General features: G+C 41.8%; 2 protein-coding genes across 9 annotated transcripts; one reads left to right on the forward strand and one right to left on the reverse strand.

Moving 5' to 3' along the window:
* Positions 1-12,519: 12,519 nt before the first annotated feature.
* On the reverse strand, positions 12,520-32,776 carry ABHD13 (abhydrolase domain containing 13). Of its 2 annotated transcripts, none has more exons than XM_070380750.1 (2): positions 32,632-32,776; positions 12,520-17,464 (listed from the first exon to the last, which is right to left on the reverse strand). In XM_070380750.1, the coding sequence occupies exon 2, from the start codon at positions 17,442-17,444 to the stop codon at positions 16,431-16,433; it is 1,014 nt and encodes a 337-aa protein (XP_070236851.1). In that variant the 5' UTR covers positions 17,445-17,464; positions 32,632-32,776; the 3' UTR covers positions 12,520-16,430. The 2 variants fall into 2 exon arrangements, with proteins under 2 accessions (XP_070236851.1, XP_070236850.1); XM_070380749.1 differs by lacking the exon at positions 32,632-32,776 and adding an exon at positions 30,177-30,393.
* Positions 32,777-32,885: 109 nt separating this feature from the next.
* On the forward strand, positions 32,886-40,666 carry LIG4 (DNA ligase 4). 7 transcript variants are annotated; one of them, XM_070380757.1, is made up of 4 exons: positions 32,886-32,995; positions 35,437-35,609; positions 36,349-38,781; positions 39,285-40,666. In XM_070380757.1, the coding sequence occupies exons 3-4, from the start codon at positions 36,377-36,379 to the stop codon at positions 39,334-39,336; spliced, it is 2,457 nt and encodes an 818-aa protein (XP_070236858.1). In that variant the 5' UTR covers positions 32,886-32,995; positions 35,437-35,609; positions 36,349-36,376; the 3' UTR covers positions 39,337-40,666. The 7 variants fall into 7 exon arrangements, with proteins under 7 accessions (XP_070236858.1, XP_070236852.1, XP_070236857.1 ...); XM_070380751.1 differs by having other exon boundaries at positions 36,349-40,665; XM_070380756.1 differs by having other exon boundaries at positions 36,429-40,665.
* The last annotated feature ends 31,423 nt before the right edge of the window (positions 40,667-72,089 follow it).

Below are 72,089 nucleotides of genomic sequence, written 5' to 3' on the forward strand. Positions count from 1 at the left end.
TGGAGAGGGCAATGGCACCCCACTCTAGTGTTCTTGCCTTGAGAATCCCAGGGATGGGGGAGCCTGGTGGGCTGCCATCTATGGGGTCGCACAGAGTTGGACACGACTGAAATGACTTAGCAGCAGCAGGCTCCTCTGTCCATGGAGTTTTCCAGGCAAGAATACTGCAGGCAGATTCTTTACCACTGAGCCATCAGGGAAGCCCATATTAAGTTATACTTTTTCCTTATTCTTTAAGCCAATTTGGGACAAGAGTAGATGTTAATGCATCCCAAAGCATCCTAACTAATTCTGCTGGCTTGAGGCTATTCATATACCTAGGACCAAAGAACTTTTTACATAACAGTTTCAAATGTTCTTTTGAAAAGTTTCCAAAAGTCTACATTGAAAAAACTACAATGTCAAGAGGAAAGGTCAATATATATCAATAGAAAAACTAGGTCATTCATTAAGAAGAGTCTTATTTCCATTTCTAGTACAAAGTTACTTTTTCACAACTTCAGTTATTTAGCAGAGTCAGCTGGTAAAAAATCTGCCGGCAATGCAGTGGGCCCTGGTTCAATTCCTGGGCCAGGAGGATCCGCTGGAGAAGAGATAGGCTACCCACGCCAGTATTCTTTGCCTTGCCTTGTGGCTCAGCTGGTAAAGAATTCACCCGCAATGTGGGAGACCTGGGTTGGGAAGATTCCTAGAGAAGGGACAGGCCACCCACTCCAGTATTCTGGCCTGGAGAATTCCTTGAACTATTATAGGCCATGGGGTCGCAAAGAGTCGGACATGACTGAGCAACTTTCAGTCTCAGGGAACTTCACATCTTTAAAGGTGCTGCTATGTGCAGACATACCGAATGTACCTGTGTTCTCTATGTGGTCTGGGAATAAATTCAGCCGCCTCTTTCAGAAATGAATATAGAAAATCAGAATTGTGGGTCACCATGTAAGGAGGGGGACTTCCCTGGTGACTCAGATGGTAAAGAATATGCCTGCAGTGTGGGAGACCAGGGTTTGATTCCTAAGTTGGGAAGATCCCCTGGAGGAGGGCATGGCAACCCACCCCAGTATTCTTGCCTAGAAAAATCCCCATGGACAGAGGAGCCTGGTGGGTTACAGTCCATGGGGTCGCAAGAGTCTGACACGACTGAGCGACTAAGCACAGCACAGCATGTAAGGAGGGAATCACTTCAAATGAAAGAAAAAAAATCAAGGGAAGCCCAGGGCATTGAGAAGAATGCAGCCTGAATTCATCTTTCTTATCATTCCTACAGGCTCTGACTTATCCCTCTTTCTTGAGACAAACTAGAGGAGGCTAGAGGCTGCTGGATGTTAGTGAGACCCTGGGCTCTAACAGGTCTCAGATAGAGAAAAAAGATGTGACCTTCTTCTCCCAAAGCCAGCTTTGGCAGTACTGAATCTGGGACTGAGGTCTCAGTAGGTCTTGGAATAAATGGCAGAGCGGAAACCTTTGGGCCCAGGCATTGGGGGCACAAACCCCCCATGAGTATGCCAGGCATCCCCAACCTGGAGAGGGCCCAGAAGAACCAGGTAGAGTGGAGCTAGTCCTCCCGTTCCTGGGGCTGGGAGGAGGTAAGTAGGGAGAGGAAGCGAGTGTCTCCCTGAATGCCAATCCCTCATGGGTAGACTGCAAGCTTCCCTGTGGGCACCAGGCCAGTTTATCCAGATGGAGAGGACTTGGTTTCCCACCAGCTGAACCAGTAGAGGAAAGGGCCGAGATGCTTAGGAGAGGTGAGAAGGTGTGACAGAAAGATCCTCCTGCACACACAGAAAACAGAGGCGACGGGGACAACCGGAGTTTTAAAAGTTAATGGAAAATACAACTGTAGGAGATTATCTTATTAACTATAAAAGATTCCCATAATTTCCCAGTGAAACAGCTGGGTAGATGAATTACAAAGGAAAGGATGGTCACTTATGAGCTCTGAATTACTGGCCAGCTGGCTTATGCTATGCTATGCTATGCTAAGTCACTTCAGTCGTGTCTGACTCTGTGCGACCCCATAGATGGAAGCCCACCAGGCTCCTCTGTCCCTGGGATTCTCCAGGCAAGAACACTGGAGTGGGTTGCCATTTCCTTCTCCAATGCATGAAAGTAAAAAGTGAAAGTGAAGTCGCTCAGTTGTGTCCAACTCTTAGCGACCCCATGGACTGCAGCCTACCAGGCTCCTCCATCCATGGGATTTTCCAGGCAAGAGTACTGGAGTGGGGTGCCATTGCCTTCTCCGGCCAGCTGGCTTAAGTGTAAGTAAAACCTCAAAACACAAAGGAGATGGTACAGGTTGGGGGGGGGAGGTGGATAGATTAAAAGACAACAATTTCAAAGCTTGTAGAAAGAAAACACCTTTCTTTATCTATGAAGGACCTCAAAGCACATTTTGAAAGTGCTCGCCAAGTAGAAACTCAGAAAAATAGACCCAAGCGAGACCTGATGAAATTCTTGAATGTAGCAAAATGTGTAGGCTATCAAAATTTGTGAGCTGCTTCTAAATCTATTTTTATGAGGAAAATGACAGCTTCAATTGCAAATCTTAGAAAAGAAGAATGGTAAACCGTTCACACAGTCTGAAAAAATTAAAGAAGTAAAAGCAAATAAGCTTAAAGATAAAGAAATGCAAAAAGTAGAAAAGAAATTAATAAAATAGCAAGCAACCACACAATAGAGAGGATAAAGAAAAGTGGTTATTTGAAAAAGCAAATAGAACTAATAATTTGAGGGGAGACAAATTGAAGGGAAAAAGAAAGTAGAAAGCTGCATTAACAAATGAAAAAGGGAATGTTTCTGGAGCTATTACAGATGCTAAAAAGATAACAAAAGAACAAATTTTGCAGTAATAATCAGGGGAAATAGGAGTTGACGTACATTTATATTGTGTGCAAGGAAAACGAATTAAGAAAGAAGGGAAGGAGATCTCCAAATGAGGGGCAGTCCCCATTTAGTTCTTCATTCGTGTTCTCAGTGCTGGAAGGAAACAAAAATTGAAAACGCCTGCTTCACAGAGCTCACATGATACTGTATAAGATCAACCATTTTGAACAATTTCAAATTTGACTGGATAGGTTTATGCAAAATAGTTTCTAACCTGGTTCTCAATTTCAGTTTTAATATGTGGCTGTCTCTTTTTTCTAGCTGTCCAAAAAATTGTCTACTTTGGGAGGATAGCCAAAACTTACTTGTTTTGTTATTGTTGTCGAAGTAATCAGCAGATGGTTTTACTTATTATCTTTATGATTTGCCTCATTCTACTCAAGTTTATTTTGCTGTTCTTTGCTCTGACTTCAGTTGAATGCTGAAGCATTCATTTCCTTTCTTACTTGATCTCAATATATAGGCTATTAAATTTCTTATAGGTATTGCTTAGTGAATTCAATCCTATTTTGATAAGCAATGCTTTGTCATTAATATTTTAAAGAAAATCTGACAATTTGATTTGAACTTCTACTTTGACTCAAAAATCATTTTATGACATATTTATTCTTTTTGGGTTTTCAAGCATTTTTTCCATTGTATTACTAATTTTTACTCAAAGCACTATAATTTTCTTTTACTATTTCCATTTATAAAATTTAGTTAGTGTCTTTGTGGATTAATAATACTGTCATTTGTCTGAATATAACACAGTTCAGTTCAGTTGCTCAGTTGTGTCTGACTCTTTGCGACCCCATGAATCGCAGCACGCCAGGCCTCCCTGTCCATCACCAACTCCCAGAGTCCACCCAAACCCATGTCCATTGAGTTGGTGATGCCATCCAACCATCTCATCCTCCGTTGTCCCCTTCTCCTCCTGGCCTCAATCTTTCCCAGAATCAGGGTCTTTTCCAATGAGTCAGCTCTTTGCATGAGGTGGCCAAAGTACTGGAGTTTCATCTTCAACATCCGTCCTTCCAATGAACACCCAGGACTGATCTCCTTTAGGATGAACTGGTTGGATCTCCTTGCAGTCACAGGTACTTGAAAATAAGGTACAACCTTATTCATTTTATTATTTAAGTCTTCAATATCCTTATTTTTTAATATGGTCTGTCACAGACTAATGGAGATCAACTCAAGTCTCTGACAACTAGTGCTTTTTTCTGTGTATTTCCCTTTGTTTCTCCTTTGGATTTAGTTTTACACTTACTGAAGTTATGTTATTTATTATATGATTTAGTACAAGGATATTCAAAAAAGAGGAAGACAGTTACTCATGTCTAAGAAAAGAGATTCTTTTCCCCAGATGTACCAGGGACACTGACAAAGTTTAATCAACATGAACAACTCAAAAAAGGCGTGTTTTACGGGCTGCTGTGATAGTTTGCAAAGGTTGTGAGATCAGAGCCTCTAGAGGAAGCCCATTTGCAACAAGACTCTGTGTCCTATGAAAAGGCCCTCTGGTTTCTTGCCCCTGAATCTGAGCTGACCTTGTGAGATGCTTTGACCAGTAGGATATGGCAGACATGACCGAGTTCCAGTTTCCAGGCTCTTGGACTACTTTCCTGAGACCACCGTGTAGGAATGTCAGTCTGACATCACTGCCGGACAGGATGACACATGGAGCGTCACAGCCAAGAGCCAGCACCTGCCGCCAAACGTGTGAGTGAGGCCATCCCGAGCCTTCCAGCCCCGCCTGGCTGCAGGGACCTGTGTCCACAGGAGAGAAGAGGATGTGGCTGAAAGAAGAATCCCCATGGGAAGCCCACAGAATCACACAAGTAACACATCGTCACTTCTGTAAGCCACTAAGTCAGCGTGGGTCATCACTTAGCAACAGATAACTGGAACATCACACTCATTGGTCATAGTTAATATAAACAGAAAGCATTACAAACAGCCAATGTGTTGTTTCCTTGAAAATGTAAAGACACATCCACAGATAAACTCTGACGCAAGGAGGTATGCAAAACTGAAGTTAGAAACCACCCCGAAAGCAGAAGGAAAACTATTTAAATACTAAACAGTCAAGGCAACGCTCATTAGTAAAACTATAGCACTGAAAACAAAGCTATGGCCAAAACATACAATATTCAAAGGAATCAAGTGCTCATCTAAAGAAACTGGAGAAGGAATAAAACCAGGCAAAATAATCCAGGAAAGGAAAACTAGTAAGGATAATAACCACTGATGGTTAATTGTTAACTATGACCAAAATTATGAAGGACAGGGAAGCCTGAGGCGCTACAGTCCATGGGGTCGCCAAGAGTCAGACACAACTTAGCGACTGAACATCAACACATGTACTGGTAGTTAGAATGTGAGGAAAGGGTACTCTTTCAAAAACGTAAATTAGTAAAATTTTTTTGGAAACTGATCTGGCAATATCTTGTAACGGCGAAAACACAGACACTTCCACTCAACAGTCTTACTGCTGAGAATCTGTCCATAAGAGGGGAAAGCATTAGAAAACTGCATATGTGTGAAGTCTCAAGAAAAATTAAATTCCATTATGTTTAGTCCTCTATTGGAAATCTGCAACTGCTCTTCTTGTGCTTTCCTGCTACTCAAAATATAAACACTCTCCGAATCTCAAATTGTTTTATTACCAAGTCTGATTGCTCAACAGAAATACAATTTTATAAGAAATTTTTAAAAAGCTGCATTAAATAATCGTGGAGAGTCATAAAATGTGTTTAGTATGTCAGAACTCATAAATTGCATTTATTGTTAATTATATCTGAATGTATTACACTTGAATTTGATTTTTTGTCTATTCCTTTTAAATGTAAGCTTCTTTGTTCTACCACTAGTATGAAAAAAAGAGGGTGATTTCCAGAATTTTAACCAAAAGCATAATCAATTATCTCACAGCTACAGCTGTTTACATACTTTAAACTGAATAATAATTTTCTAATAGTTCCAAAATGAAACACAATCCAGACGACGTCAGTATTTCCACACTCAAGAGAAGCGATCCTGATCACTTATCAACCAGCAGGACTAGTAATAATTAGCCAAGGCTGTGCTGTGCTTAGTTGCCCAGTCGAGTCTGACTCTGCGATCCCATGAACTGCGGCCCACCAGGCTCCTCCGTCCATGGGCGTTCTCCAGGCAAGAACACTGGAGTGGGTAGCCTATCCCTCCTGCGGGGGATCTTCCCAACCCAGGATCAAACCCAGGTCTCTAGCACTGCAGGCGGTTTCTTTACCATCTGAGCGACAAGGGAAGCCCAATCAACTAAGGACAAGTCAGATAAAATAAACCGTACTCTGCTGGTGACTATTAAAATCCTTCAGCATTTTAGAACACTAGTCTTAAACCATTAACTGTAGACATTTTTTGAGGCTTTTTAAAATTGAGGTAAAAAAATTGGCATATGCCATTAGATTAGTTTCAGGTATACAACATAACTCCACCTCCGTGTACACTACAAAGTGATCACCCCCATTGTTCCTGTGCAATGGATCCTTCCCCCTTTCATTCACCCCTACAAATCCTTTCCTTCCCCTCTGGTAACCACCAGTCTGTTCTCTGTATCTACGAGTATTGTTTTGTCTGTTTTATATCTGCCACCACGTGCAGATGAACTCATACAGCATTTCTCTCTCAGTATGATTTATTTCACTTGGCATAATACTGTCAAGGTCCATCCACGTCACAAATGGTAAGATCCCCTACTTTTTCATGGGCAAGTATTATTCTACTACATGTGTATATATACACATATATATACATTTTTTACTTAAAAGTTGCATTAAAATACATGTAACATAAAAGTTACCACCTTACCCTTTAAAAAAAATTGAACTATAGTCAATTTACAATGTTGTGCTAGTTTCCTATGTACAGCAAGGTGGGGCAGGTGTACATGTAAACATATTCTTTTTCACACTCTGCTATGGTCTTTATCACTGGGTATTGAATATAGTTCCCCACAGTGGGTCCTGTTTATTTTATATATAGTAGTTTGTGTTGACCTTACCCTTTTGAAGTCACTTTTCAGTTTCTCTTTAGTATGGTTGACTTTTGAATTTGTAATTCTCACCCCATCCCAGATAAGGACAGGTGTTCCGTTTTAGGAAACTCCTGTGTGTCACGGATTCGCAGCAAGGAGAGGAATACTTGGGGGCATTGTACACAACCTCTCAGGCTCCAGCAGGCGGCAGTGAGGGGACAAAGCCCTGGGCGGGGCTCAGAAAATCAGGGTTCTGATGACAGCTGTGTGCCCAGGGTTGGTCCCTGCTCCTTGGGTTTCCTTTCACTCCCCTTTCATGTCTCTTCTACTCCAATCAGTACAGAGAAAAGCATTTTGATTCCCAGGACTGGCCTTTGCTCACAATGCCTCCTATGGCCCTAGTTAGTCGCTGAGTCGTGTCTGGCTCTTTGCAACTCCATAGACGTCAGGCTCCTCTGTCTCTGAAATTCTCCAGCAAGAGTACTAGAGTGAGTTGCCATTTCCTCCTCCAGGGGGATCTTCCTGACCCAGGGACCAAACCAGCATCTCCTGCATTACAGGTGGATTCCTTACCATCTGAGTCACCAGGGAAGCCCAAGTAATATGGGTAGCCTTTAACCAATCGACTGAAAGCCTGAATAAAACAAAAAGGCAGACTTTGCCTTGACTAAGAATGAACTCCTCCAGCCAATTAAGTGGGGACATAGGCCTTTTCCTGCCTCCAGACTTGTGAAATACGGGCTCTTCCTGTGTCTTGAGCCTGTTAATGTTCATAAGAAAACTTAGACCATCAGATCCCCTGGTTCTCAGGAATTCAGACTTGTACTGGAATGTGTGTGTGTGTATTTACACATCTGTTCAGGAGAATATTTATTAATGCAATGCCACATTTTCTTTATCCCTTCATCCATCCGATAATGGATAGTGAGAACCTTGGGTTGCTTCCACATTCTAGCTACTGTGAATAACACAGCTATGAATGTGAGCATGCAAATCTCTCTTTGAGATCCTGCTTTCAACATTTTTGGATACATACACAGAAGTGGAGTTGCTGAATCATATAATTCTATTTTAAATTTTTTGAGGAAACTCCATACTGTTTTCTGTAGCAGCTGCACCATTTTACACGTCCATCAAAGCACTTACGGGCTCCAGTTTCTCCATATTCCTGCCAATGCTTGTTATTTTCTGTTTTTTGACAGTAGCCATCCAACAGAAGTGAAGTGATATGCCATTGTGGCTTTGATTTAGATTTCCCTGATTAGTGATGAACAACAGACATTTTTCAGTTCAGTTCAGTTCAGTCGCTCAGTCATGTCCGACTCTTTGCGACCCCATGAATTGCAGCACACCAGGCCTCCCTGTCCACCACCAACTCCCGGAGTTTACTCAAACTGACGTCCATCGAGTCAGTGATGCCATCCAGCCATCTCATCCTCTTTCGTCCCGTTCTCCTCCTGCCCCCAATCCCTCCCAGCATCAGAGTCTTTTCCAATGAGTCAACTCTTTGCATGAGGTGGCCAAAGTACTGGAGTTTCAGCTTTAGCATCATTCCTTTTTAAAGCTCTGTAAAAATTTACTGTAAAAAAGCAGTACAAACACTAACTTATTTACCATGTGAAATGAAGCAGAGTTCCTGTTCATTGATCGGCAAGTCTTCTCAAATAGGCTTATAAAGAAAACCTCAGTATTCTTCCTGTGTATCTTTTTTTCATTTAGTTTTCTGTTTGCCCTTTCTGGGTATCTGTTTAGTCTCACACCACGGTCATACTCTCAACTCTTCTGACAACAGATGTGCGGAAATTTTCCCCCAGCAGTAATTTTCTGCGAAGCCAGCTGGCTGCCCATTTCAATTCTGATATTGAAATGGATATCAGAATTTGATACTGAAATGGGTATCAGCTGCATACTTCAATTCTGATACGTCTGTCTGGGGTTATGTCAGATTCCACAGGTTGAGGGCTCAGCCCCACAAGACGGCCTCCACCCCACTTCCGACACTGATTCCAGGTCCAGGCTGTCTGTGTTCCTCCTCCCCTCCTCCTTCTCCTTCTCCTTCTCACGTAACATGTCTGGGTGCCAGGTGGAGGGGGCAGGGCTCATAGACTTCTACCTCTAACATGTAGAGAATCCAGATATTCACAAGTATAAGCGTATTTGCTACAGCTGACGATCTAACAAATAAACCTCATCTGTTAAAGGGACCTGAAATCTGAAGTTCACTACACGCTCTTGTGTTTTCCAATTAAGTTTAGATCCTTCAAATTCCAACATTATGAAAATACTTCTATTTTTAAAATACCTATAAACATATTAGGTGGAAAATGTATGATGGAGAAAATTGTGTATCTAATGCTATACATCCCTAAGAAGTAGTTGACATAAATGGTAGATTGAGATGACTGATCGATAGGTCGATAGATTGATACAGACGGATGGCGGATATATGGATTATTTTATACATAAATATATATGTGCATATATAATGATTGTTGTCAATTTATAACTGAAATGTTTTAAATAACATTTATTTCTTTGAGGTAATTTACAAGCTGATCCACAACACCCTGACTTTTAAAACTAGCCATTTTGTTTTTAAAATTATTATTATTTGGCTGTGCCCTGGGGCTTGTGGGACCTTATGAACAGTTCCCAGACCAGGGACTAAACCCCCACCTTCAACAGGGAAACTGCAGTGTCCTAACCACTGGGCAACCAGGGAATCCCCACAGTACTCTGACTTTTAATACCAGACGTACCACTAAAAAAGACTACTTCTGTGAACTAGGGGAAGGGAAAGTTATTAAAGCAATCATACACCAAAAAATTCTCCATTGTCTTTTCAATATTAAGTACAAGAAAACCCACATTTTTGTCCAAGTTTTCTTTTTATTAAGAATTATTTTGCTTATACTTGGTCAACATATTGCATGTTAATTAAAAATCGAACAATGTTGAGTTCTGTACCTACTAATGATCTCTTCCTTCCTTCTTCCCCGACAGCAGTCTTTCCCTGATCTGTAATTAGTATCAACAGGTTAATGTATATAGTGTATATTATATAAAGTCAGATGGCGTTGGTATAAACAGATTTTATACCAACACCTTTCTCTTTATTCATATACATATATATACCCACCTACATATTATTCTATTTATATATATGCTTTCTAATGGACTAATACTGCTAGCATTGCACTGCAATAGCTTTTCTTCAGTAAAATATATCATGGGTATTTTCCCGGGTCAAACTTATAAATTTTAATTCCTTTGATAATTTATTATTTCCCACTGATGGGAGTGTCAAGCTCTTTTGTTGTTTCATTGTTTTGAGCACTACTACTACAAAAAAAGTCATATTACAGTATAAGTCTACACAGGCTCTCATCTAATTGTATTTTCAGGACAGACTTCTCAATGTGAAAACTGGGTTAAAAAGTGATAAAACTTACTGTTTAATAGTTATATGCAATCTGGTCTCTGAAATGTAACCGTTCACAATCCTGCCAGCACCTTGCTTCTGACGACGTCAGTCAATGGCACTGGTCTGTGTCTCCCCTTCACCATCCAGTTCCTGCGGACTCTGCTCTTTGATAAAAGAAGCCATTCTAAGCTATGACCTCAATTTGCTAATCTTGTTCACCATGATACTTTATACCAAATTTTATCACCCATACGTAATTACACCTGCGCTTAACACTCAGCAAGCTCAGAAGCACCCCAGTTGAGGAGTAAACTCATTTGTTCATTCAGACCGTGAACAAGGCTACAAACTTGTTCTGAGCAACCAAGTGCCAGCTACTCCCAGGTGGCGCTAGCGGTAAGGAGCCCACCTGCCAACGCAGGAGACTTGGGTCTGATCCCTGAGTCAGGAAGATCCCCTGGAGGAGGAAATGGGGACCCACCAGTATTCTTGCCTGGAGAATCTCACGGAGCCTGGTGGGAGACACCACAGGGTTGCAGAGTCAGACACAACTGAAGTGACTTGGCATGCGCACAGGGCCATCGACTGCCCAGAGCAGAATAGAACAGCTCATTCTGTCTCCTCTGAGACTTCTCTCCTTCTCCTACTCCTCAGCCTAGGTCCTACATTCTCCTTTCCTTTTAGACTCTTGCCCTAAACATTCTCATCCACTCTTTCCTGTTTTTAAAACTGTGGACAAATACGCATAACACAAGACTGACCATTTTATCCATTTTTGGATGAGCAGTTCGGTGCATGAAGTACAGTCACACCGCTGTCCACCACCCGTTCTTGTCGTGCCTCTGATGGTGACCAAGACACCCATCTTTAGCCCAGAGCTCCTTCCCCAAACCAAGAGGCCTTTTCAGCATCTTCTTTTGGATGTTCTACCCCTCAGGTGTCTCTTAGGTGCAAACAACATAAACTATCTCCAGCTAATCAGGCAGAAAAGGATTCTAATGGAGGGAGGCAGGGGAACTTCAAGAATCTCATGCTTCATCAGGTTTGGAGCATGGGTATGTATATATACACACACATATACATATACACACACAGATACATATATATATATATATGGACTTCCCAGGAGTGAAAAAGAACCCGATTGCCAAAGCAAGAGACAGTCAGAGAGGTGGGTTTGATCCCTGGGTTGGGGAGATCCCCGGGTCGAGGAGCTCCCCTGGAGGAGGGCATGGCAACCCACTCCAATGTTCTTGCCTGGAGAATCCCATGGACAGAGGAGCCTGGCAGGCTATAGTCCATGGGGTTGCAAAGAGTCAGGCATGACTGAGCAACTATCACTCACTCCCCTTAATAAGACAGGAGTTACATTCTCTAACCAGACCCAACTACTCATCATCTTTAAGGTGTAAAGCAAGAGTTGGAGAGTGAATCAGGAATGTGGAAAAAATTACCCTTTGAAAGTTAAGAACTAGAGATCTGAAAACTGCTCCCCCGGGAATCCAGGTTGGTGATCCCACAGGAAGCACACTGGGGATCCTACTTTGCCCCAGATCGACCCATGCAACAGCAGTCTCTTCCAGGTGACATCTTCACCTCTGCTTGCAAGGGGCCACTTTCCCGTCATCTAGCTGGTTCTGACACTATCTAAGCAAACAGATTTCTGGTTACGTAAAGCAAGCTACAGACCCCTAAAGGTCGAGTGACTATTGGGGCATCTTTATAATTAACCCCGAATCATTAACTCAATACTAATGAGAAGAAAAGCAGAATTTCACAAAAAGGCACTTTATGAACTCTCAAGGCAACATTAACTAAGAACAGTTAAAATCCATTCATTCCTGTATTAATGTAACTAATCAAATGCTTTGGGTCTCATCCACCAGCAGTTCACATACAGGAAATATTTAATATTAGCCTAAATGAAATGTATGTGGGAGAATAATACATTATAATAATGTATAATAATATTATACATTATAATAATGTATAATTATTATACATTAATATATATATTAATGGGACTACATTCATTTATATATATATATATATAGGGAAGAGAAAGTAGATCTAACTTTTATTCACACCAATAAAAATTCATTAATTTCAGTACAAATTCGCGAGTTTATTTGACCACTGAGGAAGATTTAATGTCCTTTCATATAATTTAGGTTAATAGAAAAGACTGAAAACAAACTATCTTAAGACATTAATCAAACTTTTAATGTATCAATTTATTGCATATGTCAGTACAGAAAAATAGAAAGTATATTTTAAAAGAAATTTATTTGTAAAAAAACAAATGTCAATGTTTGCTTGCCATGATTACCACATAATGCACTATAACATTCAAATCTGAGTTATAAAAGTTTATTACGGCTTCAAATAAACTATGGCAAATAACAAAATATGATTTACATTATGAAATTGGATTAACTTATTTTATCCTGAATGTATCTGAATGGGTTGAAAACAACTTGGAATTTCCAGCATATGGTGTACTGACAGAAATTGTTCAACATACACTCATCCCTGTTACGTATGTATATATGACACTTTTCATAAAAGTGTCTCTTATACACAGTCCTATTGTTAAACTACATTTTTGAGAAACAAAATATAAATGGAGGTATATTTGTGCCATCTGGCAAAAATGTGTTGACTACTATTAGAATGAATGCATTTATTTTGCCACACAAATGAACACACTATTTCTGATTAGCTAAGATGATGTGCATATATGGCAATATAAGTTAACAGAAGTGCTTTTTATTTTCTACTCTGATTTAAAAAATAGATGTCTGTGCTCTGTCATTCACAACTTTACCTGAGTGATATGAAAATACATAAATTTAAGCAGATAATCCAAAAGTACTCTTTTCACGTTTCTTTCTCTGTAACTGCAGTCAAACATATTAAGAAAAACGAAGAGGGGAAAGGTCAGTGGAGGTTTTCGGCTCTCTCAATCACGACCTAATTTAAAAAGGGATGTCAGTGACATCCCTTTTTAAGACTTACCGTATTTACTCCTAACCTCAAGGAAGGGACTCAATCAAAAACTACACTTTGGCCGGGCTTGCATGATAGTTTATATAAAATTGAATATGGCCTTCGTTAAGTCCACCAAACAAGCCCAGACCCATCTCAAACCAAATGGTATAAACTACTCATAAGAAATGAGTATGAAAGCATCAGGTGGCATGAATCCTCAGCAAGGATTACAGTGTCATTAATCTGGTGACACAAAGGTAGAACACGGGTTATTATCAACTGTCTACATTCAAGAAAAAAATAAATTTAAGCTGCCCCATAACAAAATTCAGAATATCATTTTAATGAAAATACGTTTTACAGTCAAAGTATTTGCAAAGACGTAGGGTAGATACAATTAACAGGTGCTCCAGTCGCCTCCTCTGTTAGAAACGCCGTGGTTCCTACGTTCTGCGTTCCATGTTCTGCTTCCTTGTCACCAACCTCAGCAGCTAATTACATCCTAGAGCCACCCTTAGGGACACATGTCTCATTCACCTTTCCAGTTGTCTTTATCTTGTTAGTATTCTTGTATCTGTTAGGAACGGTTTCCTCCTGTATTTTGCAGTGTCTTTCTTTAGGATACTCGTCACCATTTTACTTCCAATAATCCCTTTTAGAATAATGGATTTTGATCTCAATCAATTTTATTCTATTTTTAAAAATCACTCTAGGATTTCCAAATTACATTTAAAACCTCATCCAGAAATGCCTACAGCTGCTCTTGCATAAATGAGACAGAAATTAATAAGACGGACACAAGCCTATACCCACTAAGAGATGAGTCCAAAATGAAGGTGTGACTCATGAATTCATGTTTTCTTGACCAGTTGCTTTGGCCACAAAATTAGATGTTTAAAAAAAAAAAATGATGCCATGGGCTTCATGAACCCCTGATAATAGGAGTTTGTCTTCTACCTGTTTCCCATTTAAGGAAATAGCCTCAAATACACAAAGAAGCTAGGAAAGAGATTTAAATACTACAGCCCTAGACACAACCTCTCCCCTTTGCTGCAGAAAGAAAGGCTCCTCAACCCAAAGAGAAGAACAAAGGTAGGAATGGGATACACAAAAAAACCGGTGGGGAGGTTGCTAAAAACAAACAAAAAATAAACCTGAAGTACTAAGAAAAACAGCAGCATTAAATGAAACACCGATGAAGAAAAAGCTTTTTATGCTTCATCAGTATATTTATAACTAAAGTTGATAAATTGCTCCAGTGTACTAAATGATCACAAGAAAACATAATGTACTTTGTAAACGCTAAAAAGTGACACAAGTCTGGGTAAGCTCATGTCTAGATACACTACATTTTCAGGTCTTCTTCCTTTTTAACGTATTACTATCTGGGATAGTCATTCTACACAGCAATGATTGACAGAATGAAAGCAGCCTTTAATTGTCGTGAATTTATGCATACAAAATACACCTTCCATGATATGCGTTTCCAATTTCGTTTTTAAATGCATGATGTTTTTACAATTTATAGAAAACATTTATCCTTGAGAACTCACACTTGCTGTATTTTATTTTTTCTTAAACACTGACAGAAAGTGAGAGACAATAATGTGATTTGGCAAAACTGTCTCCTGCCCTGTCTTCACAGAGTTTTTGACTGAGGTCAAGATTACTGATCCATTCTTTCTCTGTCTGAGCTACTTGTACAAAGCCAATAAACACAGCTAAAATATTCACAACAGCGTACGTTAGAGCTGATGCAATAATGTACACATCTCAATTACCTCTAATTTTTGAGGACTGCTTATGTTTTTTCAGGTAATCTTGTAAGTTTAAGGGGCTCTTTTTTTAAGTAAGATTTTTCTTACTCTTCTATATGTCTAAATACTACTTCTCACTTACAGCCATTTAATGGTTAAACGTGGTAATAGGTTCTGTGATAAAAAGCTCTAGAGTTCTTTCACTCACACATTCTCACAGGTAGAAAATGAATAAATAAGACTTCCTAAAGCTGTCCTTTGATGCAGCTCCTCTATTTTATAACTGAAACGTTAAGCTGAAGAAGATAATTTTCATTTACTTTTGTTTTTGTCACTTCTATTTTCAGAAAGTCCAATAAATGTTACCTTGGCTTCAGTGGGATAGATCCACATAGATATTTGGATTTAAAAAAGCAAACGTAGGAATTTTTGTAAAACAGTATGTACAATAATGTAATAAGACTTCCTAATTGATTCTTAAATAGGTTCTGATCTTCATTATGACCGCTATTAGTGGTTCAGCTGTAGACTTACAAAATGACAGAAGCTAAAACTCCTTTTGCCACCAAAATCATTGATACAAATGTTAAAAAGTTCAAATATGCACATCAAAGCTGCAGTAAAAGTCTCAATTTCTGTTTTTACATGCCATGATCCAGACTGTACCTAACAAAACATGGTACATTTACACTGGAAAAGGGGGTCCCATTTATTTTGAAGAAAAGGCTGGATCTCAGGATTCAGCAGAGCAAAAGTCAACGGCGACCTGCACACAGGCCTCAATTTCATTTCTGGCTAAAAACAAAATAGAGTTTACATAAAAATAGATATAACCCAGGCTACCATATACACTGGTATATGATCAGTACTATTTACATTAAAAACAGTGCATTGCATAAGTCAAGGAATAAAACACCACCATGCATTTCATTTTAATTTTTAAGGTGAAAAATGCAATTACAGAACTAAGTTTGCTTACCATGATTGTCCCAGTATTTACTAAAGGAATAATACCCAAAGGTTTCTCGTTTACATGTCTCCTTTCACACTTAGTCATTAATCTAAGTGTCACACGGATTACACGTACATCTTGGGCAACAAGAAACTTTTGAATATGCTATAATAGCATATTAAACTAAAGATATGGATACGCAACCACACTGAAAAGTCTGGTGAAAATGTATGAAATAATCCCAATAATTATAGTTTTTCAAATGTAAAAAACTATTTGGATCATTTTAAAGGAGCACTGAAGTCCTTTCAAAGTTTAATGTCACTCTTCAGACAAGTACAGACATAACACGCTTCTAGAAAGGAGTATTTTTTTTTTATCATTCTGCACAAATTAAAATACAGTGCATTAATGAAAACGAAAACATCATATAATTGTTACATTAGATGAAGTTTTGGCCATCTCTTCAGGAGAAGGACTCTTTATTACTTCTTTGATGAACTGTTCGAGGGCCGTGAAGTAACCCTGGCACTGCCACGTATCGTTATGAGTTCCATCGGGAAAAATGGCTAATCTCTTAGTCCGAGACGGGGAGAGCTCATAGAGCTGCTTCATCATTACTGGTGGGATTAACTGGTCGGAGAGTCCGGAGATGAAGAGAGAAGGCATTCTGCACTGAGAGATTTTTCTGTAGGACAAGAACTTATTTTTGTAGCACCATAAAGGAAGGTAACGCATTGGAAAGAATGAAAATAAAGTGCTGGCCATGTGTGGTATGCTTAAAAATGTGTTCTCAACCATAATGGCTGAAATCCTATGTGAATTCTCAGAAGCCAAATGAATAGCTACCGCTCCTCCCAAGGAACGGCCAAAAAGGAAAATTTTTGTTTTGTCAAGGTCGGGTCTGGTCATCACATAGTCCAGCACAGCCTCAGAATCAAGGTAGAGTCCTTCTTCACTTGCCTCTCCTTCACTCTTCCCATAGCCTCGGTAGTCGACCAGCAGAAGATTGACTTTGAGGTTAACCAACATAAGCAAGGCATTTGGCAACCTGTGGCCTATGTTGCCTGCATTCCCGTGAAAATAAATTATAGTCGGGGAATAGGGCGAGCTGTCTCCAGTGTATCTTATCAAAATGAGATTCAGGCGCACTCCATCTTTGGTTCTGATGAAAATGTTTTCATGTGGAATACCAGTGGGCATGGGAACATAAAGGCGCGAAGAAGATGGCTGTTCTGGGAAGTAAAGCAATACATCCTGGAATTTATACAGAATACCTGCTATTGATATGAATATTAACAGAAGTAAGACAATGCCTCCATACAGATGAAAGGTCACTATTAAAGATAAAAGAGAAATGCGGCAGAGAGCCCAAGACCAGGAAGCCAAAGCTACCAGCCATCTTTCAACAAAGTTCCACAGCATCCAGGACTTTTCCATCGTGGCTCTCTGCAAGTGTCCTAGAGACAGAAAGAGAGAGAGAGAGAGTCAGTGAGGTGACATGTATCTATTAGCTTAAAAGTTAGGTCCATGATGTAACCAATCCCATCACCAGGAGAGTCCTTGGAAGCCACACCAGGCCATCCATAAAACCGCCCGTCCTAATTCTCTCGGTCCCTTCAGTTCCCAAGCTGTTTTCACCCTCCACTGCTGTACTGATGAAAGACAAATACGCATTAAATATATTCATTTTCTAAAAAGAAAAAAAAAATGCAGGTTTAAAAAAAATGCGTTAAAAATACTTTCCTTCGTGTATTTTCCTTGATTTAAGAGAAAAATAAACTGATGCCATGTTCCCCGTTTTTTCCAGGAGGGAACACAGGCTCAGGAGCCTAAGTGGATTGGCCACGTCCCAGCTTTGCAGGCAGAAGAGCCCGGAGGCCAGGAAGCCAGGCGCCAAGGCTCCTGGTGCATCCACTGGCCAGCTGAGGAGGGTGAGGGCAGTTTCTACACGGAGGTGAAGGGACACGTAACATTACGTCAGCTTCAGGCCTACTGCACATGCTGCACGGTGACCCCACAGCCAGTCTAGTCAGAGGCCAGTAGCTCACATAGGTGCGGGTGAGAACACCTGCGGTAGCGCCTCACTGCGGCTCTGATCTGCATTTCTCCAACTGGTGACGCTGAGCGCCTCTTCACGTGCCACTGGCCCCGTGCACGTCTTCTTCGGAGGAATGTCTATTTAGGTCTTCTGCACATTTTTTGATTGGGTTGTGGTGTTTTGCTGTGTTTTTGATATTGAGCTATATAAGCTGTTTGTCTATTCTGGAAAATAAGCCCTTGTTGGTCTCATGATTTGCGAATATTGTTTCCCAGTCCATAGGTTGTCTTTTCATTTTATCTGTGGTTTCCTTCGCTGTGCAAAAGCTTTTAAGTTTAATTAGGTCCCATTTGTTTATTTTTTGCTTTTGTTTCCATGACTGGAGAAGACAGATCCAAAAAACATTGTTGCAATTTAAGTCAAAGAGTGTTCTGCCTACCTATTTATTCTTCTCAATGAAACCATATACGAGATTGTCGTAATTTCTCTGATAGGTCATTATTAGCTTATAGAAACACAACATATTTTTGTATATTGATTTTGTATCATACACAATTATTAAGCTAAGTAGATTGAGGGCAAATTTTATTAAAGAGGGAGTTAACAGAGTCTAACCTGTCAAGATCAATCCAATATGCTTTATTGTCAATTTTCCACATTATAGAAAAAAATTATAATTAAACTAGGATAAAAAAAATAAAGTATCCCTTCCCCATTTGGAGGTTCTCGCGTAGCTAAATTTAAAAAACAATTTAAAACTGTGCTCAATCACTTTTTGAGGCCCCGTGGACCGTAGCCCACCAGGCTCTTCTGTCTATGGAATTTTCCAGGCAGGAATCTTGGAGTGTGTTGCCATTTCCTTCTCAAGGGGATCTTCTCAACCTAAGGATAGAACCCTTGTCCCTTGCATTTCCTGCATCGGCAGGTAGATTCTTTACCACTATCGCCATCTGGGAAGCCCTTTCTGCTGCTAAGTCGCTTCAGTCGTGTCCGACTCTCTGCGACCCCAGAGACGGCAGCCCACCAGGCTCCCCTGTCCCTGGGATTCTCTAGGCAAGAACACTGGAGCCGGTTGCCACTTCCTTCTCCAATGTGTGAAAGTGAAAAGTGAAAGTGAAGTCGCTCAGTCGTGTCCAACTCTGTATTATTTTTAAGAAACGGTCTAATAATTTGTGTTTCACAACTGATTTAAAAGAAACTTCAGACTGCTAGCACTGTGCAACATGTTCAATCTTTACACAGCCCTGACTGCAACTTCACACCAGGGAGTCAGCAAAGACTGCTGCGGCATACTGATACGGCTGTAGACACTTGGGGGACAGGTGTGAAACAAAGACACAGAAAATTCTATCTGAGAACCAGAGGTAAGTGAAGAAAATTACTCACTGGAGAAAAAATCTTTTAAAACTTTGCTGAAAAATATAAGTGATATAAAGAAAATACAGAAGAAAAGCTTTCAGAAGTCAATGCTTTTATAATCAAATAAAATTTACACATACCGTCTTAAAAAGGCAAAAAAGGTGAGATGCTACAATGTTTTTAGTCATCTACTTAAGTATTTACCATTAAAAAAAATTCTCTTTTACTCACTAACAAAACTATCCATAAAGTTAGTCTTAAATTTAGTAAATAACTGTTAATGACTTATCTTTAAAATTTTACTGTATGCCATAAACTTTTAAATGTAGTATTTAGTTCATCAAATTAAATACTGAAGATCAAGTTAAATTATGCTGGCTATAAAGATGAGTTAGATAATTTAATAGATTTAGTTTTTCATCATTATCTCACCAAAAATTGTTAACTATTTCACTAAACATGGATTTTCAAATTTGAGTTTTTGTTCAAATGACTCTCTTTGAACACAAACCAACAGCCTAGCGTTCTTCTGAAGCTGCTCTGAAACCAATACTGCCACCCAGTTGTGGCAAGTTTTATTACAACAAGCTCGGCAGTAAGAGAAAAGCAGGTATCCAAGCTTAGAAGACAGGGCAGCAGGACCTGGGCATTAAGGGTCAGACCTGGGAAGAACCAGGCTGAGAGAAAGAGGCTGCACTACAGCAGCTGAACAAGCCGAGGCACGGAGGCCTGAATCCCAGCCCTGGGGTCCAGGTGGACAGCCAACGCGGTTCACGGTCCGGGACGACTATCCACCAACAGCCACTACACAGCGCTGCTCTATGACCGTCACTGTAGGGCCAGGTCTCAGAGCCACATCGGACCACTTTCCTTTTTCATCTAATGCTAACATTTACTTAATTTAATCCTTATTTCTGTTAAGTCTAAGAGAATGACTTTCATTTATACCTAGGAGTTGTATAGGAAAATTCGGAAATAGACTGGCATTTATTTGATACATCAAAACAAAACAATGTTTGTATAACGATTAGGATTAATAAGGTCTGGGATATAACATACAAATACACTAGAGCACTGTACCATTTGGGAAAAATGTATCATTTATTTCTTTAGTGAAAAAAGGTACATTTTTTTTCATAGTCAAGCCAATCATTTAGGACAGAAGTATCAGAGAGATGTGTAACTCAAATATCATTTGTTTTGTGACATATCAGGAAAAAAACACAGTAAAATTCCATCACCTTAAAGTCTGTTCTACCATATATTTGTTAAGTAATCTTGGGTGTATCACTTATTTTCAGTTTGAATTTTTTTTTCGGTAGAATGAGAATTTTTAAAATGCTCACGTAACTGCATTCTGAACACTGGACATGTATATTTAAGAGTGGACATCAGGAAAGTGGCATATTTGAGTCCATTATTGCTTAGGAATATAGGATTAACCTTGCAGTTTTCCACAAAGCTTTCCCGAAAAGTCACCTACATTAAATGACTTTGTGATACACAAATGCAATCTTGCAATGGATTGTTACACTGTGCAAGTCAATAAAAGCCAATTCACTTTGAGGAATAGCAAATGGAAGTCAATTTTAAGGACTGGTTAATAAAAAATGTTCTAGAGAGTGTGTGTGTCTTCTCTTGAATACACTGCAGCATTCCGGTGGTTTAGAAAGAGACCTCTGCTCACGGACTGCCTTATGTTTGCTAACCCAATTGCCAATGACTTCCGTCCCCATTCTGTACCATAGCTCCATGCTCTTCAAAGAGCTGGATCTAGCAAACTATCCAGGAAGGACTTCTACTGAACAAATTTGATGAAACTATCAACCAAGTACAATTATTCAAGGCATAACTTGAGCCATCTGTTGAGATGTAAAAATAACTTCGCATAAACCCAGATGCTATGATGGTCAGTAAAAAATGCAACACTTCCTTGAAAACAGTCAACAGATCCTAAAGCTAGCAGTAAGTTTCCCATCTGTTTTGCCAAAAAAATTAGTGTGAATAAAGGGTTAACAAAACCTCTTCTCCCCCAGGAAAAAGTGATGACCTCTGGTTAACCCTCAAGCACTGTTTCCGTGGGAACCTCCTACAGGTAGGCGATGAGAAATGTTTCTGAGGAGCTCTCTGTGTGGTGGGCCTGACACCACTGCAGAGCCGAGTCTGGGCTGAGCGGGGTAAGGTGTGTGCCTGGCGTGCTCTCTGCTGAGTCCTGGACACTATGCCTCTGTCTCGCAACAAAAGACCCCGTTTCCTGTGGGGCATGAAGCAGTTGGGTCACAGCACCACCTGCTCCCAGCCCTGCATCCTCTTCCCGCCGGCCTGAGTCGTCACGTGGAATGACGCACTCGACTCTGCCAAGCCGGGTCTTCTATCCGCATCTCTCAACAAGGCAGTGGGAGGCTGGTGTCAGGTATGGTCTACTGCGTCTTTTGAGAATGTCCAGCTGAACCCAAGACCACTGCTGCTGGTCATGCAGAATAAGCAAGGCAATTAGTTACCCCTTAGAAAGTACATCTTAGGAGGCAAACATTCATGAAAGGTGTTGCCAGAAGAGGTGGATTTTTGCCAGGCTCTTCTGCATGCTGCACTGCATTTGCTGATAACATCTTAGAACCATAAGCAATCGAGATGAACGGTGAGTTTAACATACCTGAAGTGAAACCAAAGTTTACACGGATTAGAAAAGTTGTTTAGAGGGAAAGGACGTTAGCCCTGTTGAGCACAGAAGCCTGGTGCCCAGTATCCCTCATCTTCCACGCTTCTTTTACATCATTACCATGTTTTTAACCTTACGCCTGGTGGTGGTGGTTGTTAGTCACTAAGTCGTGTCCAACTCTTGCGACCCCATGGACTGTAGCCCTCCAGGCTCCCCTGTCCATGGGATTTTCCAGGCAAGAATACTGGAGTGGGTTGCCATTTCCTTCTCCAGGGAATCTTTCCGACCCAGGGATCAAACCCGGGTCTCCTGCATGGCAGGCAGATTCTTTATCGAATGAGCTACAAGTCCCACATCTTAAATAAATATCTAACTTATTCCCATTTCTCAATCATGCCTTTGCCAAATTATCACACATTAACTGACTCTCAAGTCCATCTGTCTGTGTCTTTAACCATTCCAGCACCTGCTTAACCACTAAGAGAATTCAATGAAAAGCATGAGCTATCATGAGGATCTCTCATAAAAAGCAAACCCCGCTTGCTAATGAATCCAATGGATTTTTCTCGTCCACACTGCAACAGTGTACTGCTGCTGCTGCTGCTGCTAAGTTCCATCAGTCGTGTCCGACTCTGTGCGACCCCAGAGACGGCAGCCCACCAGGCTCCTCTGTCCCTGGGATTCTCCAGGCAAGAACACCGGAGTGGGTTGCCATTTCCTTCTCCAATGCATGAAAGTGAAAAGTGAAAGTGAAGTCGCTCAGTCGTGTCTGACTCTTAGCAACCCTATGGACTGTAGCCTACCAGGTCCCTCCATCCATGGGATTTCCCAGGCAAGAGTACTGGAGTGGGGTGCCATTGCCCTCTCCGAATGTACTGCTAAGTGGCACTAAATCTTGAATCTTCCTTGGCTTCCAGTAGAATAAAATTCTTGTGTGTCTCCCCTCTGACCCATCCCTGAACAGGGGTGTTTTCCAAGGACCTGTATACTGACCCTTCTTTCCCTTGGGGATTTCATTCTTTCTCATGCCTCCATCATACCTGTTTATGAATTCTTCATGTCTACTTCATCCATAATCTCAATTTATCTGTTTGTTGAGTACCTGATGCTTCATAAGCAACGCAAACTTATCCCAAACTAAACAAATCCTCCTTAGCTAATGTTTTCCATGGTTTATGTAAATTATGAACAAAAAAGCATGATATGTGAACAAATGTTATTTTTTTGAAAACCAGCTGATTCTAGGGCTTAATATAACATGCAGACTAAATCTACATTACAGTATCAAAAATTAGCACATTATCATAGCATGTTTTACAGCTAAATAAAAAATATCAATCTTGGAAAAGTAATTTTTGTGCTTTTTATTTAGATAAAGTGGTTAGAAGTATCACACTGATATTAGTGAACATTTCTCAAAAAATAACCTATTAAAAACATGATTAATTTTTTATTATTCATAGCCAAAGTAAATCTAATCATGATTGTTTGCTTCTTAAAAAGAACAGTTTTGAAACAATTAGTAGTATCTTTTTATACTCTATTAGCACTTGGATCATAGGAATGAAACATATGGATCTGCTGATGATCACTGTGAGAATTTTACGGTCAACATTAAGTAGTTTGGTTCACCGTGACCACTCCGTATGCTTCCTATCTTTAAATATCAGTACAATAAGTGATTTAAGGCTAAAGATACAAAGAATGGATAGCTTGGAGCTGTCAGAACCACCATGCTGGGTACAGGGTTAGCTGAGGATCCAGTCAACTGAGGGAGCGATGACGGACATGCTCACTTGACCTCTGTCACGTGCTCTCACACGTGGACTCAGAAGACGGGAAATGGTTCCATTCCTAAGGGGAAATATTTAAATAACTGTTCTATAAGCTGAGGCTTAAAAATGAGATTAATAGCAAGTGTGTGCCCACCCTCAATGATATTATATGAGTTCTCAAGGGCTTTCTCAAGCCCAGCCTAGACCACAGAACACCCCCACGGCTGCTTTCCAAGCCTCGTCAGATTCCAATGCAGGCTATCATCCGATTTAAAGATGAAAGGCAATGCCATCAACACCTGCACCCATCTGCCATCTCAATCACAGACACTACAGGCGATTCAAAATTTATAAGTATGCACTTTTTTAAAATAACAGGACAAAGCACAATTCCAGGGTTACGAATCTCTCTTACTTTCCATCAAGCAGCTATGTCTCTTATTTTTATTCATTTAGCACAGTTATTCACAGGAACTGGAAGCATTCAAACAAAATCTAAATAAATACTTGGCGAGGGCAGTGTGAAGTAGAGCAGTTGAACTGGGTGAACTATAAGGTCCCGATGAAACCTGAGACCTCGCTATGCCCGTGGTTCTCAAAGTGTGGCTGCAGACTCCTGGGGTCCCCAAGGCCCGTTCAAAGGGTGTTTCAGATCAACAGGATCAACGTAAGCAGACTAGAAGGCTGCTTGCCGTTTAGCTGTCTGACGTGCGCACTAGTGGTACAAAACCAAAGATGGGTGAAGCTGCCAGTGCCTTAGCAAGATTCAAGACAGGGGCACCAAAATGTAGGTGCCACTGTCCTCTTTATCATATCTCTATCAGTGAGTCCACTTTGCAACATTTTGTGACAACGAGTGACCAAGCAAGGGGGGCGCATGAGGCACTACTGCTGAGTGTGGCTGCGCCCAGTCCCATCTGAAGCTTTGCGACCCTATGGACTGTACTGAAAACACATCTGAGGTGTGGGAGGAACTAGCTGCTTTATTTAAGTGACACCATTTTTACCTAAAAAGACAACTGATAAACTGTGGTTGTTCAGACTTCTGTGTTCGGCAGACATTTTTTCTGAAAAATGAGTGAAGGTGCTAATAGCTTCCTCGACTTAAGAGGCTCTTCTGACGGCACTGTGATGGTAATGACACAAACAAGTGTGATTTTTGACAACACATTAAATGTGCGAATATTTGGAAGAATCTGCCCAGCACAGTAAACTAATATTTTCAATGACCAATGACTGGTGTCACCAAAATCAAGCACAGATACAAAAAAATTCATTGAAAGATAAACCAATGGATTTTACCATAACGGAGACAAAAAGTTCTTTGATATGGATTTCAGATTCCACAATGTAACTGATCTTTAAGAAACTACCATCTGTTGAGTATATCCACAATTATCTGAAAAGACTATTAAAATAACCCCTTTAAAACCATAAATCTGTGTGAGCCTGACTTTCTTTATAAACTTCACCGAAAACAACCTACCATATGACAATGAATGTAGAAACATGATAATATGCCTGTCTTCTATTAAACAGACATTAAAGATATTTACAAAAATGTAAAACAGCACTAAACTCCTTGCTAATTTTTTGGCAAAGATGGCTCTTTTGCATAAAAATGTTATTATGCTAAAATATGATGGATTTTTTTACTGTTATTTTTAAGTGATAAAATTATGCATTTTATAAGCTCCCACTCTTAATTTCTAAAATAATAAATATCTTTCTACATAGTCTACATATATGAAAACTCTTTAGAGACCTCAATAATTTTTTAAAATGTGAAGGTGCTCTGAAACAAAAAAAGTTTGAGCACCACTATTCTACACTGCCTAACTACATAATTTTATTGCCTTTTTCTGCAAAGACTTAACACCTTTAAATTAAGAATGAGGTACTACATTAATTTAAATCTTTTGTGCATTATAATATTTACTGGTTTCTAAAGCTTTATAGGTCCTGGAAGAGAAATATCTTTGGTAAAGACACATAATTTCTTTGGGTCCCAAGGACTACGGCCATAAGACAGATGACAAACATGGGGAGCTGACCTTTCAGCCTGGTCATCTATCGCCCTGAGTGCGGCTTTGACCCAGTCACTGCTGCTTTGCACACCTCGGGTGACTAGTCACGTCCACGTTTAAATGTGGGGAACCACTCTGAATGAGCATCCTTGTACGTCGCTTTCTGAGTTTCTACATTTGTAAAAGGAAGCAGTTACCTGAATAATACCTAAGATCTCACAAATTCTACTTTACAGGTAATAGAGAAAAATTAAAGGCTGGAATTGGAAAGTAGGTATTGAATTATCAATAATACTGTTTTCACTAACTGGTACAGTGGAAATTTGGAGGCCCTGGTATGGGACTTTTAGAGTACCTGAAAAGCTACTGAGAGATACAGGACTCCAGAAATCACAGATGTGTGGAGATGTGGTGATTTTATATTTCAACTGAGGTCTGTAAAATATTTTACTCATCAAACATGTTCAGTCTCCTTCCCAGACCACCAAAGTAATATTTCTAAACAACGCACAGTCAAAGCTGTAGAAAATAACTTTGGCTAAACAATCTTCACAGAATAAACGACATTGTTATGTTTTAGGAGTCTGTAATTAATGGGAGGGGAAGAAGAAAAGCTGGTATTCAAAGACCATCATGAGTTTCCATGAACTCGACGGGTTTTTTTCTTTGCTTTGCACAGGGAACTCAGGTTATTCTCTCCAATAAAAAGCAATGTCAGTGATGCAAATGGCACCTCCCAGATTAATTCCAAGTGTACAGTAACAAGGACCCTCAACCTCCTCCTCACCAAAGAATACTACTGCTTTCCCTGTGAAGCTGGCAGTCTCTTCATATCAATCCTTTATGGGGCAGTATTTTATCTAAAAATTTAAAATAAAGATTAACAACTTACATTAAGAACTAAAACTCAAACTATGGGAATGAATACATTTAATTATGATTGTCCCAATGATTTGTTTTTGTTCAGTCGCTCAGTCGTGTCCGACTCTTTGCGACCCCATGGACTGCTGCACGCCAGGCTTCCCTGTCCTTCACCATCACCCGAAGTTTGTTCAAATTAATGTCCATTGAGCTGGTGATGCTGTCAAACCATCTCATTCTCTGCTGCCCTCTTCTCTTTTTGCCTTCAATCTTTCCCAGCAGAGTAAACTGGACAAGTATGTTATTCTTTCAATCACAGATAAAATTTTATTTTAATGAAGGTTGGAACTGATTCACAAAAAGAAAGTAAATGCTAATTATCATCATTATTTTTAAACTGCAAAAGTTTACATCGAATTGCATGGTATATGTTCATTTACTGATTCTGCCAACAGGAAAAGGTCTTTGAAAACTACAAAAGACGTTTTACCTATACAGGAATTAAATAGGAATTCCTCAAAAACAAACTGATTGAAGAGTAATCAATAATAAATACAATTTTAAACAAACCATTTAAACAAAATTTAAACAAATTTAAACAAAACCATTTAAAAAAGTCGTAAATGTACTATTATTTTAAAGGTCTTTATATCTATCTCAACTGATGATTTTAGGAACATTCTGTTTAAAAAAAAAAAAACCTGCTCATACATTAAAAAAAACCATACCAACAAGTGACAAAACCATGCATAGGTTCAAGGGAACAAAGTGGGAAGAAAATTCATGTGTCACTCCTGACCCCTACATCACAAGGGGAGAATGGTATCCTCTGGGGGAATTCACAGCTTCCAGTCACATTTCAAGTAACAGAGAAGCAGATTCAGCCTTCCCGCCTTAGTGTATCTCCTTTTCTGCTAAGCACTGGGGAGTTAGGAAACCATGCCAGCTGCACAGCTGAAATGGAAACACAAATAGCCGCTATCAGCGTGCTGGAGACACCACAGAATGAATTATCTATTTCCCTAATGGTTACCCACATGTCATCAATAATGAAAAAGCGAGTATTAATAGTCCTATGGGACAAATGAACAATAACTGCCTATGGATATGCTGGATAGCAACTGAAGAGTTCAGAGAGCATTTTTAACTGGGATTTCAATCAGCTTGAGCAGACATCTGGAACACTATACTAGACAGCAACTCGGTAGCATTTTTGGGTTTCCCTTTCACTTGAAACACAGAAGACTTGGCATATAAGAGTCAACTCAGAGAACAAAAACGACAGATTCTTGTCACTATGGAAGTCAATCACAATTTGTTCTAAGAGTATAAATATCAAAGAAAGAAAATTTAAAAAAAGAAAAAAGATCTACAAGGCTAAAAATGTAAACACTGATGTCAAAATAAAAAATGATAATGTAATTCAGGAAGTTTCCAACTTGTGAAGGGATAGTGTTCTAAATACTATTAACCAAATGGATCAAACTTAGAATTCATTTTCTTATAAAATCAATGTTACAGGAGAAGCAAGATTCCCAGGCTAACTCATAAATACACACAGTTCATGGCCTGAAAACGCTACCGCTTTGCAACTCCAGTACAATGTACTGCTGTAGGAGTTAAGACTTACAAGAAACAGGAACATAAAATGTAGTCATTTATTATGCAGCCTATCACTTCAGGGAAAGAAAAATCTTAATTAGAAAAAACTAGAATCCTTTTTTAAAAGTCTGTTGTAAAAAGAGTATACAAGGACCTCAAATGTTGTGGAGGCGACTAAACAAGAATTAGAAAGATTTTAGAATCTGTAACAACTGAGTTCTAAATTAAAGAAAAAAACAGAGAAATAGAAATAGATTCCAAGAGACGAGAGAGGAAAGATCATGGCAAAACGTGAGGGTGGATGGTTAACCCAGGACAGCGTGGTGAGCAAATGCTCTCATCCAGGCCTGAGGTGTGTCTGAATATACGCCAAGGTTCAGATATTCACCATCTGGCTTCCTGTTCTCATTCCAAAGGAAATTCCTCATTCCAAAGGAAACTATCAGCGGCAGGCAGTGTCTGTGCGATGGGAAGGAGCCTGTTTCCAAGCTCGGTATGTTAATAGCTAGGTGGCTTTTGCCAACCCACTTACCCTCTCTAAATATATGTCTCCTCGTAGGTAAAAAGGAGATCAAACACCTAATTACAACTCGGCTGAGATCAAACGTAATACAGTGCGTTGATAAACACAGCTCCTTGCAGGAGGCAGAATTTAAAGCATTCTGTTTACCTACGAGAGCAGACTGGGTTAAAGTACAGCTAGCAGGTCAGCTCGACTTGGATTTTAAACAATGGCAGGACTCGCTGGAGAACACCCGAGCCGTGGCCCGCAGGAAGTAACGAGGGCGACGCCTTCTTTTCTGTTAAAACTCAGCGCGGGTGGCAGTTCCTTCAGAAAGCCTTCCCTGGACCTCTGCTCCCTATTGCCAACCACGCCACATCCTGCAGTTGGCACAAACTCACGCGGTGGCACTCACTAGTGTAGCCTAACTCACCTGTTTTACAAGGGCTGCGGATTCCTTGACGACAGTGACATCACCTTATGGAAATCCGCCTAAAGATTTTCAGGAGATTGAGCAAAGCTGGGCACCCAGTAAGTATTAACAATGAGCGGTCTAGGTCTTCAGCAGGACAGTTATTAGGACAAGAACACTAGACGATCAACCGTGACTTATTTACTTCTTACTTACAACAAAACTTAACCTTTTAGCAAAAAAGACATGCGAGAAATCTAAGCCTGCCCACGAAGAAGAATTAACCACCCGATCGAATGATACCAGGAATAAGATGCCACGAAAAGCGAGCTTGACACTTAAGAGCCCGCATCTCCTTTTGTCTTTCCACTGAGTCCGTACTACGGGGTAAAGGTAACTCAAAGGGCCGGTGAATAATAAAACTTGTTTGGGGTGGGGGGCGGTTGTGACGCCTTGGGCAGTAAAGTCTCGTGATGCATTTTGTAGAAAAATATCCACACACGTTGCTGACACGGGCGTCTCCAGCCAAACTGACTCTCAACTCCGCGGGGGTGCTCCGGGGCGGCTCCGTCAGCGCCCCGAAGTTCCTGCCCCGACAGCCGCGGCTCTCACGGCCTGTCCCTGACGTGAGCGGCCCAGGCCGCCCCCAGCCCCCTGAGCCCTGGGAGCGGGGCTCCGGCCGCACCCGTCCCGAGGGCGGGAGGGCCGGGCCGGGGGGTGCTGGGGTTCACGCGCGTCCCTGCAGACGCCGCGGACAGCGGCTCTCGGACGCGCCCCGGGCCCCCTCCCGGCCCGCGGAGCACAGGCGCGCCCCGGGCGCCCACAGCGGTGTCTGTCAGGGCTTCTCCGGCCCCCTCAGCCGGCGAAGGCGCCCCCGCACGGCCCCGCGGCGAGCAGCCCCCCGGAGGCCCCCCGCCGGCCGCCCCGCACTCACTCAGACCCGCGGGCAGGCCGCGCACTCGGGAGCCGGCGCCGCGCAGCAGCGTCCCCCGGCGCCGCTTCCGTCGCTCCTCATCGTCCTCCTCCGCCTCCCGCCGCCGGACCGCCGCCGCCGTCGCCACGGTCCGGCCCCGAGCTCCCGCGGCGCCGCGCTCGGCTCCCCGACTTCCGGCTCACGCTCGGTGTCGCCGGCAAATGCCCCCGCCGGCTCCCACATCACCTGCTCTGGCCCTTCCTCCCGGGAGCGGGGAAGGCGGCCCCCGCCCTCCTGGGCATGCGCAGAGACGGCGGCCCGGTAGGGGCGGGGGAGTGGGGGAGTCCCCGGCGACGGAGGCCCGGGACGGACAAGATACCGCGAGGCCGGATACCGCGTGCGATCGCGGTGGGCTGGGTACCCCCGCCGTGCGTGTCAGGCATCCTCCGAGCACCGGTAGGCTTCCCGCCCTGCCTCTGACGCCTCAGGATGCGCTGCGGGACGCTTTTCTTCCCAAAGAGAGTGTCTGCCCCAGAAGGTTGTTAGAGGTATGGCAGTGAGTTCCGGCACTTCCATAAGGGCTCCCATAAGGGCACTTAACTTCTTGTCTTCTTCCAGCCCAGCCCGCTCCTACCTTCATCAGGGCGCACCGTCACGAGCGGATGCATGTTTTATTAGACCCCGAGACCTGTACCACTTAGACGGCCTTTTTATTAAAAAAAAAAAAAAAAGAAAGAAAGAAAGAAAAATTCAAAACTACCTTTTGCAACTTTTAACAAAAACCCAAGACCGTGGCAACATCTCTAGGGCCCCTAACAAGGCTTTGGAAGTGACGACACAAATGGAGCCTGAAGCTGGGACGTCGTGACTTTCACGGTCAACCCCATGCGCACCAAGCTGTACCGAATTGTTTGTTTATAGGTGTTTGTCTCCTGTCAGTCCCTATTCTCTGGACTCTGTTTTATATCTACAGACGATATTTCATAATGTTTTCTTAAAACGTGAAATCGCTACCAGATTGAGAGCTCCAGTTCACAGAGGCTCTTGATAATAACTCCTGTTATTACCTGATAAGCACCACCCACCAAGACAGACGACCGCTTACGAACAAAAACTAATAATCAAAGCAACTCTAGGAGATACTTAATGAAAAACTGTTGATTCTCTTTAAACCAAGCATTAGAAAGGCTACAGTAACATGGTAAATTGGAGAGTGGGATTTGAATCAACTTAAGAGTTTGGTTTCGTGATTCATGGGTCCCCTGTTACATCACTAGTACAGAGCACAGTCCCCAACGTTATAGCAACTCAACAGATGCTGAACAAGGTACGAAAATGTATACGAATGCCTTTGCAGAAGATGGGCATGTAGGGGATCCTTTAACTTAACACTGTTGGATACTCCTCCCAAGTACATGGATAGGTTGACTAGTAGGTGGGAGAATTACCCACAAAACAGTACCATGTGACTTTACAAGTCAAGTGATTTCAGAGAAATGTTCAGTCAATAGAGGTGAATTAGACATATAAAGAAATTAACTGTTGGGCTAGAAGGAGCTAGACCTCAGTCCAGCTTTACTACATATTAGTACTGTGAATTAAATGTGTGTTAGTTTGTAAAAAGAGGCTTTTGTACATTAGACAGTCATGCATTGGAGAAAGAAATGGCAACCCACTCCAGTGTTCTTGCCTGGAGAATCCCAGGGACGGGGAACCTGGTGGGCTGCCGTCTATGGGGTCACAGAGTCGGACACGACTGAAGTGACTTAGCATAGCATAGCATAGCAAGGGCACTTAACGGCTTCAAGATGTATTCTTCAAGCCTGTTGCAGAAAAATTTCATTTTAAAGCAATAGTATTTTATGCTAAAAGGAAATGTCTAATTCTAAAAGTTGTTTCCTCCTACACTTTATGAATAAATTCTCAGTTCTCCATGGTGGAAGAGGACAAACCATAAGAGCATACTGGTAGAAATCTACAGCTCCTAGAACATAAGGATTCGGTTTGTTTTCATTTCTCAATTTTGCATATGTAGTACAATTACAATATCGTAGTAGCTGCTCAATAAAGATTTGTGGCATGATTTTATTTTGAATCCTTGAATATAAACTAGAACTCCACAGTTGATTTCCGAGTATGCAACTGTTTATATTATGAATGATACATTTTTTATTCTTATGAATTAGACGAGAACGCATCACAGTTGCATCATGAAAAACACATAGGAAAGCACAGGCTTAGACAATTTTGCGAAAGCATATTTTTCCACCTAAATGAAACAGCAGACGTTTGGGGAAGGAAGACACCCTCTTCCCCCCTGGGCGGTTTCTCAACCACGGAAATGAGCGTTGGTACCACTCTTTACACATAGGGAGCAGAACTCGAGAGGTTGTCACCTGCCAAGAGCAGCCTAAAGAGAGGCACAGGTTCAAAGTGCCAATAACGAGCCAGTGGACAAAGTGTTTTGCGGTCTTACTTCGCGACGAAATCCACTCTCGCGGGTCAACCGTTTGCAAATAGGATCTGCTGCTGAGGCCAACCGGATATGTGTTTGTAACCACACTGTAACCCCCGCTGCCTCCGGTCCTCCGCAGCTCAGCCAGGCGGGCGGTCCCCCCAGAGCCCTCCGGAAGGTTACTGCGCCTGCGCACATCGTCCCCCTGACATCACAGCCTCTGGACTCCGCAGGTGCAGACGGCGCATGCGCACAGCATCCCTATTCAGTCGGGACGGCCCCGTCCGCAGGTAAGCGACTGCGCCTGCGCAGGGAGCAGCTGCCGGAAGCGGCCGTCCGCGCTCCTGCTTCCGGTTTGGTGGCCGCGCCTGTGATTTCAAGTCAGGTAGGGGGTTAGTGCGGCGGCGGAGGCGGGGGAGGGCCCTCGCATTCCGGGGAGGGCCCAGAGGTGAGGCGAAGGCTGGACAAGTGTTGCCGAGGAGGCGGGGGCCGTGTCTCGTCTTCTCAGTCCAGCAAACGCTGTGGTCTTAAGAGTTCAGGTTTCTTCTTGGTCCTTCGGTTCATCCGCCGGCGTCCCCAGCTGAGGGGGCGTCGATGCCCTGGCGACGCGCTGCGTTAGAAGCCGCGTCTCGGCTTCAAGGTGCTTGCCCAGGATCCCACCCTTGGGACGTGGGGCGAGGGAGTGTGGTGCCTTTGACTCTCTCAAGAACCGTGTTGGCTGCTTGAATTGCCAAGATTCTGGCGCCCACCCTGCCAACTGGGGACCCTCGGACGCAGTCGATGGTAGTATGGGTCCTTCAGTGATTTTGCACGGGAGTCTGGCCTGAGGGAATGCTAGTTTCTCTTCTTACACTGGTTTTTTTCCCACGACTAATTTCTTTCTCCTGAGGTTCTTCCACAATATCACAAAGTGCTGTGGAAAGTGTAATCCCTTTTGTCTTGTCGAGGGTTGTACAGTCACTTTCTCTGCAATGAAATAGCGTTGACTCCCTTATTCACGGAATAAAACCTCGAGAGTTCGTTTGGTTTTCACTTCAGGGCGACGATCTAGGCAGCAGTTGAATGGATGATGAGTCATTATTAATACTAATTCCTGTATTCATTCTCTTAAGAGCTTTGGTACTTTGTAATATTTATGTTTTCAGTGTGTGTGTGTGTGTGTGTGTGTGTTTTGAACCAACAAGCATTATAGTACTGAAGTTGGTCAGGGGCTTATTAAATGTCATGTACTACGTTAAGCATCTGACAAAGATGTCATCCTAATTTATATGTAGTTATCAACCTCACTTAACACTTAAGGAAACTTAGAGAAGTTAAATAGTAGAGAAATTAAACAGTGTGTCATATCACACAGCTAATAAGTGTTAGACTTCACACTTAACTCGGATTTATTGGACTTCTTAGCCCTAAGCACAAACTTGTTTGTTTTGCTTTTTCATAAATCAGAAACATCAGCTAAAATGCTCAGATTCCAAAAAATAAGAGTGTGTAAAAAAGCAGTGGGAATACTAATATTTGACTTCTTGTACAGTTTTCATAAGTAAAAATTTTCAAGTGTATTCATTTTATACTAATCTTGGAATGTGACAGCCTTAGGACGCATGTATAGCTCTACGTCATTATGTGGTTCTCACTGCTCCTATAATTTGAGTCCTTGCCTGGGACTTTCTCAGGGAAACTGAGTTCATAGTAGAATCTACAGATAGATCAGAAACTGTACACCAGACTTGAGCATTCAAAAAAGTGTTTCTCAACATACTTCATTTTATACATATTGTATATGAATTGTAAACAGGGCATTGTGTGTCATAATGTGCTGGGTTGAGGGAGAAGGTCTTGAGAGAAGAGACAGTAAATAGATCTAAACAGGTGGTGCAGTCAGTTATGCAAATGAGACAGCAAGGGGAAGCCAGCTCCCATATTCAAAGATAAAACACTCAGCATTGTGGTCTTCTCCTGGCCTGTCTGACTGGGTAGAAGAAGTTGGGTTTCCTTTGCCAGGAATTTGAGAAGGGAGGCTGTTTTACCCTATAGGCCCCCAAATGAATGTTGTTCACCTTCCCCAAAGTGGTCATGACTGCTGAATGTTTTAAGCAAACACCCCACCACTTGTGTTTGTGTGGGTGTGTGATCAGCTCCTGGCTTTCCCTGGTGTGCTTTTCCAGGAACTCAGCTCCACGTTTCAGTAATTCATTCAACAAACTGATGAACTCCTATGTGCCAATTTATGTGGTACAAATTATACCGATTTCTAACTTCCAGAGACTGACAGTTTAGTAAATGTGGTATGGTGACTGACTCCTTGTGCCAACTGCTAGGTTACGTGGCCTTGTGCTGACATTGTGGTATTCCCTTTTGTTTCCTAGGGTGGGGAATCTCCTGGACTCTGTACCACAAGAGATCTCCCCACTCCTGGAAGCAGCTCTGGCTCCCTGCTCTCTGGGCTACTTGAGAACTACTTGAGGTGTCTGAAACTACAATATAAGGCATTCTTCAGATTCTTAGAGTACACATTTTACTTAAATCTTTTTTGGCAAAAGTTAGTATATTTTAGTGTTATATAGTTTAAACCATATTAAAATAGTTCTGTTATACATTTTAATAGAACATGCGTGAATATTTAAAGCTTCAAAGTAATTTTATTGTGGTAACCACTTTAACAAATAATCTAGACCCTAGTCCAGCAAGGTCCCCATTTTTCCCTCAGTGATTTTAGAAGATTCTTCAGTGGGGAGCTCTGTCTCATGGCATTTTACTTCTATTATATTTTTCTTAAAGCAATGAGCACTTTATAATCGTTCCCATAACATCCTCTTTTCGTTACAGAACGTGCACCTGAAGCAGAGCACACTGTATTCGCCCGTAGCACAGTGTCTAGCCCATATGTCGTCAGCAGGTGGCTGGAGGATTACTGGCATGAGAATATGAGCCAAAAACCTGTGCTGATGAATTCACATTTGTGAAACTGTACGAACTGTGATGCTAGAGTTGAGAGATAGGTAAAGTGAGAATTTTATGGGGAGAGTATTTTGATTTGGGCTTTGGCTGCCAGTGTGACTTGTCAGAGCAGGGAAGAAGTGATAGTGAACAGTCATAGACTTTGTCAGGAAGGAGAGGGTGCTTATTTGGAGGGGAAGGGGTCTGGATTATCTATGCACAAGTTCAGTTCAGCCAAATTTCAATTCAGTGAACCAGTGATTTGGTAAAAACATGATTTTAAGAAGTTTTTTTCCTATATATAATGGATAAACAACAAGGTCCTCCTGTATAGCACAGGGAACTATATTCAATATCCTGTGATAAGCCATAATAAAAATAGGAAAAAATTAGACGCACACACACATATATATGTATAATTGAATCACTTTGCACTACAGCAGAAATGTACACAGCATTATAAATCAACTATAATAAAAAAAAAGATAAAATGTGAAAAATTGTTTGTAAATAAAGAAAAAAAGTTTGTTTCTGATGCTGTGTAATGGTGGTCTGAAAGAAAAAGAAGAACAATACAAGAAAAGACCTCAGGAGCCTAGAAATGAACTGGGATTGAAGCAAAATAGTTGATTATCATTCAGTGTAGAGGTTGCAAAGAGACATCATTTATAGTATTATCTGTTTTCATGTAATGAATGTTACTGAACATTTATTATAAACCACACACTCTCTATAAGGTCTTTATATTAAATATTTAGTTGAATTTTATCTTTTAAAGTTACTCTCTTTTTGCTTTACCAGATAAACCAGAAGATTCACCATCGCTTCAATGGCTGCCTCACAAACCTCACAAACTGTTGCATCTCATGTTCCTTTTGCAGATTTATGTTCGACTTTAGAACGAATACAGAAAAGTAAAGGGCGTGCAGAAAAAATCAGACACTTCAAAGCATTTTTAGATTCTTGGAGAAAATTTCACGATGCCCTTCATAAGAACCAAAAAGATGTCACAGATTCTTTTTATCCAGCCATGAGACTTATTCTTCCTCAGCTGGAAAGAGAGAGAATGGCCTACGGAATCAAAGAAACTATGCTGGCTAAGCTTTATATTGAATTGCTTAACCTGCCTCGAGATGGAAAAGATGCCCTTAAACTTTTGAACTACAGAACACCGACCGGAACCCGTGGAGATGCTGGAGACTTTGCAATGATTGCGTACTTTGTACTGAAACCCAGGTGTCTACAGAAAGGAAGCCTAAGCATTCAGCAAGTAAATGACATTTTAGACTCCATTGCCAGCAATAATTCTGCCAAAAGGAAAGACCTAATGAAGAAGAGTGTTCTTCAGCTTATAACTCAGAGTTCAGCACTTGAACAAAAGTGGCTGATACGGATGATTGTTAAGGACCTAAAGCTTGGCTTTAGTCAGCAAACTATATTTTCTATTTTTCACAGTGATGCTGCCGAGTTGCATAATGTCACCACAGATCTGGAGAAGGTCTGTAGGCAACTACACGATCCTTCAGTGGGACTCAGTGACATTTCCATCACCTTATTCTCTGCCTTTAAACCCATGCTGGCCGCTATAGCAGATATCGAGCGAATTGAGAAGGACATGAAACACCAGAGTTTCTACATCGAAACCAAGCTGGATGGCGAGCGGATGCAGATGCACAAGGATGGGGATGTGTACCGGTACTTCTCTCGCAATGGGTATAACTATGTAGACCAGTTTGGTGCTTCCCCACAGGAAGGGTCCCTCACACCATTCATTCATAATGCATTCAAAACAGAAGTGCTGAACTGTATCCTCGATGGTGAGATGATGGCCTACAACCCTAACACACAAACTTTTATGCAAAAGGGGAATAAGTTTGATATTAAAAGAATGGTGGAAGACTCTGAGCTGCAGACTTGTTACTGTGTTTTTGATGTGTTGATGGTTAATGATAAAAAACTAGGACATGAGACCCTGAGAAAGAGGTATGAAATTCTTAATAGTGTTTTCACACCTGTACCAGGTAGAATAGAAATAGTGCAGAAAACACAAGCTCATACTAAGAAAGAAGTAATTGATGCTTTGAATGAAGCGATAGATAAAAGAGAAGAGGGGATCATGGTAAAACACCCGCTGTCCATTTACAAGCCGGATAAAAGAGGTGAAGGATGGTTAAAAATTAAACCAGAGTATGTCAATGGACTGATGGATGAGCTGGACATCTTAATCATTGGGGGCTACTGGGGGAAGGGTGCCCGGGGCGGGATGATGTCCCATTTTTTGTGCGCTGTGTCAGAGAAGCCCCCTTCTGGTGAAAAACCCTCAGTGTTTCATACTCTGTGTCGCGTGGGCTCGGGTTACACCATGAAAGAACTGTATGACCTGGGTTTGAAGTTGGCCAAACACTGGAAGCCTTTTCATAGGAAAGCCCCACCAAGCAACATTCTATGTGGAACAGAGAAGCCAGAGGTCTACATCGAGCCTTGCAATTCAGTCATTGTTCAGGTTAAGGCCACAGAGATCGTCCCCAGTGACATGTATAAAACCGGCTGCACGTTGCGTTTTCCACGGATTGAGAAGATAAGAGAAGACAAAGAATGGTACGAATGTACATCCCTGGAGGACTTAGAGCAACTTCGAGGGAAAGCCTGTGGAAAGCTCGCGTCCAGACACCTTTACTTGGGTGGTGATGATGAACCACAAGAGAAAAAGCGGAAAGCTGCCCCAAAGATGAAGAAAGTCATTGGAATTATTGAGCACCTAAAAGCTCCCAACCTTTCTAACGTAAACAGGGTTTCTACTGTGTTTGAAGACGTGGAGTTTTGTGTCATGAGTGGAACCAGCAGCCATCCCAAGCCTGACCTGGAGAACAGAATTGCCGAATTGGGTGGTTACATAGTACAGAACCCAGGCCCAGACACGTACTGTGTGATCGCAGGGTCTGAGAACATTCGAGTGAAGAATATCATCTCTTCAGATAAACATGATGTCGTCAAGCCAGAGTGGCTGCTAGAGTGTTTTAGGACCAGAAGCTGTGTGCCCTGGCAACCCCGCTTCATGATCCACATGTGCCCGTCGACAAAGCAGCACTTCGCCCAGGAATACGACCAATACAGGGATAGTTACTTTGTCGACACAGATTTGCACCAACTGAAGGAAGTGTTTTTGGGAATTAAAAACGCTGGTGAGCAGACTCCAGGGGAGATGAGTCCTGTGATTGCTGATTTGGAACACAGGTATTCCTGGGCCAGGGCACCTCTTAGCATGTTTAGACACCTCACTGTTTATTTGGACCTGTACGCTGTCATCAATGACTTAAGTACCAGAATCAAGGGAGCTAGGTTAGCCATCACAGCCTTGGAGCTTCGATTTCATGGAGCGCAAGTAGTTTCCTGTTTAGCTGAGGGAGTGTCTCACGTGATTGTTGGGGAGGATCAGAGTCGGGTTGCAGACTTGAAAGCTATTCGAAGGACTCTTAAGAGGAAATTTAAAATCTTACAAGAACGTTGGGTCACTGTTTCAATAGACAAGTGTGAATTACAGGAGGAAAATCGGTATTTGGTTTGAAGCTAGCTTTCTAGTGAGGCAAGCCTCAGATCTGACCGACTCATTGCAACAGATTGTTATGATAAAATGTTAAACCATGTTTTATCTTCATCTTTTAAAAATCTGTGCTTAAAAAGTATTACTAGATACAGACGGTCATCATAACTTTATTTTTTTTCCTGTATCTTTATAGAGCTTTTAATAATAAGAAAAAAGATACTCATGTATACAAGGAAAACACTTAAAAGAAAAAAGTGGATTGTTTATCAAGAAATACAAATGGCGAAAAGACACCCAGTGGCCCAATGTCAAGAAAGAAAAATTTTTAGCAGTATAGTAAGTATTTCATTATTTTTATGACCAAGATGAAATTAAAAGTTTACCATTACAATCTCCTTATACAAATATAAAATTTTAACTCATATTAATAAAATAGAAGCTTTTAGATTCATTAAAAGTAGTGACCTAAACAGGATTTTCTGAAGTCGAATAAAATTTTTAATAATGGCTTTTGTCTAATAAAAGCATTGCAAGAAAAATATTGTTGGCACATTTGGATTTGTAAATGCGTCTTTTTGAGTTGAAGGCTAAAATTCCACTTTTAAGTGTGAAATGTGAACAAATTTATTTTTTAAGGTTAAGGTCAGGCTCATGAATAAAATGCCTTGTTAATGTGTGTGCTCAGTCATGTTCGAGTCTTAACAACCCCATGGACTGTAGCCTGCCAGACTTCTCTGTCCATGGGATTTTCCAGGCAAGACTATTGGAGTGGGTTGCCATTTCCTCCAAGGAGTCTTCCCAACCAAGGGACTGAACCCATGTCTCCTGCATGCCCTGCATTGGCAGGCAGATTCTTTAGCATTGCACCACTTTAAAAGCACCTTGTTAATGATGTTATTAGCTAAATCAGGGGAGATTGAGTAATGGTCTAAAAACTTAGATCAGTTTGATTTTTTAAATCTCTTGCAATTTTAAATGTACTTGGCCTACACTTAATTTTTTTTCTAAAATAGAGCATATTTTAAAGAAAATATTTTTATATGAATTTGTACTTCAGTATAAATAGTATTCGGCAAAGAGTGGTTTTCCTACGTATGGCCCATTGAAAAGGTATCAGAATGGTGTGTGTGTTGTAACTTTCTCTACAGAGAAGTAAATTGCTTTGATTTTTTAAAAATGACTTATTTTTTCTTAGATTATTTAAAGTGTATAGTATGTGTAAATATAAATATATTACATCTGGATTTATATACCAAATATGTAAAACCAAAATATACCAGATTTTGGAATGCAGCCTGTACATTTTGAAAAATATGTTTCATGACATCAGTTAAATACTTGGAATTTGGTACTTGAGAAACTGTGTGTAGATTGTTTGTAAATAGTTATTTTATTCAAACAGAGGAACAAATGTATGTTATTTTGTTGTATTTCTTAACTTAAATAAAATATTTAATATGCTATTAAAATAATTTATATTTATTTTAAAAAATTCATAATTGTTATTTCAGTCAAGTAGACGTTAAGGCATCAATGTCATTTTGATTTAAGTCAGTTCCTATTGAAGAGCCTTTGTGTTTCATATTACTAAATGAGCTTTATTAAAAATTTTAAATTTGTATAGTTTTACCCAATGTCTATTGAGAAAAATTGCAAAATATGTGTAGTGAAGAGAAAAGGACACAATTTTACCACCAAAGATGATAACATCTACTATTTTACGTTATTGATGATAAGGAAAGTACAAAATACATATTTTCAGTGTCAACAAGTGTAAAATAAGCTATCATGCTTTATATGGTTAGCTTTTCTCAGTAAATGAGGAGCATATTTCCGGTCACTAAGCTGTACCGGTTGCTGCACCTTGTTCCACTGACTGGTCTGTGACGTGCTGGACCTGGGCCTCACTGGTTTCCAGGTTACTTCACCGTGTCACCTGTACTTCTTTCTTGTACATTGCAGTAAATTGTTTACATTATTAGGAATGGAATTGCTGATTCCAAGTTATGTATTTTTCAGTGATTTGAGACACACTGTGAAACTCTGGCAAGAATGCCTTTCTAGAGTCTCCTCATCTTTAAATGCTGGAGAGTTCAGTTTCTAGACCTGTTCTCCCTCTTTTCAGTCCACAAGTGTTTGAATCCTGCCCAGTGGCTTTAAATGCACTAACGACTCCCACATTTCTTTAGTCCCAGTTTCTTTGCTTGAGTTCACATATCTGACCATTTACATAGCATCACACGAAGTCATTTGGCCCTCTCAACCTGTCCAACCATAACTATTCTTTTTTTTTACTCATAGAAGAAAATGGTAAATGCAACAAGGAGGCTGACATAATGAACCTGTATGTGCATAGGACCCATTCTCAACAATTAGCAATTATCAATCTTTTTCATATTTACAGACCTCTGAATTATTTTGAAGCAACCTTAGATCACATAATTTCATCTAATGATATTTCATAGTAGACTTCTTGATTTCTCAAACATCTTTTTTAAAAAATTTTATATTGAAGCATAGCTGATTAACAATGTTGTGTCAGTTTTGGGTGTACAGCAAAGTGCTCAGTTGCATATATATATTTGTCCATTCTTTTTCAGATTCTTTTCCCATTTAGGTTATTATAAAGTGTTGGGCAGAATTTCCTGTGCTATACAGCGGATCTTTGTTGGTTATCTGTTTTAAGTAAAGCAGTGTGTACATGTCCAAGTGTGTACATCCCAAACTCCCAGTCTGCCCCTTACCCTAAGTCTTCCCTGTGGCAATCTTAAAATCATTCTCCAAGTCTGTGGGTCTGATTCTGCTTTATAAAATAAGCAAACTAGACCTCATCCACACAGTTCCCCACTTCACTAAATTGTATGTCTACTCACCAGGCTGCTCAAGTAGCTTCATCCCTGACTCCCCATCTGCTCTCATAGCTTCAGTGCATAGCATATCTTGTTGGATCCAGCCTCCAAACAGATTCACCACTTAGGGTAACCATAGTCTACACCTCACCCCTTAACAACTTACAGTAACTAGTCTACATCTCTTCACTGCATAGTGATTACTGTAGTCTACCCTGTTTGACCTACTGGACTTAAGAATGACCTCTTAATTGGCCTTTTTCCTTGTACACTTCACTACAATCTCTTCTCCCAAACAGAATTTTTACTTTTAAACATGCAAGTCATTTCATATTACTTCCCTGGTCAAAAGTACTGAATCACCATCACTAATAATGTCCAGTGACTTGAGATGGCCTGTTGGTTCTGCATTCCCTGACTTTGTAAAGACAGAATCCTCCCAAGTAGGTAGATTGACTGGAGGTGAGCAAAGGGAGCTTTCTAGAGTGATGGAAAGATGATATGTCATTGTGCTGCAGTTACATGGACGTGCACATCCTCCAAAGCTTCTGAACTTGAGATTTATACATTCTACTCTGTAAATCGTAGTTAGATAGTTACTAAATACTAAAAACGTAGTTGACTGTATAGTTACATACAGACAAAATGGTTCAACAACACTTCTTTCAGAAAGTAAATATTGCAAAAAGAAGAGCAGTAAAATATTTCCAAGTAGTAGGCAGTTCCCATGAATATGTGCTGAGTTGCTCTGAGTGTCTCAGTCCTGTCCGACTCTGCGGCCCCGTGGTGGACTGTAGCCTGCCAGGCTTCTCTGGAGGCTCCCTCCTCCATGGGGCAATTCTCCAGGAAAGAACACTGGAGTGGGTTGCCACATCCTCCTCCAGGGGATCTTCCCAGCCCAGGGATCAAACCCAGGTCTCCTGCATTGAGGTGGATTCTTTTCTAACAGCCACCAGGGAAGCCCATGAATATGAGGATGAGCCAATATTAATATGTTAGGTCGTGTAACTCTGTTAATTGATTAAAGAGCAATACAAAATTGGTATAGAAATTCTACTGCATTCTTCGTCAAGGAAGTAAAAATAAGTAAAAACAGACTTCTTAAACATGAATGCTTTAAAAAACCAGTAGCTTTGGAAATTTGGGGATGATGATGGCACCAACAATGGTTTTTGCATCTCTTACAAATTAGCACATAAAACCCAGATGGAACAGCTAGATAATAACAAAACACCCAAGGACAACATTTATGACAGGACCAGGTAATGAGGTGTCCCCAAAAATCTAAATGTGCAAGAGGTAAGGGTAAACAGGTGAACTACAAGTCTCAGTGGGATTAATATTTGAATGAAAAAGAAGGATCATATGGGCCTCTCAGGGCCCTGAGAAACCCAGAAACTACACAGATAATCAGCAGATGTTTATTGAAAAGCACAGAGGACCAGACGGAACACCCTGAAACCGGGAGGGGTTTTGTCCAAGACAGCAGCAGGAGAGGAAAAGGAGCCCCACCCAGACCCAAAGGCACCGTCTAGACCAGTGCTCAAGTTTGAGCCACCGTCAGTCCTTCCAGGACTGGAAATAAACTACTGGGGTTGGGTTAAAAAAAAAAAAAAAAAGGCAAGCTAGGGATAATAGAGACAAGAAATCCAAGGTCTAAATGAAAGTGGGGAATGAAATAGCCAACATTTTCAGGAAGCAAGTCACCGTGTTTTGGAAAAGGGCAGTGAGAGTTCTGTGAAATGAGAAGTTACTCTTGACTACAGGTTCTTCCAAACATTCAGGGGAATTAATCTCATCCAAAAATGGACAACTAAGAAGTATGGAGACTGAAGACACAAAGCATTAACATTACTCTCAAAGTGAAAGTGAAAGTTACTTGGTCGTGTCCCACTCTGCGACCCCATGGACTATAGACAGTCCATGGAGTTCTCCAGGCCAGAATACTGGAGTGGGTAGCCTTTCCCTTCTCCAGGGGATCTTTCCAACCCAGGGATCGAACCCAGGTCTCCCACATTGCAGGTGGGTTCTTCACCAGCTGAGCCACAAGGGAAGACCAACATTAGTCTGGCACAGGCTTATTGCTCAAATAATAGCAGGTGTTGTTTTGTAGAGTTAGTGTACTTCCTGTTATGGGATAAAACAGATGAACTGACGCTCATGAGATCTCGAGAATATCAGTACCTAAAATTTTGGTAATCAGTTTTTTTGTTTGTTCTTTTGCCTTTTTTTTTTTTTTTGGTTGTGCCATGCAGCTTGTGGGATCTTGGTTCCCCAAATCCCCCAACAAGGGATCGAACTCACGCCCCTGCTGCAGAAGTGCAGAGTCCTAACCACTGGACCACCAGGGAAGTCCCTGTTAATCAGTTTCGACTGACGACTGTGAGATTGTCAAAGCTCCTGATAGTCTTACTAAACGGCACTATGTTCCTTAGATGCTTCTCCTTGTTCGTTAAGGAATCGGGCAGCTACTGCCAACTTGAAGGCGTGCCCTTTCAAGAAATCAAAGTAAATTGAATTCTGAGGATAATCCAGGCCTTCAAGTTCTTGCAAAATGTATCATAATACTTAAGAGCAAAAATACCACTCAACACTCTGCATTCCCTAATTTTTATGTAATCTAAATAGCTGTGAAAAGAAGAGAAGTGAAAAGCAAAGGAGAAAAGGAAAGATAGAAGCATCTGAATGTAGAGTTCTGAAGAATAGCAAGGAGAGATAAGAAAGCCTTCTTTGCTGATCAATGCAAAGAAACAGAGGAAAACAATAAAATGGGAAAGACTAGAGATCTCTTCAGGAAAATTAGAGATACCAAGGGAACATTTCAGGCAAAGATGGGCTCAGTAAAGGACAGAAACAGTATAGACCTAACAGAAGCAGAAGATATTAAGAAGAGGTGGCAAGAATACACAGAAGAACTGTACAAAAAAATTTCATAACCCAGATAATCACGATGGTATGATCACCCACCTAGAGCCAGACATTCTAGAATGTGAAGTCCAGTAGGTCTTAGGAAGCATCACTACGAACAAAGCTAGTGGAGGTGATGGAATTCCAGTTGAGCTATTTCAAATCCTGAAAGATGATGCTGTGAAAGTGCTGCACTTAATATGCCAGCAAATCTGGAAAACTCAGCAGTGGGCAGAGGACTGGAAAAGGTCAGTTTTCATTCCAATCCCAAAGAAAGGCAATGCCAAAGAACATTCAAACTACCACACAATTGCACTCATCTCACACGCTAGCAAAGTAATGCTCAAAATTCTCCAAGCCAAGCTTCAGCAATACATGAACCGTGAACTTCCAGATGTTCAAGCTGGATTCAGAAAAGACAGAGGAACCATAGATCAAATTGCCAACATCTGCTGGGTCATTGAAAAAGCAAGAGAGATTCAGAAAAACATCTACTTCTGCTTTATTGACTATGCCAAAACCTTTGACTGTGTGGATCACAGCTAACTGTGGAAAATTCTGAAAGAGATGGGAATACCAGACCACCTGACCTGCCACTTGAGAAATCTGTATGCAGGTCAAGAAGCGACAGTTAGAACTGGACATGGAACAACACACTGGTTCCAAATAGGGAATGGAGTGCGTCAAGGCTGTATATTGTCACCCTGCTTATTTAACTTACATGCAGAGTACATCATGAGAAATGCTGGACTGGATGAAGCACAAGCTGGAACCAAGATTGCCAGGAGAAATATCAATAACCTCAGATATGCAGATGATATCTGCCACTCTTACGGCAGAAAGCAAAGAAGAACTAAAGAGCCTCTTGATGTAAGTGAAAGAGGAGAGTGAAAAAGCTGGCTTAAAACTCAACATTCAGAAAACTGAGATCATGATATCCGTTCCCATCACTGCATGGCGAATAGATGGGGAAACAGTGGAAATAGTAAGTTACTTTATTTTTCAGGGCTCCAAAATCACTGCAGATGCTGACTGAAGCCATGAAATTAAAAGACACTTGCTCCTTGGAAGAAAAGCTATGCCCAACCTAGATAGCATATTAAAAAGCAGAGACATTACTTTGCCAACAAAGGTCCATCAGTCAAGGCTATGGTTTTTCCAGTAGTCATGTATGGATATGAGAGTTGGACTATAAAGAAAGCTGAGTGCCAAAGAATTGATGCTTTTGAACTGTGGTGTTGGAGAAGACTCTTGAGAGTCCCTTGGACTGCAAGGAGATCCAACCAGTCCATCCTAAAGGAAATCAGTCCTGAATATTCATTGGAAGGACTGATCCTGAAGGTGAAATTCCAATACTTTGGCCACCTGATGCAAAGAACTAACTCATTGGAAAAGACCCTGATGCTGGGAAAGATTGAAGGCCGGAGGAGAAGGGGACGACAGAGGATGAGATGATTGGATGGCATCACCAACCCAATGGACGTGAGTTTGGGTAAACTCCAGGAGTTGGTGAACAGGGAGGCCTGGTGTGCAGCGGTTCATGGGGTCACAAAGAGTCAGACACAAGTGACTGACTGAACTGAGTGACTAACACTTTCCCTTTCACTCCTGACATTATGTGAAAAGTGTGTAGGTGACAACCTTGGTTACATAGTAAAGGCGATTCACAAGCAAAGTGCCCGAGGTGCCCCCTGGTTTATTGCTGCTTATAGGAAAATGCGGAGAAGGCAATGGCACCCCACTCCAGTACTCTTGCCTGGAAAATCCCATGGATGGAGGAGCCTGGTAGGCTATAGTCCATGGGGTCACTAGGAGTCGGACATGACTGAGCAACTTCACTTTCACTTTTCACTTTCATGCATTGGAGAAGGAAATGGCAACCCACTCCAGTGTTCTTGCCTGGAGAATCCCAGGGATGGGGGAGCCTGATGGGTTGCCGTCTATGAGGTCACACAGAGTCGAACATGACTGAAGCGACTTAGCAGCAGTAGCAGCAGCATAGGAAAATGCAAAAGGATTCAAACAAAAACATTTTTCTGCCTGTGAAAGAAAACGTAGTTTGATGATTTTGAAAATTCTCAGCCTCTAGATAGCAAAGCTATTGAAATGAAGACATTGCTTCAAAAGTATCACACACAGTAAAAACTGAAGGTCTGACTGCGGAAACTTTGCTGAGACCTCAGAAATATGTAAAGATCAGATGTGCACCAAGTGGTTCTTTGAAGACCTTCTCTCAGGTCCTCTCCATCATCCTGTTAGTATACCCACGACCCAGAGTAGGTTTGATGTCGTGTTTGTCTCTGAGCCATCTCAGAAGGAGGCCAAAGGACAGAAGGTCTCATCTTGCCCTGTTGTGTGACTTTTGTCCAGAGGAGTGAACCCCACTGTGAACCCCCCTCAGGAGATCCACAGGGTTCCTGAAAAAATTATCTCAGCAAACACACTGCCAGCTTAGCCTGGAAGGGACCGAGAGAGTATAAAATGAAAAGAGACCGAGGGAAAACACCCAAGTTCTGCTGGCAGGACACAGTCTCAGAAGACTACTCAACAGCAAACATATGCTTTCTTTCATGAAAAAAGGATGAGTCAGAGGGCAGAACTACGAGCCCAGAGAGTGGAGCCAAGAGCCACAGAGAATCATTCCCAAGCTTTGGAAACAAATCCAGAAACTCCAAGCCTGGCTGCAGTTCACAACTGCTGTGGACAGAGGCTCCTCTCTGTCTTGCATTTCTCCTCCCTGCTGAAGGGCAATGTTTCCAGCTCTCGTTCCTGGTCACTCCGACCACGGTGTGCTGGGTGTATGGGGGCAGATCATTTGTGTCTTCTGTTTTGCCCATCCATAGATGGAGAGCTTTATACCGGAGACCTCATTCGCACCTGATCCTGATGTAGACAAAGAGTTTTGTACTTTGCTGATATTATAATGGGATGAGACTCTTGCACAGCTTGGCAGGGTGCAAATTACTTTGCATATGGGAGGGAAGTAAATCTTTGAGGGTCAGAGGATGGACTATGGTGGGCAGACTTTAAGGTGGTCCCCATGGTCTCTGCCTCTTTGTGTTTCCATCCTCGAAATCCCATAGACAGAGAAGCCTCACGGGCTACAGTCCATGGGGTCACAAAGGAGTCGCATAGGATTTAGAAACTCAGTAACAACAGCAACGGAATCCCTTCCACTTGATGGAAGGCAGGACCGTGATTTGCTGCTTCATCAGTAGAATAGTACGAGGTGATGGGTGGTATTCCATAACTACCCCGCACTGTAGAAGTCTCCATCTTAGTAGCAGGCTCACCCCAGCCTCTTTGTCTCTCTTCTCTCTCTTCTTTCTGCCTTTCATAGACAAAAGCTGTGATGGATCCTATAGCTGTAAAAACTGAACCATGAGCACAGGGAAGCAGATGCTTTCCCAGTTGAGTCTCCAGTTGAAAACTCAGCAGTTGAAACCAATAGCTCTTCTCATCCTGTTCTCTCTGAGACCCTTGAGTATTTAAAGACGGTAATGTATGTCAAAGTGCTCACCAGTGCTTAGTTCACATGAAGCGCTGAAGAGATTCTTCCTCGTTCGTGTTCCTTTGCTTGGTAGTAGGAAAAGTTCAGACAGACTGTGGTACATTCATTGTGTGTACTTAGTCATGCAGGCATGTCTGACTCTTGTGACCCCATGGATGGTAGCCCGCCAGCTCCTCTGTCCATGGAATTTCCCAAGCAAGAATACTGGAGTGGATAGCCATTCCCTTCTCTAGGGAATCTTCCCAGACCAGGGGTTGAACCTGCATCTCCTGTATTGGTGGGTGGATTCTTTACCACTGAACCACCTGGGAAGCCCATTTATTACCTGCCTAATTATCTATTACCAAATTATCCAATAGTGATTACCTATTACCAAACTGATAATTTTTCAATCTTATCTCTCTCTGCTTAGCCAGTTCCAACCAAACTGACTTATTACACTTCATCCTTTCAACTTTATGACTATCTCATCTTTTCCATCTGAAATGTCCTCTGAGGGCCTCATTCCTCAAATTTCAAATCCTCAGTTCAGTTCAGTCATTCAGTTGTGTCCGACTCTGCGACCCCATGAATTGCAGCACGCCAGGCCTCCCTGTCCATCACCAACTCCCGGAGTTCACCCAAACTCGTGTCCATCGAGTCAGTGATGCCATCCAGCCATCTCATCCTCTGTTGTCCTCTTCTCCTCTTGCCCCCAATCCCTCCCAGCATCAGAGTCTTTTCCAATGAGTCAGCTCTTCACATGAGGTGGCCAAAGTACTGGAGATTCAGCTTTAGCATCAGTCCTTCCAAAGAACACCCAGGACTGATCTCCTTCAGAATGGACTGGTTGGATCTCCTTGCAGTCCAAGGGACTCTCAAGAGTCTTCTCCAACATCACAGCTCAAAAACATCAATTCTTCGGCACTTAGCTTTCTTCACAGTCCAACTCTCGAATCCATACATGACCACTGGAAAAACCATAGCCTTGACTAGACGGACCTTTGTTGGCAAAGTATGAGTCACAGCTCACATGATGTTTTTGCCAGACGATCTACCCTAGTGCCTTCAGCATAATAAATCTCCCTACCACCCAGGAATTTAGAATTTGAGGTATTCCTTATAATCTTCTGCCTTGTAATCCTTTTATCTGATATCATATTCTGGATTGGCTCCTTGAGGATATGAATCATGCTTTGTGAGTCTTTTATGCTTCAGTGTGTCTTGTGTTTATCAAGTGATTCACCATATACTTATTTACAAATATACATCGGCCCAGCTGCCCCAGTGCTTTTCTTGAGACTTTGTTTTCCTTATTCACATCACCACTGTTGTTTTTTAGAGACTTTATGCTGACACTTACTGAACAGTTTCCACTTCTGCAAAACTCATTGCTGGGGGAAAAAAAAAAAAAAGCACATACAACATATATCCAGTTATAGCTCAGTCATCGACAGCGCAGACCCTGGAAGAAAAGTGCCTGAGTTGAACCTAGGCTTACCTGCCTAGGGGCTTCCCTGGTAGCTCAGATGGTGAAGAATCCATCTGCAATGCAGGAGGCCACCCTAGTTTGATCCCTGGGTCAGGAAGATCCCCTGGAGAAGGGAATCTTGCCTGGACAACTCCATGGACGGAGGAACCTGGTGGGCTACAGTCCATGGGGCCACAAAGAGTCAGACGTGACTGAGCGACTAACACTCTTTTCACCAACTTAGACAAGTTCGCAACCTTTCTGTGTCCACGATTCTTCTTGTGTAAAGTAGGGCAGTGGTGGTACCTGGTTTATGCAGTTGTTATGAGGACTGTGTGTGTGTGTGTGTGTGCCCACACACATGTGAGTTCGTATTAGAACTATATTTAGAAGGCTCTATCTCATCAGTTATTATTTTTGTATATAAATGAGGAGGAAAAGCAATAGGTGCAGAGGTACTGTGATTCACGTAACAACAGAATGTGAATTGGAGAAAAAACTCATTTGTACCAGGAGCCCTGTAACGGCATTACCAGTCTTTTTTTGGCCCTTTCTCCTACAAAGTGGCAGTTGCAAATCATAGAAGCTGGGAGTGACTTTTGCCCACCAGGCGTTTGTCAACACTTGTAGAGCTTTTGATTTGTCAGGACTTGGGTGGTATGACTGGCCTCAAGGGGTCAGAGGTCAAGGATGCTGTTAAATATCCTACAAGAAGCAGAAAAGCTCCCCTCCTGAGGTAATGATCCAGACCAAAATGTCGGTAACGGTGAGGCTGAGAATGATTCACCTGAAATGTAAGGAAAGAAGCCCTGATATTCCTTGTAACTCCAAAAGACCGTGCATAACCACAGCTTCATTGGAAGCTGGTTTCTCATTCATAAACCGAAAGCGAATTCCTGGTTCTTCCTTTAAAAGTGTTAGAATGTGGGTTAATTACTGTTTGCGAAGTCCTTTGAAGATGTGAAGTACTCTGCAAATGCTATTTATTATTAATTGCCAGTCTGGAAGACCGTCCCATGACCCTCTGTGTTCAGGACCCCAGCCAAGCCTCAGAGGCCCGAGAGACACTGCCTGCTTTTTGATAAGTTGGAGTGTTTATAATGAAAAAGATAGGAATCAGGACCTGAGCCAATTTTCGATGGCTGGGATATAAGTGTATATAAATTGGCTCATTAAGATCAAGAAAACTATAGGTTTTTCTCTGGGGTATGTTTGCTAAATCAGAGTACATTTCTCCCAGTTTTACAACACTGTATGTGTGGGGGCAGGGAATTAGCAAGAGTCCACAGTACAACTTTAATAATTATAAAGAACAAAACTGATTTATAGAAAAATTCTACTGTCTGTATTTATAAACTGATTTTCTCTGGCCCACGAGTCACTGTGTAATTTGGATTGGGTCTGATAAAATGAACACAATAAAATGATTTGCAAAAACCTAAAAGAAATCAAGAAAGAGTATAATACAATTGTGTTTTTTCTCTAGGTATGAAGTGGAAATCATGTCCCATAAATATAATTTTACCCTTTGATGGGATGAATGCCTTTAAATTTCAGTATAGCTCTCAATTTTACCTAATGTGACCATTTTATTGTTAGGAGATAGAATCTAACCTCTAGATTTAAATAACAGTGCTCTCTTTAACTCAGCCTCAGCCTGGATAAAGTCTTTGTTGGCTACCTACTGGGGTAAAGAATTCTGAGCTGTTTGGTTTTGCTGAATTCCGATGGATGCATATGAGAACTTGAGTGTCTTATAAAGGTGATGCTTTATGTCAAGGAGGGAAACCATGAATGATTTAATAAGTAGCTTGGAGACAACTGTTAATCATCTAGGAAACAAAGCCTCTCTCATTGTTTAAATACATCTCAAATAAACAGATAGATGAAAGTAAAAGGAAGCCATGCAAATAATACAAATTTAGGAGAAGGGTGTTTTAAGTACTGAAAACAAAAACAAAAATAGAAGCCAGAGAAGAAGATTGCTAAATTTAATGAATATAATTTGTAAAAACACTCTGTGGTAAATGCCATAAGTCAAAGGAGGTGACACAAGTATTTGTAACAAAAGTATTTGTAACAAAATAGCAGAAACATGACTTTCCTTTATTACATAAAGAGCTCTGATAAGAAAGGCTATCAACTAGATAAAAAAAATAACAAATAGAAGTATGTGAAAAACTGTTCAAAAACATAAAAATATACTTATAACAAAACACAGTGTTTTTAAATTTATAAAAATATATCCTCCTCATCCATAACAATGACAAACTAAAGTATTTTTCTTCTTGCCATCTGATTTGCAAACCAAAACTTTGAAAGTATTTTGTTGTTACAAATGTGAGGAAAATAGATATTCTTCATGCTTTTTTTGATGCAAATATTTCTATCATGTATATATTGGTACTCTGAATGAAAATAGCTAACAAAATTTTAAATGTATTTATAGTCTGGCCAAGTGAGTGAATTTTCAGAGATTTATCTTTCAGAAGTTATTACACATATACAAAAACATATATTTATCAGCATAGCATAGTTACTGTAAAATTATACTATGATGAAGAAGAGAGAATAATATGACAGAAGTTTGATTAAATAAATGATGGTACCTCAGCCCATGGTAACATAAAACCAGAGCTTCCTGGTTTCCATCAGTGTAAGCTGATTATTTGAAGGAGCTTCCTCTTTTGTATAGGAAATCCTCATGTAAAATTAGCTTCAATTTTTTTCAGTAGAGAAATCTCTTGATGTATTTCTCATACTATTGTCTCCTAAGAATAAATTCATTAGAAGATAATCAGCAAAATACTTTTTCAGACAATCTGTTACAACCAGGCTCCAATGCCAGCCTTGGTAGGAGCAGCTGCCAGACTCATGATTCACTGAGCAGGACAATAAATTTCAACCTTATTTGGTTTTGTTAATTAGTGTAAATGAGATCACTGTAGGAGCAGTTGCTAATCATCAGTTGCCATCAAATACCTGATGGGAGAGGTGGAGATGACATGCATAATTTTAATCATATTCATTTATTTTAACATAGTAAGAATGTGGGGGTTACATTTTTCATGAATTCTCCCAGCAAGAATGCTAGAGTAGGTAGCCATTCCCTTGTCCAGGGGATCCTCCTGACCCAGGGGTCAAACCCAAGAATCCTGCATTACAGGCAGATTCTTTGCTGCTTGAGCCATCAGTGAAGCCCTCATGGTTAGCATCACTCTTTACAATGAAATTCTGTGTATGGAGAGACATGTATGCAAGGGTACTCACCACAATACTGTTTGCAATAGAAAACATTGGGGAAGAATCTAAATGGTTAAGTCAAATAAAGAGCTTCATATAATGACATAATACAGCTCTTAAATTTTTGAGTAAGAAGATTTCAGAGCATGCAATGTGTGCAGAACGGTATAGTGAAGTGAAAGTCGCTCATTCGTATCCGACTCTTTGTGACCCCATGGAGTATACAGTGCATGGAATTCTCCAGACCAGAATACTGGAGTGGGGTAGCCTTTCCCTTCTCCAGGGGATCTTCCTAACCCAGGGATTGAACCCAGGTATCCCACATGGCAGGTGGATTCTTTACCAGCTGAGCCACAAGGGAAGCCTGCAAAAGGATATAAACAGTATGCAAATAAAAAAAAAACTTGCATGGAAAAAATATAACCTGTGATCATATAACAAAATTTGAATATGAATTCAATGTAAATGAGAGAATTATGAGTGCTTTCTTGTCTTTGTGTTTTTCTGGATTTTTAGTACTTTTGTACCAAGGGGAAGGTTCCAGGAAAATTAAATTCATATGAATTTGAAAAAAAAAAAGTGAGACAGTGAAAAATGAAACTGAACACTGAAATCTGAAGTCTTATTTTTCTCTCCTGGCAAAATTCATAAGATACACCCATTTTTTTCTTTTGGCTGATGTAATTTTTAAGATTCCATTTTAATGATTCCTTCATTATTTCACAAGTTTTTACTAATGGAAAAAAGGAGATATGTTTCATTCTAGTTGTAAATTGTTGGGTACAATCTGATTCTAATTCATTGGTGATCTTGCTGATAGCAAATAGGGCCTGTAGACCTGCCCTCCAGCCCTTCTGCTGATGGGAGAGGGTGACTGACTATGAAATAGAGTAGAAAGTGTAGAATATTATGAGAATGAGCCCTGCATACACATTTTTAAAGTTCTTTAAACAAAGACCTGATTTTGTAGTACAGCGAATCAGAATAAGAATTTCCCTGGTGGCTCAGTGGTAAAAAACCAGCCTGCCAATACAGGCGAAGAGGGTTCAATCCCTGGATCAGGAAAGTCCCCTGGAGGAGGGCATGGCAGCCCAATCCAGCATTCTTGCCTGGGAAATCCCATGGACGGAGGAGCCTGGCGGGCTGCACTCCATGGGGTGGCAAAGGGTAGGACACAACTGAGCGACTGGCCAGCAGTACACCAAATGGAAGGCAACATTTTCACTCACAGCGGCCTTCTCTAACTTCTCTTTTCTCTGAACTCCTACTGTGTTTCTAGCCTCAATAAAAAAAGAAAAAAAAAGGATTGTTACTTAGGCACTCTATGTGATCTAGAGTCATAGTAATCTTAATGGGTCTTTGGGGGAAATGTAATCCTTTACCTCTATTTTGAGGGGATTTTTCCCACTCCACTTGTACTTTATATAGTGAACTCCTATCATTAATTGATTAAATATTATGTACTACAGCACTCTTCTGGAGAAAGCAATGGCACCCCACTCCAGTACTCTTGCCTGGAAAATCCCATGGATGGAGGAGTCTGGTAGGCTGCAGTCCACGGGGTCGCAAAGAGTCGGACACGACTGAGCGACTTCAGTTTCACTTTTCACTTTCATGCATTGGAGAAGGAAATGGCAACCCACTCCAGTGTTCTTGCCTAGAGAATCCCAGGGACGGGGGAGCCTGGTGGGCTGCTGTCTATGGGGTCACACAGAGTCTGACACGACTGAAGTGACTTAGCAGTAGCAGCATTGCACTCTTCAAATTTGTATTTTTATCTTAGTAGTGTTAGACTGGAAAACTGGGAGAGTGTCCAAAAGGGGCTAATTAAATATTATTCCATAAGGTTGCTCCTGAGCAACTGATGGAACAGATAGCCGCGTAAGAGGAAAACAAGGGATGATAAAAAAAAATTCCTTGCTGCTTATTATTTTTCAGACCTTTGAATGGAAGTGGCCACAGGACTTGCTGGGGGAGTGTGTGGTAGACTTTTGTACCCTTGAAGATGGTATTAGGTGCTGGGCATTGTCAATGACAAATTGGCACTTGCCTATGGGTGCGCGCCATCTACCTCTAGAAGGATGAAATCCGTGCTACTGCAGCTGCTGACCTTCAACCGCCCCCGAAAGGCGTTCAGGGTGGAGGGCAGAAATGAGGCACTCTGTGCTCCCGAAAAACTGGTGGAACAGGTCTTCAGCGAATTAAATATTCTCAGGGGCTGATTTTATGAGTGCAGTTCTTGCATTTCTTCATGTCTAGAAAAGCAGTAAATTCCTTCCTGGTGACGTCTTCTCCTGGTGACTGGCAGCAACATTCTGCAGAAAATATGCGCTTTATTGCGTGCATTTCCCAGTCACCAAAACCACATATATACTGACCTTCCCCCTACCGCTTCAGAGCAGTCTCTCGGAGCTATCTGGGGTGCCATCTCCCAGGCTATAGTACTCATTTTGCCCCAAATAAAACTTGACTCACAACCCTCACCGTGTGCAATTTTAAAAGTCAGCAGTGTTCTCTGACTGAGAAAACGGGGAGAGATATTGAACTTCCCAGGTGGCTTAGACGGTAAAGCTTCTGCCTACAATGCGGGAGACCCGGGTTCAATCCCTGGGTCGGGAAGATCTCCTGGAGAAGCAAATGGCAACCTACTCCAGTATTCTTGTCTGGAAAATCCCATGGACGGAGGAGCCCGGTAGGCTACAGTCCATGGGGTTGCAAAGAGTCGGACACGACTGAGCACCTTCACTTTCACTGAAAGGACGGACTGTGACACTGGGGGCTCCAGGCTCATGGAGAATGGGTCGGAGGAGTGTTTTGTAAGACCCTCCTTGGCTTTGGAGCTGGGGCTGAAAGCCCTGCGCGCCTGCATTTTCGCTGTTCTGCTCAAGGTTCACACAGAATAGATGCTGCCCGCGTCCATCAGACTGAAGACATCATTTCACAGAACTGCTTCCGGAGCACTGTGAGGTAGCTTTGTCCATATTTTACAACAGGAAGAAACTGAGGCTCAAGGATGTTGAAATCTCGCCGTACGGTATAGACGGAAGGAGAAGCGTAATATTATGGCGGAGACACCGGGCGGACTCTACCTCAGCCCGGTGATCGAGGGCCTCAAGTGGTCTTTCCTCGGTGGCTGTGTCCTCCCTGTCTCTGTGTGTCCCCTGCTGATGAGAATGCCAGTATGATGGGATTAGAGCCCACCATCAGGACCTCGTTTTGAATAATCAGCCCCCTAAATACCCTTCTCAGTTCAGTTCAGTCACTCAGTCCTGTCCCACTCTCTGCAACCCCATGAATCACAGCATGCCAAGCCTTCTTGTCCATCACCAACTCCGGGAGTCCACCCAAACTCATGTCCACTGAGTCAGTGATGCCATCCAGCCATCTCATCCTCTGTTGTCCCCTTCTCCTCCTGCCCCCAAGCCCTCCCAGCATCAGGGTCTTTTCCAATGAGTCAACTCTTCGCATGAGGTGCCCAAAGTACTGGAGTTTCAGCTTTAGCATCAGTCCTTCCAGAAAATACCCAGGACTGATCTCCTTTAGAATGGACTGGTTGGATCTCCCTTCTCAGGTAGGCACATTCTAAAGTAGCTTCAACACATGAATGGGGGTGGCAGGAACACAACTCAGCTATGATAGCTTACTTTTCAAATGTGAGGATAAAACCATGCATCTTTAAGAACCGGCCTTCCCAGGTGGCTCAGTGGTAAAGAATCTGCCTGTAGTGCAGGAGATGCAGGTTCGATTCCTGGTCTGAGAAGATCCCCTGGAGGAGGAAATGGCAACCCACTCCAGTATTCTTGCCTAGAGAATCCCATGGACAGAGGAGCCTGGTGGGCTACAGTCCATGGGGTCATGAAGAATCAGACGTGACTTATCAACTGAACAACAACAAATATTTAAGAACTATCATTAAAACATTTCCATTTTACATCTCAGATAGGATGAATGATACTTTGGGCACATCGGCTCCGAGTCCTTGCTCTTCCTGAGCGGTGCATTTCCTGAGGGGTGCCAGCAGGGCCTGGCTGGCATCAGCCGGATGAGAGCTCAGACCCTGTGTTCTGTCCTTTCCTTCTTCCTGCACATGGGCTTTCCCCATCCCGCCCTTTCCTCCTTCCTTTCGTATCCTCTTCTCATCAGGCATCTCATTCCTTGCCTGAACCTTATGCATCTGAAGATGTTTGGTTCTTCTAACCCCAGACCTTTTCTTTCTGTGACATAAGTTATTATACAAACATGTTTTTTTTTTTGTTCTCTTTAAAAGTTAATATACACCAATAGTTTTAAAGAAATGTCTAGAAAATTCCATGACATTTTTGTTATAATGTAACTTTCTTTTTTCTTCCCCTTTTTTAGGTTTGAGTGTCAATCCAAAGATTCACTATCACTCAGTTTTAGAGGGAGATAGAGGTTGAGGTCGATGGGTGCAATTTTTTTTTAATACTTTAACTTTTTGGAAATTATGGCTGCAAGAGAGTGTTTTGTACAAAATGAGAAAAGGTGGAAAATTTAAAGCAGTCGATCATAATCTAAACTGAGGAAGGTCTTAGTTAACTTTTAAAATTTTGTTATATAAATAAATTATATGGACTTGAGTGAGCTATAAGATTTCCCTAAACATCTAAAGGATTTTCAAAGAGGGAGAATGTCTGTAATTAAAGTGGTAAATCTTTAAGTAAGCAGTACTTAAATTATGCAGAAGCTCTTGAATAACTTGCTGGAAATAAAGCTGAGGCAGAGACTTAGGGTATAAATATGCATGTTATATATTATGTATAATTAATACATATTATATATAATTAATACATAGTATATATTACATATAATTGGTACATGTTATATATTATGTAAAATTATATGTAAGTACATGTATATACTTTTTTTTAATTTGGATTGGTATACTTTTGAGACATTAAATATATTAAATAATTTTTTAAACTACTACAAGCACATTATACATGAGATGAAAAAATAGATTAAATATCTTGGAATCATGGAGTTCTAAGGAGGCTTAGCAATCACATAGTTCTTACTCAATTTAATAAGAAGAAAACTGAGATGGAGAGAGGTACATATCTCAGCACTAACAAACGTGTCTGCAAACCTAAATGAGTTCCACCTTATGGTTATAACAGTCAAGTGAAATGAAGAGAGATGCAAAGAAATTCAACTGGAATACATGACCAATTTTAAGGAGAAAAAATTGATATAAACATTCCAGTTCTTCCTACTGCTGGACACAGATACTTGGACATGCTTTGGTTCCATGACGTCAGTCTGTTCTCTGAGGTCAGGCAGCTGTGGGAGATTGCGGATGGGTGCGCGTTTCTTGACAGCTCTCCCAGCAGAGGAAGGCCTGCTTCTCCTCTGGAAACTTGGCTGCTGTGATGGCCTTGGCTGACAGAGCGTGGGTGAAAGTGATGCCCTGGTGGTCCATGACTTGCTTTTAAGAGGACTGGCAGTTCCCACCTTGACCCTGAGGCCTGAACCTTTGTGTCCGGCGTCCAGCAGCTCTGCTGAAGGTACCATTTAGAGATGCCCTGAATCTGGGGAGTAGGAGAGGGCCCTGCCTGAATTCCTGGCCCTCAGAATTGTGAAATACAATGAAATGACTGTTATTTAAAGCCTTGGAGTTTGGGGAGAGTTTGCTATGCTGTAATGCATAACTAGACTATTTCTGGTTGGACTAACTTAGGAAGAGATTTAACATTAATTTCAGGGAATGACTGTTTTTGCAAAAAAATAAATTGACATAATAGCTTAAGGTGTTGTGATAAGTCAAATATAACTGAGACATATTCATACCCTTAAGATTCATCCCGAGGCCATCAGATTCCCCTGACACACAGGCACAGGTTTTCTTGTCCTTAAAGTGCTGGAAATAATTGTGCTCTAGTGCCAAAGGATTGATGCTTTCACACTGTGACGTTGGAGAAGACTCTTGAGAGTCCCTTGGACAGCAAGGAGATCCAACCAGTCAATCCTAAAGGAAATCAACCCTGAATAGTCATTGGAAGGACTGATGCTGAAGCTGAAGCTCCAATACTTTGGCCACCTGATGCGAAGGGTCGACTCATCGGAAAAGACCCTGATGCCGAGAAAGATTGAGGGCAAGAAGAGAAGGGGTCGACAGAGAATGAGATGGCTGGATGGCATCACTGAATCAATGGACATGATTTTGGGCAAATTCTAAGAGACAGTGAAGAACAGGGGTGTGCTGCTGTCCATGAGGTCAAAAAGAGTCTGACTTGACTTATTGATGGAACAACAGCAACAAAATGTCCTAGCAGCTGAGACTGTGGTTCACAGTCCAGGACCATCAGCTTGATGGGAGCTTGTCAGAAATACAGGACCTCTGGCTCCATTCTAAACCCCCTGCAAGATTTTAACAAGATCTCCAATTATTCATTTGCACTGTAAATATTGAGAAGCACTAATATAAACAGCTTTATTAGACAGACAGGAATTTATATAAATAAATGTGAGAGGAACATTCTTTCTTAATTTTGTTGCAGAGTGCTCTTTCTTCTAGAATGTTTGAACTCTGGTTAAACCTAAAAGGAAAGTTGTTCACTTTCATTTTCTGCTTCCTTATTCATTTTCCTCCAATATTGGGTTGTTGTTAAAGGTAGAATTTCACCAAATCTACAAATATTCAGAAATAGGAAAGTATACTTTCAAACTGGGGCATGCATCATATATGTATTAAAGTTATAGCTTAATTAGATAAGGAATTATATAAAAGCTTTTATCAGTTCTTGGAAAATAAGTATTTTACAAGTTAGGCTCCTGGGAAAACAGAGCCAACGAAAATATTATTACAAATGGAATAATTAAACCAGTTCAGGTTTCTGGAGCTGGGAAAAGGTATAGCAAATTTGGAAGGCATCTAGACAAGAGTAGCTAAATTTATATTAATAAATTCAATATATAAGGTGACTTCCTCTGGGAAAACTGGTAGCCCAGTTGCAGACCTCACACCAAAGGCTTCCTGGTCATATCCCAGGGGATATTCTTTTGACATTTTCCACTGTTGCCACCTACTGCTTAAGAATGAATTTTCTTCTGTTGAGTTTGCTGTTGGATATTCATTGACTTGTATGTTCCTTGTGTGCATGCTCAATTATGTCCAACTGTTTGTGACCCCATGGACTGTAGCCCACCAGGCTCCTCTGTCCATGGAATTTTCCAGGCAAGAATACTGGAGTGGGTTGCCATTCCCTTCTCCAGGAGATCTTCCCAACTCAGGGATCAAACCTGCATTTCCTGTGTCTCCAGCATTGGCAGGCGGATTTTTTACCACCGAGCCACCTAGTTGTATGTTTATCTTTAAATAATTGGGCAGACATAAATGATGCTAGACACGAGACACCAGTGATACAACAAGACACTGTGCTTGTCTTAAAGAGTTCATGGTTTCGTTCAACAGAAAGACTGGAGACCAGAGGGCACAGGAGCTCCTGGGAGAGACATCTCATCCACTTTCCAGGGTCAGGGAAGAATTTTCAGAAAGAAGCATAAAGACATGGTTCTAATGCAAGGTCCCAGTGTCAGAAAGCCTGTGATTCGTGAAAAGAAACTCAGGGAGGAAAAATAATGGAGATCTATGTGCTTTTAAAATTGTTTAATTTGAGGAATAGGTCTATTGATTGAGCCCTATTATGGTTTGTAGAAAACACACAGAAGAGGTGGTTTCAGTGTAAATCATGGAAAGATTTTTGAAAAGGAGGTTTTTCTTCACGGGTTATTAAAGATGAGCCATCTATATCCTTTAACAAATATTTATTAAGCACCAGCTGTGTACCAGAAGTGGCATGGCAGCTGAGGATTAAATAGTGATCAAGACCGTGAGACGGCTTGCCTCCATGGTTCTTGCAGATTCAGAGGGATTCTGCAAAATTATGCAAAAAATTATGAAATTTTTTGGGTTGGGGGAAGAGAAGGGTTGGAAAGAGGCTTCCTTGAGGAAGTGGTGTCTAAGTTGGGGAAGAGTGATTACCGGGGGTGGGACTTGTGGGCAGAGACAGAGGATTGCAGGCAAAGAGAACAGGATCAACAGGTACTGTTGAGGGTTTTACTTTTATCCCAAGGGCAATGGCGGCTTCCCTGGTGACTCAGGTTAAAGCATCTGCCTGCAATGCGGGAGACCCACGTTCAGTCCCTGGGTCTGGAAGATTCCTGGGAGAAGGAAATGGGAACTCACTCCAGTATTCTCACCTGGAGAATCCCATGGACGGAGGAGCCTGGTGGGCTACAGTCCATAGGGTCACAAAGAGTCAGACACGACCGAGCGACTTCACTTTCACTTTCACTTGAGGGCAATGGCAAGTCAGGAAGAGATTTTAAAAGGGAAGTGATCGTCAGCCTGGCTTGCTAGAAAATGTCTTTCTGGCTCCACCATGAAAAGGAGTGAGAGTGGGAATAGTGTTTTCACATGCCTGCTCAATGTCTGACTCTTTGCCACGCCATGAACTGCACCCCACCAGGCTCTTCTGTCCATGGGATTCTCCAGGCAAGAATACTGGAATGAGATGCCATTTCTTCCTCCAGGGGATCTTCTCCACACAGGGATTGAACCCACGTCTCTTGCATGTCCTGCATTGGCAGGCGGATTCTTTACCACTAGCGCCACCTGGGAAGCCAGAAACAGGGCTACCTGTTTCAAAGCTGTTCATTATTCCTCTCACATTTATTTACATAAATTCCCATCCTTCTAATAGAACTGAACTTTCACTGGGCCCTGGGAGGGGCAGAGGTGTGCCCAGATGCACAGACATCTTCAGCAGGAAAGCTAGGGATGGAGCCGCCACCTGGTGTCCCCTGCAGTGCTCGGCCCTAACCCCGCTCCTTCTAGACAGAGTCCAGTAGCCAATGACTTAGTGATTATTAAGGGATACGGGCTAATGTGCTAATATTACCAAGTCTTTGAAATGTGTCTCAACCCTCCAACTTCAAGAGACAGGTACTACATTCCCTTCAAGTGCTTATGAGAGATGTCACACGTTCTAAGGTTCTGCTTGGGGTTAGCTAAATTTAAAGAGAAGGGGATGACGAAGGTTGAGATGGTTGGATGGCATCACTGACTCACTAGACGGTAAGTTTGAGCAAGCTCCGGGAGTTGGTGATGGACAGAGAAGCCTGGTGTGCTGCAGTCCATGGGGTCGCAAAGAGTCGAACACGACTGAGCGACTGAACTGAACTGAAATTTAAAACACTAGGAGTTATGTTTTCTAAGTTACTTGTGAAATTCTCCAATATTATTTTCCAGGCTTCCAAATGAATTTATCTCTCACTTTGGCTCAAAGTTTAGCCATAGCACAAAACAAAATATGATTCTCATTACACATCCCTAAACTCTGTGAAGCAGACGTCTGATGACTCCCGGAACAATGGGAAAAAAATTTAAATATATATTTTATATATTTTCCCTAACATTCTGAATAGAGATTATTGATGTTTTATCTCAGTGTCTCCTATTTGTTGAATCATTTTCTCATTTGATACTCAAGTATTTCTAAATAACACGATGAAAACAGTTTTATGATATCAATAATTTAAATTCACTTAATTTAAAAATGCAATCTTTTAAATGTTACATTTATCTCACATTCTACTTTTCATTAAACTATCCCCCGAAGCATGGATTTTTGTAACTAAGAGAGCCTTTACAGTTATTATCATAAATACGAAGAGCCTCACGGTCACATTGGTCTTTTCACAGACCACAAGACCTTTCCAAGCATTTTAAGATCTCATTTAGTTAGTCACAGAGCCAGCTAGTGAGAGCAATTGCTCAGATGAATATCGATGACTGAATGCTTTGAGTAATATGTTTTACTTTATTTTGTGTAAATGTGAAATTTTTTCAAACATGGCAAGGTTCATCACCTCCTCTGGTGAGGGGAACAGTTCCTGAGAGTTCCAGCAGGTGGCAGCATAGATTATTGCAAAAGGGTGGAACAGCCTCGAAAAAAAATCCAAGCACCAACATGCTGTTGTTTCTCATTTCCCTACGACTGAGCCGGACCCCCTCCCTTTAATGTAAAAGGAACATGCCTGGACATGCTAACAAGGAAAATAACTTTTCAGTACGGAGGTGACATATCATGCTAAACATAACCATAATTAAAATAGCTAAAATATGTGACTGCTGTGCTGAGTTGCTTCAGTCGTGTCCGACGTGTCCGACTCTTTGCTACCCTGTGGACTGTAACTCACCAGGCTCCTCTGTCCATGGGATTTTCCAGGCAAGAATACTGGAGTGGGTTGCCATACCCTCCTCCAGGGGATCTTCCCAGCCTAGGATTGGACCCAGGTCTCCCGCATTGCAGGCAGATTCTCTACCATCTGAGCCACCAGGGAAGCCCAAGAATACTGGAGTGGGTAGCCTATCCCTTCTCCGGGGAATCTTACTGAGCCAGGAATCAAACTAGGTTCTCCTGCATTGCAGGCGGATTCTTTACCAGCTGAGCTACAGGGAAGCCCAGCTAAAATACATTGAGGGCAAAATCTATGCTTCCCACCATTCTAAGACCTTAACAGGTATCTTTCATTTATTACTCACACCAGTTTGTCTGTGGTTATTATTAGTGTCTCCATTTCAAAGACCAGGAAACTGAGGCAGGGCCAAGCTTTCACAGCTGCTAAACGAAGGAGGCAGGATATTTAACCAGGCAGTCTGGCTCTAACATCCAGTCTCTGAACCACTTTATCATGTTTAATTGTGGGATCTGCAATCCTTGATGAAAATTCAAAGTATTAGGAAAAATACGATGAGTTTTCAGAAAAGAGACCTGAGTATTAGATCATGGCATCCGGTCCCATCACTTCATGGGAAATAGATGGGGAAACAGTGGAAACAGTGTCAGACGTTATTTTTCTGGGCTCCAAAATCACTGCAGATGGTGACTGCTGCCATGAAATTAAAAGACGCTTGCTCTTTGGAAGGAAAGTTATGACCAATCTAGATAGCATATTCAAAAGCAGAGATATTACTTTGCCAACAAAGGTCCATGTAGTCAGGGCTATGGTTTTTCCTGTGGTCATGTATGGATGTGAGAGTTGGACTGTGAAGAAGGCTGAGTGCTGAAGAATTGATGCTTTTGAACTGTGGTGTTGGAGAAGACTCTTGAGAGTGCCTTGGACTGCAAGGAGATCCAACCAGTCCATTCTGAAGGAGATCAGCCCTGGGATTTCTTTGGAAGGACTGATGCTAAAGCTGAATCTCCAGTACTTTGGCCACCTCATGTGAAGAGTTGACTCATTGGAAAAGACTCTGATGCTGGGAGGGATTGGGGGCAGGAGGAGAAGAGGACAACAGAGGATGAGATGGCTGGATGGCATCACTGAGTCGATGGACGTGAGTCTCAGTGAACTCCGGGAGTTGGTGTTGGACAGGGAGGCCTGGCGTGCTGCGATTCATGGGGTCACAAAGAGTCGGACACGACTGAGCGACTGATCTGATCTGAAGTTGCTTCAGTCGTGTCTGACTCTTTGCGACCCTATGGATGATAAACCACCAGGATCCTCTGTCCATGGGATTCTCCAGGCAAGAATACTGGAGTGGGTGGCCATTTCCTCCTCCAGGGGGTCTTCCCAGCCCAGGGAGGGAACCCCATCTCTTAAGTCTCCTGCATTGGCAGGCAAGTTCTTTACCACTAGTACCACGGTCATTGTTAAAAGATGGAGAAATTACTAGGTTATTAAGGAGTGATACAGTAAGAAGTAAAGACATGAATGAATAAAACTAGAAGTTATTCAAGCAGGAGAGAAAACGGGTTTCAGGGAGCCAGCAGTTACTGGGATGAATCAGAGCAGCCTGCTGTTGGGCAAAGAGGTAGCGTGTGAGGGCAGGAGGAAGAGGAGAAATTCACGTGGGCACAGAATGTGTCACAGGGAACACGGGGCCGTGGAGAAGGCTCTGGGTCTGGAGCATCGCCCAGCGAGTCCATCCTTACTGTGTCCTGTGCTTCATCCGGCCCATCTCGTTCCAGGACGAGGTCTGTGTCACCTCCATCTGTGCCGTAACCAGGTTATATAACCCCGCATGTGGGAACAGGACAGAGCGACAGAATGTGTGTGCTTGCCCACACTGTTTCCTTGGCGTGACATGAGGAAGAGTGAGGAGATTTACACGTGACCTTTGGTTGGATATTTCTGCCTCGTTCATTCCTGCCCTATCTGCTGGCGTCTTTCCCTGAACCCCATCCTTGCCATGTCGCTACTGTTCAGTCGCTCGGTCGTGTCCAGCTCTCTGCGGCCCCGTGGGCTGTGGCTCGCCAGGCGTCGCTGCCCTTCACTGCCTCCTGCAGCTTGCTCAGCTGCACGTCCATTGAGTCGACGATGCCACCCAACCGTCTTGTACTGGCTAGCCTCTGAATCCATCCCTCACTTCATCCTTTTGTGCGTTTATCTTGTTTCCCCCAACCTGGAGGAGCCCCACCTCCCAGGCTCCTTTCAATAATGGTTATTGCACTAATGTCAACATTGAGCAGAGGAGAGGCAGAACGCATGGGTTGGAGAAACAGGTAGGGGTTTGTCAGAGTGGCTGGGGTGAAGAGCAGCTCTCACCCTAAAGCAGTGAGATGCAGTGCCTTCTCCTGACATCGTCAATCTGGTGTCACCGCGATTTCTCCAACTGGACGGTGAATTCCTTTCAGAGGTGAGGCCACGTTTTGTTTACCTTCAAGGCCCTCCTACCTCAACCTTATCTGCTAAAACCTCACTCCGGACTTTGTGCCCAGTAGGAATTGGTAAGTGGTCTTGGAGAATGGACTGGGGTGAAGTCCAGCCTGTATGGAACCTGTCTTATCTTGGCTAGACCCAACCACTTCTTACCTGGATTTCTTAGTAGCCCTGGGTCAACGAGGAGCTGAAATCAAACAGAGAGTCTTTCCTGTCTTTTAATTTGGGAGAGAGAATGTGTGTGCATGCTAAGTCACTCAGTTGTGTCCAACTCATTGCAACTCTGTAGACTGTAGCCCGCCAGGCTCCTCTGTCCATGCGATTCTCCAGGCAAGAATACTGGAGTGGGTTCCCATGGCCTCTTCCAGGGGATTTTCCCAATCCAGGGATCAAACCCACATCTCCTGCAGCTTCTGCATTGTCAGGCAGGTTCTTTACCGCTGAGCCACCAAGGAAGTCCAGGAGAGAGAATGATCAGCTACAAAATATGGCCATGAGGAGAGTAGACAGGTGGTCACAGTTGGCAAAATGAACACACTCGGGAATGCTCTACAGGCCCCCATCCAAGCCAGGAGGTATGCTCTTTCACTCCCAGGCTTGAAGGGAAATGAAAGCACCCCCAGAATGAGAGGTCTGTCCATGTGTAGCACAGCTCGTGTCCAGGCTGGAAGCAGAGTTGAGTGGGATGATGGTCCTCTTGGAGAAGGGCTGTCAGAAGCTGAGCAGGACTCAGGAGAACCCAGCTATTCACCAAGACCACCTCTTAATACCGTGGCGGCTGGGATCTCAGCATGTGCATTTTGTGGGGGACGTGGCTTTCTGTCCACAACACGCACCATGGGGGTACCCACCCTTGGAGAGCCTCTGCTTCACGCTTACTCCGTGGTGAGACCTCTGGGGGGTGCTTCTCTTATCCCATCTTGTTCAATGGTGATTTATTTTTTTCTTTCTACTCATGTGAGTTCTTCCAGGCCAAGTGCTGTTCCTCTAACAGTGCTTGAATATTCTGAGATGAATTTATATGTCCTTTAAAACTAAATAAAAGTGTAATTATAACTAAAACACTCTTAAGTAAAATGAAGCCGCTGATAACGCCACCAGAAAAGAGCCACAGTGTACATGGGAGTTGCGAAACCGACACGTATTGTATGTCTCTGGCAATGCCTTTTTTCACCTAAAAACGTTTTATGCTGACAGCATTGGATCTACTGATCAATACAGAATAACATTACGAGTAGGCTCATAAAAACTTTACCAGAATACTCAGGAGTATTTTTATCAGAAATTTGTTCATAATCAGATCTCTATATCTAACTTCCAATTTACAGGATATACAGGAATTGGAGGAATAAGTTACATGACAAGAATGCAATCAGCAAAATTGAGAATATGGGCAATTTTACATGAAATAAAATGATTACTTTTTTTATTATAAATGAAGATGAGAAAAAACAGAGAGGAGATTGTTATAGATTAAAAGAGACATCAACAAAATACAAAGTTTGGGCCTCATTTACATCTAAATTCAGGAGGCATTTTTTTAAGCATTTGAATATAGACTTCATAGTAGATTATATTAAGTAATTATTGCTATTTTTATGATAACAGACTGGTGTTAAACTAATTAAACGTATCATATCTACTGGTAATACATGATGAAATGTGTGCAGACAGAGTGATACGTGATTGGGACTTGCTTAAACACATTCCAGCAGGTTCTTGTGTTTCCATCTACGAGGGACCAGACCAACAAAGCAAACCTTCTGTATCCTCTGAAATCAGAAAAGAATTAGAAAAGCAACACCTAAAGCAATACTTCTCACCTACCTCTGCACCCCTCTGCAAAAGAAAATCTGTTCAGCGACATCAGAAAGCAGCCAGGGCAGCTAGACTTGAGGGTCCGAGACCAGAGAGAGAAGAGAAAGTCAAACCTGACCTTCGCTGCATTTCCCCAGAGGCGTTTGCTGATATTTAAAATAAGTTGGACCAGGAGCTGAGAATCCAAGGAGAAATCTGAACCGAGAGCAGCGACTGTGTGGAGCTTTGGCCATGTCACAGCAGTGGGGGAAATTCAGGTTTCTAAACACCATCACGTGGGGGACCAAGGCTTCAACATCTTGATTTTAAATGTACATAAATATTCAGTCCATAACAGTGAATTTGCAAAGTAAGTAGCTTAGGATTACTATTGCAAAAATTGCAGATGGAGAAGAGAGAAAGTAAATTAATATTAAAAATTGGGCAATGGTACTATGGGGAACAGTCTTCAGGTACCAAAAAACCTAAAAATAGAGCTGTCATAGTACCCTGCCATCCCACTCCTGGGCATATATCTAGAAAAAACATGATCTGAAAGGATCCATGCACCCCAGTGTTCATTGCAGCACTGTTTACAATAGCCGAGAGTGGGAACAACCTAACTGTCCATTGACAGAGAAATGGATAGAGGATGTTGTACGTATATACAATGGAATATAACTCAACCATTAAAAAAACGGAATAATGCCATTTGAAGCAACATGCATGGATCTAGAGAGTGTCACACTGAGTGAAATAAGTCAGACAGAGAAGGAGAAATATTGTATGATATCCCTTATATGTGGAATCTAAAAAATGACCCAAATGAACTTAGAAACAGCCTCACAGACAGAAAATGAACTTATGGTTGCTGGGGGGAAGGGATAGTTAGGGACTTTGGGATGGTCATGTACACACTGCTCTATTTAAAACGGATAACCAGCAAGGACTTATTGTATAGCACATGGAGCTCAGCTCAATGTTATGTGGCAGCCTGGATGGCAGAGGGGGTCTGGGGGAGAAAGAATATATGTCTGTGTATGTATGGGTGAGTCCCTTTGTTGTTTACCTGAAACTATCACAACATTGTTATCAGCTATACCCCAATACAAAATAAAAAATTCAAAAGAAAAAAAAATTGAGCAGTACTGTATCTTAAAAGGTCTCACAGCAGGGTCCTACTGTAGAGCATAGGGAACTCTATTTAATATCCTATAATAAGATGAAAAAGATAATGAAATAGAATATGAAAAAATGAAATGAAAAAATAATGAAAAAGAATATGAAGAAAAAGTCTTAAAAGGAACTTAGATTTTATTGTATAAGTTATGGGAAGATATTGAAGAGTTTTACATGGAGTAGTAACAAAATCAGTACAGCATTTTAGGTTTATTTAGGTGGAGTATTGTAGATACTGTAGATATTGTAGACAAGGAACAATGTCAGGGGGACCTTTAAAAAACATGTAATGAGTGCCTGACCCAAGGCAGCATTTGACGATGGGAATGAAAGAATGAAAACAGCTGTGAGATGTACAATGAAAAATCAGTAAGAAAGCTTAGATGTGGGAGAGAAAAGTGATGGAGGCTGGATGATGACTCTAGATTTGGAATGTGATGGAACAACCACAGACTCAACCTGCCAAGAGAAATAAGAGCTAGAGAAGAAAATTAGGTCTCACAGGAGGTTGAGTTGACCTAGGAACACACTTGTGGATTCGTTGAGTAAGCATTTAAATGAACACATTTGGACGTGGAAGTTAGCACTTTAAGGAGAACGTTAAATGGAGCCCAACTCCACAGAAAAGTCAGATGATGTAAGGTCAAAACATCAACTGTTCGATTTAGCAAATGCATGGAGCGATCAGTGGGACACACAGAGTCCTTGCTGAAGTTAACACGATTGTGAAACATACACTGACACACAGCCATGAAGAAAGCTCACAATCCTTACCCAGAAGTGTGCTGTCCAGGGGAAAATGTACTGAAGAGTAAACTTACTGCTCTTTATTCAGAAAAGTACAGAAGATAACAGGAGAAAGGCTAGTCATGTGATCAGCAGCACAAGCCTCAAGTCAAAGAGTTTAAGTGATTGGATGTTCAGTTCATCTCACGATTAGGTTTAGCTTTTAACTTCTTAGTTACTCTCATTCCAAAGCAGATAAAACCAATGTCCTTTTAAAGATCCTAGCTAATACCACACGAAGTCTCTAATGCAGTATAAAATTAATTTATTTCCCATCTAAGCTTCTTTCCTGTCTACCTTGGAAAAAGATTAAACATAATACAATCGGAGTTAATTTAGCTATTTTCTTGTTGCGTTTTCCTGGGTTTTCTCATTAAAACTCCAAATGAGTATCTTTGATTTTTCTCTGAAAATGCTTTTCAGTTGCCGATCCCTTCCTGGCTCCATGTGCATTAACAAGCAGAGACCGAAGTGGCCTCCGGGTAATGTAATATCAAGATCCCAAGCAATCTGAGATGTCAGAGCACCCCACAGGAACACAATTCAAACTGGGATAAAGTCGGTACAAGTAGAATCGTCCTCCCCTCGTAAAAGTATGACTTTCTTTGCTGTTAATATGCTAGGGGCTTGTATTCAGCTGGAGGAGGAAAAGTCTGTTTTGGCTGATCTGAAAGCACTTTTGCTAAAAATGACAGGTAGTGTGTCTGGAAAATTAATGTTCATCCATATTTATTCAGTTTTGAGATATTTTAGGGCGCAGGCAGATGAAGTGCTGATAACTTGAGCTTAATGTGTGTGTACCGCACTTATTGTGTATAGACTGCACTTCTGCTTTTTGTTGAGCATTTGTGTCCCCAGGCTAGGTGGGATTTTGCTTACATACAACCCCAAATCTTGTTTCAACAGCTGCTTGATTAATGTCTAAAATATACTTAGGAAAAGTATTGAAATATGGAAATATTAGATAGGTATTTCCATTTTATCGGGAAGGACATACAGGGTCTCCTTGGTGGCTCGGCCGTGTAAAGAATCTGCCTGCAATGCAGGAGACCCGAATTTGATTCCTGGGTCGGGAAGATCCCCTGGAGAAGGAAATGGCAACCCATTCCAGTATTCTTACCTGGAGAATTCCGTGGACAGAGGAGCCTGGTGGGCTGCAGTCCATGGGGCCACAAAGCACTGGACACAGCTGAGCAGCTAAGTAACAACACTTTAAAAAAGATTTGCATACATTGTAAAGGTTCAGGGAGAATTTAGAGGTTTTCTAAAGTAAATGCTTTAAGAATGGGAGGTCAGGGTCTACAGCAGGAGGAAGCCTGACTGAAGGTAGATGACATAGATGGGCGCATTCAGGATTCAGGCCGTCCTGGGCATGATCACACCCGATGCCCATGGCCAGGGAGAGGCTGCAAGTGAAAGGGTGGCTCAGGGCCAGCTCAGGGCTCATCCTCGAAGTCCCGATGGGGAGTTCGGGCCTCATTCTTTAGGACCAAGTAATCACTTAAAGACTTTAAGTTTGGGAATAAAATGATCAAACTAATAACATTTTTAAAAGGAGGGAAATATGCCAATTTTTACGAACAAAGACTTGAAGAGGGCAAGACAAGTCACAGGTAGCTAAAAGAACGTAAAAGGAATTATCTTAGAGCTCAAAACTCTGTGATGTGGGTCCTTCCCATTTCCACTTTCACATAAAAAAAAAAAAGCAGAGGCTTGAAGTGTTTAAGTAACTTTTCCAAAAGTGGTGTACTTAGTACCTGTGGGCAGCTTCACACCCAGTCTATCTCCCAATAAGGATAGAAGCTTCCCAGTGGCAACAGGGCTACTGAACCAGTGACGATCAAACAGAAAACGCTGTGGGTTTGCTTTGTGCGAGATGAGTGACTGGGCAGTGGTGGGGTGTGGTTATTCTGAATGGATGGTACTCGCATGACAGTGGAGACTGCAGAGTGGATCAATATCCGTGTCAGACCGATTGAGACAGTTGTCAGCTCTTCCTAAAATTACACTCCTGGGATCTTGGCCAACATGAGCGTCTTTGGGTTTCCTAGATTGAATAAGATAATACACCTCAAACAGCTTTAGAAGCTGTAAAATCCTAAGAGGCAAAGACTATTAATACTTCCGTGTGAGAAGAACATTAAGCGTTTACAAGTCAGCTCCCACCTTAAGTGCACTAGGAGGGATCAAATTCATCAGAGGCCCATCATGGGTTTTTTATAAAGTGAGAAATTACTTCCTGTTGTATCTCTGTGGTGTTTCATATTTTTTAAGGCTCTCTGTAGATGACTCAAAGCTTCTCCTTGAAACCCCCAAACATGTCTTGAGAAAATAGCTATTTAAATATGCATCACTGGGCATCTTTTTGTGCTGCACATTATAGAAAACCCATCTCAAAACGTTTTAAACAGCAAAGTTAATTTACTGCGTTTGCAACTAAAAATATGGCATCCAGAAAAGGAGCTTCATGTAATGACTCCAGCAACATTCCCAGGGCCATGTTCATCCTGACCCTTCCTCTGCCTTGCTCAACATTGTGCTTAGCTGCTCAGTCGTGTCAGACTCTCTGTGACCCCATGGACTGTAGCC

The sequence above is a fragment of the Bos mutus genome, chromosome 12, assembly GCF_027580195.1.
Source record: "Bos mutus isolate GX-2022 chromosome 12, NWIPB_WYAK_1.1, whole genome shotgun sequence".
In the NCBI taxonomy this organism is placed as follows: domain Eukaryota; kingdom Metazoa; phylum Chordata; class Mammalia; order Artiodactyla; family Bovidae; genus Bos; species Bos mutus.

Coding starts and splice junctions, on each gene's coding strand:
- ABHD13 (XM_070380750.1), bottom strand. CDS start 17,444: ATGGAAAAGTCCTGGATGCTGTGGAACTTTGTTGAAAGATGGCTGGTA.
- LIG4 (XM_070380751.1), top strand. CDS start 36,377: ATGGCTGCCTCACAAACCTCACAAACTGTTGCATCTCATGTTCCTTTT.